The 60948-nt window shown below is 40.9% G+C and overlaps 1 protein-coding gene and 2 non-coding genes across 3 annotated transcripts; 1 reads left to right on the top strand and 2 right to left on the bottom strand.

Annotated features, from left to right (window-relative positions):
* Window positions 1–3078: 3078 nt before the first annotated feature.
* Window positions 3079–45255, bottom strand: GCLC (glutamate-cysteine ligase catalytic subunit). Its single transcript, XM_020813822.3, has 16 exons — window positions 44729–45255; window positions 32569–32681; window positions 31930–32112; window positions 28672–28785; window positions 27839–27897; window positions 27622–27758; window positions 25233–25307; window positions 22836–22952; window positions 21929–22067; window positions 21397–21509; window positions 16044–16136; window positions 14956–15060; window positions 7882–7963; window positions 7637–7740; window positions 7068–7188; window positions 3079–5659 (listed from the first exon to the last, which is right to left on the bottom strand). Exons 1-16 carry the CDS (start codon window positions 44876–44878, stop codon window positions 5451–5453), a joined length of 1914 nt encoding a protein of 637 aa, XP_020669481.2. The 5' UTR covers window positions 44879–45255; the 3' UTR covers window positions 3079–5450.
* Window positions 24465–24627, top strand: LOC140703387 (U1 spliceosomal RNA). Its single transcript, XR_012082805.2, has one exon. It is a non-coding gene; the product is annotated as a U1 spliceosomal RNA (small nuclear RNA).
* A 1611-nt stretch (window positions 45256–46866) lies between the features above and the next one.
* LOC144586194 (U1 spliceosomal RNA) lies at window positions 46867–47029 on the bottom strand. Its single transcript, XR_013540933.1, has one exon. It is a non-coding gene; the product is annotated as a U1 spliceosomal RNA (small nuclear RNA).
* Window positions 47030–60948: the final 13919 nt, after the last annotated feature.

Raw genomic sequence — 60948 nt, 5'->3', positions numbered from 1 at the left:
AAAAAGACTGAAAGGAGAACCACTCTTGGGATACTGGGAGATAGCAGGAGAAAGTGCTAGGGAGACGAAGGACATAGCAGGAGAAAGAAAAGAGATGAAAAAGCCCAAAGAAGAGAACAGGGAGACGACTAAAAAACGGCAGAAAAAGGGGTAGAAGGAAGAGAAAAAGGGAGTGTGTGGGGGGAGATAAAGATGTAGGAGGTGAGTGAATGAATCACTTTCACCCTACCCAAGGGGTAAACTGAAAGAAGAAGCAACAGAAAGACACTCATGAAACCTTTGTACTGGGGAGGGATTGAGAGAGAGAGTTAAAGAAGGTGGAAACAGAAGCCAGGGACAAGCCCTGCATACAGGATAACCAGGAACCATGGAAGGAGATAAGTTTGGAGAGAAGGACTGAGACTAGAGAGCGAGAAATAGGATATAATTGCCAAGGAACAAGTAAAGGAGAAGTGGGACCGGCATCCTTGTTGTGGCGGCCTGTGCATTTGCAAACATTCACACCTTCACTGTTGGTGTAATCTGGAGATACTTTGTGGGGACTGATGCCAAAACCTGATGTTTTGGCTATGCTGGGAATGAACCTTTTAAATAAATTTAGACTGTCAGCTCAATGTGAAGAACCTTTTGAGGTGGTGGTGGAGCGACCCCTTCACAGTTAAATAAAAAGAATGTTCCTAAAACAGAATCTCATGGTTTGGGGGGGGGCAGCAAAAGTATCAGTACTGGGGGTGCCAGCCTTGATCCCAGTCACACACCATCCTCCCCAATAATGTTAGCAAAAAGGTCTGGATAATTTAATTCTTCACATTTCATTAGGAAAGAAAAAATAATACGAAGGTAATTTACAGCAGAACAAATGTAGTATGTTATGGACAGAATGTTTGACTAGGACTCAGGAAACCTGGGTTCAAATCCATGCTTGGACATAGAAACTCACTGACAGAAGATGGGAGTGACATTAGTAAACCACTCTTTAAGTATATCAAAAACCCCACTAAGGTCATCATAAGTTGGAATCAATTTGACAGCATTTAATGAGTGTATGTGTTTTGTGCCGTCAATTTGGAAATGACTTACGGTGACCCTACTAGGGTTTTCAAGTAACAGAGATACTTAAGAAGTGGTTTTAACAGTTCCACTCCCCCAGTCAATTGCTATGGCTGAGAGGGGATTCAAACCTTGTTCTCCAGAGTCCTAGTCTGTCACTCTGTCCACTACACCAGAGGTCCCCAACCCCCAGTCCGCGGCCTGGTGCTGGTCCATGGCCTGAGGTGGACCGGGTTGCAGAGAGGGACCTTCCCCCGAACCACACACACTCCTTCCCGCACAGCCTGTTTGTGCATGCACACAAGCACACACTTCTTTGAACATGCGCACAAGCTCAGGGGGGGTGCCCCGCCTTCCCCAGCCGGTCTGCAGGGCTAAAAAGGTTGGGGACCGCTGCACTACACCACACCGGGAATCCCTTAAACATGCACAATACTTAACTGTACTTGAAAGTATATCCTTTACACTTAACCTCATAGCCCCTTGCACTAGCAAACACAAGCACAACTTTCTGCTTGTGGATTATTATGCTAACCTAATACTCCATGACCATACTTTAGTAGCACTACCAGACAGCCTCAGGATCTTTGGAAGACTCACAGGGATATACATACCAACCTTGTAAAATAATTTCCCTTTAAAACCATAGTGAAAAATTTTAACTCGAGGAATAGTTGGACAATGATTGTGCAATGATGACTGGTTACTGTAGAGGAGAAAACAGAAAACCAGACAGGGAGTGGAATGAAGTCTGGAAGAAGGTATAGTTGGCACCTTGAACAAAAGCATTTTATACAGGCTGAAATCCTGTTGCTTAGTATAGGAATTTGCAACTAGAGTATATCCACTAAATTACATGGGATTTCGTAAGACCAGGTCTTCATAGCTTCCACAGACTCAATGAGCCTACTCTAGTTGCAAATTACTACACTAAGCAACAAGATTTCAGGCACAAGTCAGTTTCAGATCCCTCTTGTGTCTTTTTTCACAGCTTTTAGTCACAGCGGCATGAATTCTGTTGGCCAGCACTGCCACACCTCTGAAATGACTGTCAAATCTTACTGCTAAAAAGTCACTGTATAGCTTCAGCAGCCCAGGCTTCTCTGTAATGCACAGATGTAATAGTATTGACCAGGTCTTACTGCAACATTCACCTTAAATCCTAGCACAGAAGATACTGGAGAGAGCATCACTAGACAAAACATTTCTACTTGGTCAGGGCAGGAAGAAGCTATGTTAAGGAAAACTATGTTAAGTTCCAACTAACAGGGCAGATATTATTAGGTCCAGGGCTGGTATTCTCTTCACCTGACATGAGGGAGGAAGGGGGGGGAGTGCAACCAGGCTTAGGAGGAAAAAAACAAGGGAAGAGATTAAAGAGGTGCATGAAATCATGCACGATATGGAGAAAGAAGAAGGGAAATTTTTTCTACATAATCTCCGAGCCATCTACAAAAGCTAAATGATGGTAGATCTGCGGTAGACAAAAGGAAGTGCCTGTTCAACACAGCATATACCTAAACTGAGAGGACTTCACCACCAGAGGTTTTAGCAATAGCCATCAAATTTAGAAGGAGATTAGGCAAATGCATGCAGTGTCAGTCTGCCAATCATGATGGTTATATATTCCCTTCAGTATCTAAAGCAGTAAGAACCAGAGGCATGGTGAACAGGCTGAAAGTACATTGGATAGAGCAACTTGGGAGACTCTGGTTCAAATCCACACTCAGCCATAGAAACTCACTGGGGGTGGCAATAGTAAAGCCACTCTTTAAATATCTCACATACAGCGGAAACCCTATTAGGTTCACCACAAATCAGATGCAACTTGACAACACATGACATCACATCTAAAACAATATACCTCTGAATACTAGTTGCTGTGCAATGTAAGGAGGGTGGTACTGCCCTCATGTCCTTTCAGCTTGTGATTTTCCCTGAGGCATTTGGCTGGCCGCTCTAGGAAATTAATGTTGCCTTTGGTCTGATGCGGCAAATCTTTTCTTATGACCAGTATGATCACTCACATTTTAATATGAAAAAACACATTTAATTACCTTGAGATGTGCATTAAGAATATTTTAAAATATGACATTTTAGGACCCTCTTTGCTTTTCACAAATCAGATGAACAGTACATTAGCAGAATGATGAAACACAATTTTGATTCTATGCAGGACAATTGCAGCTGTCCTTCTGATACTTGCTTGTACAATCAGCTACTTTGCCTCTTTAGCGCATAATCTGAACGACACCTTAGCTTGTTCATGTGCCATTCATCTCATCTCCCATTCCTAGAACAGCACAGTCCTTGTACTTGAGTGATGTCATTTTCAACTGCAACTAGACCATCTCTTATTCTATCCATATTACTGAAGGTTCACAAGCTCTTCATCTTCCTAGTTTCCCTGCTCTAGCCAACAGCAACAAGATACCTCCAGTCTGAAAAGTCTTCCTCCTTCATTACATTAAGAAACTAAACTACAAGTTAGACACAATTAACCTGGGCCACTGCAGTAGCCAAACAAATGGCAAAGTAAGTCAACTGAAGAGGTAGCATTATTTTTTTGCTTGAAATATGCTTGTTTTGGATTTTTAAAAAACTTTATTTGCTTTCAACTTCTGTGGAAAATATGTATATGAATTAGCCTTACACAGAGACATTCACAATCCACTACTGATTTTGTTCATTCCACAATGAGCAAGTCTGTATCATCCCACTTATAATCTGAAACAAACTCTTCCAAAAGTATACCTATGAATACCACACAAGTTCTAATCTCTCTATAGATTCCCTCTAGATGCAGTTTTACTGCAGTTTTCCACTGGTGCCTTTTAAGTCATTACGCTTTAGGATATTTATATCCGTTTGTTATTAAGTATGTACTCTTTATCATACAGCAAAAGTAACTTTTTGTAATCATATTTTAGGCAGCTAATATTAAAAATGCCTCACCCTTCATCTAAAGCTCAGGTATATGTACAATTTCAACAACTTTTATTAAACTCTATACAATTCTTTTACATTTCAGGATCCCAATTCACAGAGAGATTAGTGCATTTCATGATTTTTCTAGAGATAACTGTTATCCACTAGAGGAGATGGAGCTAACAGGTAATAAAGGTAACATTTAGGTTTTTAACAAAAAGATGCCACTTAAAGTAAGTTTGAAGCAGTTTCCTGCTTGGCTCTGCATGCTGTTTTCTTACTAGTTCTTTCGTTTCTTTGTATCACACTTGTTCAGACCCCTTTGCTGAACCACAGCTCCTGATAATAGATATTAAAATTTTAATATCTGCCTTTTAAAGGGAAAAGAAATATGTGATTTGGATCTCCGCATATACTGGATGGACTGAAAGGACCACATATTGTACGTTTAGTGAAGGTTGGGAAGTAGGACTCCTCTCCATCATGGCAACAGGATATCATGTCCAGAGATATTATGCGAGTTGAAAACCCGAGGAATGACAAAACCCAAGACAACCTTATTGGGATCAACTGACAAATGAGTGTTCAAAAGTGAAAGCAAAGTACTTCTATATACTTTTATCCAAGGATGATGATATTAAGAACAAATTTGTCCTTCCAGTGTTAATCTACTTGGTTGTACTGCAGTCTGAGGTGATTCTTGCCCTTGAGGCCTTGACTATTTATTAGTAATGAAGAACTTGTAGCACACATTGCCCTGGCTGACAGTGAACAGAGACTGCAACAGAACATCAGGTATTGTATTTAACACCCTGATTTTTTTATACCCAAATCTAGTTAATGGGAAGTATTTAGATTTATCATATCCCACTTACCACAATGGGACCAGCTTCTACTGAAATCCAAGTTAATATACTTGGGAGCTGAAAAGTGATTCTGCTGATGTCAGTGAGATTTCTGCCACTGACTTCAGCAGGATTTGGACTGCACTATCTTTTCAAAGCAGAACAGGAAAAATATCTGTGAATCAGGTTCTGAATTTCACTTTAAAATACAGTAGATTATTCAATGCATTCCAGGTAACAAAAAATCAGAGTAAACATTCAATGGCTGGAATGCACCTAATACACATGTACCAATACAGTACCTTTACAATAAGAATGAATCTTCCCAGAATAAGCATATAAAAAGTTATAAGCTGGTTCACAATTACTTTTCAGAATAATGTTATTAAAATACATTGATGTTAAATCAAAAATATTTTACTATTTACAGGTACACAGTATAAACCTTAAATATAAGAAAAAGCCTATTTTAAGAAGTTTTAAGAGGACATTTAGACAGGTTGGCCCATCTTACAGTGCAGTGGAACCATGTCTGGCCTTTACAAAACTGCAGGCACTCACCAATCATCTAGCTGGTGCTTCAGCAGAAAATGTTTCGAATTTCACACATGGGATTAAAACCTTTCATCAAAAAGTGCCAGTTTTATTTCCACTGGATTTTACTTTGTTAAGTCCTACTCCGAGTAGCTCAGGGCATTCAACTTCTTCTCGTGCAATCTGGTTACATTTCCACAGCAGGCTGTAATTCATCTCTTCAGTGATTACACTGTCATGTTTGTATTCTGGATGGTTCGCAACAAATTCTCGCATCCATCGAGCAACTGTCATCAATTCTCCTGCAGGAGGTGTCACATGGGATATAATCAAATTCCATTATACATTATATGAACACTTTTTTGTATGTAAGTTAGCTTACTTGATGAAGTATGCAAGCCTAGTGCTCACTGGGTCTTAGCATACAGCAGCATTTGTGGCGCAAGCTGAACAGCAGTCCCAACCCATAGAACATAACAGTTTGGAATGTAAAATAGGGAGGTGAAGGAAAGGATCCAGGTGTCTTTCACTGCTTGAGGGAACACTACTTCTAAACACAAGGTCACTACCTTGCCTAATTTTGACCCTTAAATTCATACTTAGCACTGGCTGAAATCTTGTTCATTTCCGTTATCCTGTGTAAGGCTTAGGATGTTATCAGCACGAATTGGCTTTTTGAAAATTAAACATTTCCTACTTCTGTCCTGATGCACTCATAGGTCGCATGTAATCCTTCTCATTATTGGGAGTCCATGGAAGCTGTGAGGTGAAGAGGAAGTATTTAATTATCAAAAAGCACCACCACTGATGAAGTAACATTGGTGGCAGTGACTTTTGGTGATTAAAATTTTCTACTTCCTATCCTGCATTCCCCCTCTTCAGTTTCTGAGGCTTCTTAGGGATCTCTTTTTGACTAGGAAAGCCTTTGGGAGTTCTGGGAGGGGAGGGAGTCTTTAATATCCCAAAGAGGGGGGAAAAATCACTGCTAGATTACTGCCAATGATCCCAATCCCACCAATGGTGTTGCTGTTTTTTTTTAACATTAAAGCCCACATATCACCACTGTCCCAATGCTCACAAAGGCTTCCCCAGGTCAAAAAGGATCCCTCAGAACCTGAAGGGAATGGAAATACGAAGCTTTAAATTAATTAGAGTAAGACCGGAGGCTTCACCGTTCACAACCATATAGCTGCACCAATAGAATTTCAATGACTGTGAAGTGAGGACTTAATTCTACCAAGTTTATCTATTCTTGTTACAATTTGATTATGTGCAAAAAGGTCTGCAGACAAACTTCAATTTCTGAACGCATTTTTCCCATTAAAAAAATGAATATATAACATGGCATTCAAAGTTGCAACAAACTTTTGCAGGCAATTAACTTTCTATTTGTATGTAAAGATGTGGGGGGGTAAACAGGGAATGGAAATAACTAGACATCAAAAACTGTTATTAGGCAAATGAGATACATTAAATGTTGATCTACTACTTAATTTTTTCCTTTGGCTTGTTTTAGTCTTTTTAATTGATGATTTTAATTTTATGGCCTTTTTGGGCTGTAAACCGTACAGAGTAGATTCGTCTAGATGGGAGGTACAAAAGTCAAACAAACAAACAAACAAACAATCTATTTTGGTCATGGAAAACTTTCGAATTCAAAATTCTCCAGGGAAACCCTTATCACTGCCTACTTCACAAATATCTCCATACCTGATGCTCTCTTTTTTATTAATTTTAGGTAGTTCAGAATGCTACACCTTGTATCCACATCCACTTCCATGTTCTCAAGGTAGGAATTTAAAATTGGAATTAATCCAGGAAATACTCCCTCCTGTAAGAAGCAGAGAACAGTTGAAAAATAATAATACTTCAAATCCTTAATTTCCTTTTTCAAGGGATTCTCCGACTATTACAGAAAGAAGATCCCCTAAAGGGAGAGTCATATTGGAAGATGCAGTAGCATTTGCAACTGTCACCTGTATCCTCAGCTGAAGGAAAGCTAAAATCCATCTACTGACTTTAGGTCAAAATACTTTAGGTCCTGATTTTACTTCTTCCTGCATCAGTTCAGTGATGAAGAGCTAAAGAAATGAAAAGGTTGTGCCTAACTGCAAGTTTATTGATACATCAAGACTGAAGAACTCCAGAGGATGGTGCGTGCATACGCTGCACTAACTGGATCAAGAATCAGAATGCCAAGACATATACTAGGAGAAGTCCTTGCAAATGGTTATGGTTCTTACTGCTGCCTTCTCCAAAATTTAGAAAGCTGTCCTCACCTTTCCATTGATTATTGTATCTATGCTCATTAAAGTATATTCTTCTGCATCATTTTCTGTACCATTTTGAGCTGGGCCACATCCATCCACTACAGCATTGCCACCTTTTCAATGGATGACAGATTGGGTGTGGGATTCAGGGGTGAGGAAGAAGACAGAAAAATCCAAAGAAGGCAATTAGTTTCATATTTGTTTCATATTAAATTGTCTCACAAAAATCAGACGACAACCAAGCAGAAGCATACCTTTGCTAATGTCTTTCCTGAAATAAAACATGCCCTGACGGACAGCATCCCGTTTCTGGGCCACTTTCATGTTTTCATCCACCTAAAAAAGGGATATGGAAGAAAAGTTATATAGGATTTCTTGGAAGAGGGATAAGAAAAGAATTTGCACACTAGGTCTACAGGGTATAGAAAATATTTTGTAGGACTGGTTTCCTAAATGGAATCATGTATGCAGCTATCTCTCAGACAACACCTGAAGTTCTTCTAACAACTATCATGGAAACAGCTGCTGACTCACCCTTCTCTCCATACCATTCTTTATACAGCCACACAATCAAAGGGGCAGACATTAGCAATTTGAGTTAAATGTATTCGCGAAGGCTTTCACGGCTGGAATCTAATGGTTGTTGGGGGGTTTTTGGGCTCTTTGGCCGTGTTCTGAAGGTTGTTCTTCCTAATGTTTCGCCAGTCTCTGTGGCTGGCATCTTCAGAGGACAGCAACCTGTGCTCTGGTCAACTACACCAGAGCACAGAGTGCTGTCCTTTGAAGATGCCGGCCACAGAGACTGGCGAAATGTTAGGAAGAACAACCTTCAGAACACAGCCAAAGAGCCTGAAAAACCCAAACAACCAATTTAACTTTGAGCTGATTACGTACTAAGTTGAAGAGAATCAACAATATTCTAATAACACAACTTTACTGTTTTTCCAAAAGTTAACATTTACAGTACATAGAACCAGAGTGCTCTTTTCAAAAGTTTGGTTTCCAATGATAAAAACAATAACCAATTGGATGACTAATGTTTTAATTTCTACACCAGTGTTTCCCAGTCTGGGGGTCATGACCCCTAAAGGGGAAGAAAAATGTTTTTGAAGGTTGTGGGACACCTTATATGTGTTGTAGCCCTTGTTTAATAATTTCTTCCTTGACCTTTCAGAGCGCAATATTATAATTAGTGTGCATGTGAATGGTTACAGAGGGGAAGTCCAGTAATTAGGTGATAATAGGATTAGGAAGGCAGCGCGTGCCGCCACAGCAGTCAGTCAATTAGGCGGGAAAAGCAAATCAACAAGTACTTGCAGTGAGAATCAGTCAGGATAGGGAGAAAAGTCATTCAGTCCGAGGTCAGGGCAACAGATAGGCGGAAAGTCGAAAAAACAAGCCGAGTCAGGATCAATAATAGCCAATTTAACAGTGCGAATATAGAGCTCTAGGCGAGAGGTTCCAACTCCGTGGGTGGAAAAAATGGAACTGAGAGCTGAGCCAGGCAGAGCATGCGCTATAAGGGGCAACCTAAACTTTGTTACTTTTTTCTAAAGCTCTAGACGATTCCAAGAGGACCAGAGCAGGTGCTGTTTAACCCACTTGTGTGCATTCACAGAGGCCACTATGAAGAAGAAAAGTGTTTTTGAGGGTTGTGGGACACCTTATATGTGTTGTAAGGTAAAGGTAAAGGTTCCCCTTGACAATTTTTGTCCAGTTGTGATCGACATCCCCGTTTCCAAGCCATAGAGCCAGTGTTTTTGTCCGAAGACAATCATCCATGGTCACATGGCCAGTGCGACTTAGACACGGAACGCTGTTACCTTCCCACCAAGGTGGTCCCTATTTATCTACTTGCATTTGCATGCTTTCGAACCGCTAGGTTGGCGGGAGCTGGGACAAACGACGGGCACTCACTCCGTCGCATGGATTCGATCTTACGACTGCTGGTCTTCTGACCCTGCAGCACAGAGGCTTCTGCGGTTTAGCCCGCAAGCGCCACCACGTGTTGTAGCCCTTGTTTAATAATTTTTTCCTTGACCTTTCAGAGCACAATATTATAATTAGTGTGCATGTGAATGTATGAGAAACAGGCCCTCGAGGGGGGAGAAGCCTCTACATTCTGAGAAGGAATGGTTTTGCCCTATTAAGATACCTTTTTATCCAAATGTGGGGGTTACTTGGTTACCTGGCTGATGTAAAAGGACGCTGCAACTTGAAAAAGGTTGGGCACCACGGTTCTACACCCTTTACATATGAAATGTTTTAGGTTCAATCTGTTGCATCTCTAGTTAAAAGGATTACGTGGTGTGAAAGATCTGCCCCTCACAGGAGACAATATTGGGCTAAACGGGCTACTACTCTGATCTGGCAGCTTCCCTGCCCACACAGCCCAACAATATCTACTACACTATTTATGGAATTCTGGGTTTCATCAATGTGATGATGAACACTGTCAGAAATCTACCAAACTGGGTGGCTTTGTTGAACCATCAGACAGAGATGAAGAGCGTGCTCTCAATAGCACTTCATTCCTGCTTGAATTAAATGCACAACACTACCTACAATTCTGTGAAAGACACAGTGGTTTCTGAACTGGAAAACACGGTTAATGGAAGGACACTGATAACTATCGTGAGGTTAAAATTCTGTGAAAGACACAAGGGATTCTGAACTGAAATACACTGTTAGTGGAAAGACATGGATAATTATTGTGAGGCTAATCTCCTTCATTTTCTAAAGACATTGTAAGATATTATACCCAGGGGAGTGAGCAAAATAAATTCTAAAGAGGATATCTTAATTTCAAGTTACATGTGGTATTGATTTAATCTAGAGGGAAAAAACTTACTTTTGCAACTATGGACCATAGTCCACAAAAGCTTACACTGGCATAGTAAATGATCATTAGAGGTGTGTCATGCCCTTCTTTAAAAACCTCAACTCCCAGAATGCTCCAATAATTCCTCAGTTGAATTCTGGGAGTTCCTACCCATAGAGACACATATACAGATACCTATCTTTCATACACTGGGAGCAGGGCCTATCTTCTAGACTGTTCTGGGTCAACTTCCTGTACAAAAAGAAACCTGCCCCAAGTGCTTCCTGGGAAGCTTACATCTTGTGGGTATAGTGATTTGGGGGTCCCCTCCATAGAGTTTACTGACCAGCACAAGTACACCTCCCACAAAGACCAGGCCTCCCAGGAAGTACTGGGGTAAGCTTCTATTTCATACAGGAAATAGGCACATGACACCCTGTAAGATAGGTCCTGTTCCAGGTGTGTGAAATGTAGTTATTTGCAGGTGTCTCTGTGGGGAGAGCTCCTCAAATTCTAGAGAGCAGGAGAAATTAATCTTGCACTCTAATGCTCAGAACTGTTCTCAACCACTGTATCAAAGATATGCTATGCAACCAGATTTGGTTATGCAACAATATCACTTTTGATGAAAAAATATTGATAATCATTGGTAGCCACAGCTGAACAATCACTTATAAACACCCAAATAGCCATTTTACAATGAGGGCAAAATATTTCTCATGCCCCCTTCTCTTTGACTCCAAGAAATGACTGAACATATGTAGCCCCATATACTTGACTCAGTGCTAGGATCTGTAAGATTTAAAAGGAGATTGACTATACACTTACAAAATATTCTAGTCTGCCTGGAGCATTCCTCCCCAATAACCCTTAACATTAAATTAATCTTCATCTTCTGGACATGACCCAACAACAATCTCATTCAGAGTACAAGCTACAGATTCTATGAATTCTTAATGAAGAGCACAGTAGGAAAGAAACTGCTAATAATTTTGGGTCATTTTTGAGCGACACAAGAAGAGCCATCAAAAAGAGAATGGCAAGTATAAAAATCCTAGCAACAGAAACACATCACAAATCTACAAAAAGGAGGAAAAAATGCTTCTATTGGGGACAGGAAGGGAAGAATGGTGGGTAGAGAAGAAATTAAACAGCAAAAACCCCAAAGGTAGCCTAATAAGATCACCCTGTATTTTTTGCAGTTGCAGTTCAAATGAAACACAGCAGTATACTAAATCCTAAGAACATGTTTTTCATTAAACATATTTGACATTAAGCATTTAGATCACATGACCTTTACAAAAACTAGTTTGAACACACAGGGTGGTTTGTTCCTGAATACATTCCCAGGGGAGCACAGAATGACTTTCTGAGAGAGAAAAGACTTTTTAAAAAATTTCGGGAGCTCAAGAGGATGGGTGGAAAACCCCAGGGGTGCTCAGGGGTCACAAAACTGATATGGGGACTGCTGTGGCCCATGGGCCATATATTGCTCACTCCATTATATATATATTTTCAATTAACATGTGTATTTCAGCAGATCAGCGTTCTTGTGGGCAACCTTCATGACTACCACATTCTTTTAGAGACTAAAGGCAGATATAGAGAAACCTGATGTAAGCCATCCTGAATTCATAAGCTGTAAGCACAAAATAATGATTTCACTCAAATCCTTTTTTTTTTTAATTTTTTTGGTAAGGGATCTCTCCAGTCTTCTTCCACACAGCCTGCAGCCTGCTGCTTTTCAGTAAACAGCACCCTCTTGCTTCAATTGCTTAACTCTTTTGCTCAATGTCTCTAGTCCAATACTATCCTTTTTCTTCTATTTTTGTCCATGCATCACCAACTCTGTATCCTTTCCTTTATCTTCATTGTTGGCTCCTTCACATCCAGAGACGATCTTAGCCCTTGACTCGATGCATTGTTTTAGACTGAGCCAATTTCCCTTTCCCTCAAAGATACTGAACTGCAAACTACTGAGCACTTTCAACAACAGAACCAAACAATCCATACCAGGACGTTTCTGTGGCTTCAACACTTCAAGTGCCATCTTATATAGATTCTGTCCTTCATTTAACAAAATATATTGGGATGCTTTTTCAGAATCTTCAGTAGTGGGGCAATACAATGTTTTAAAAAAGAAAATAAATTAAACTCAAATGCTCACCTATGAAAGATCCAAGACATGGAGCTTTAAGAAAAAAAATATCACAAGAGTCCTGATAACGGACAAACTAGCAGCGATGCTAATGAGATTTCTATAGTTATTAAACTGAATAATTAGAATTTTTTAGAATAATAATATACACATCTCACCCCCTTCCCTGTTTGTCTGGATGAAACATATACATCATAAAAATATATATCTAAAAGTTCAGTTGAATTACTAGAAAGATGTCACTTTCTCATGTTTAAAAAGCATAGTTTTGCAAGCAGACTTTTTATAGTTCTTTCTTTTGTCTTAAAAGATTATATTGTAAAAATAATGTTATTAGACAATTCACAAAATTCACTGCTAAAACATCTTGAATGCAAACATCATGGTCTAGATTACTACTTTAGCTCTGCGAATTGAACATTACTCTGTAGCATAAGGTGCTGCAAGAGGAAGGAGAAACTCTCCTAAGTTCATGAACAAACAACAGTGTCTCTGCTCATGCAACACCACGTGTGAATCCAAGGGATTCCTTCAGGAAGAGGGCAAGAATGAAGATGTGTCATTTGGGCTTTTTGGACTGCAAATTCCCAAGAATTCTTTAGGCAGAACTGTGCGAGTTCCAGTCCACTGACCTGTATCTACAGGTACATTCATTCCACTCATCTGGCTAAGGCTGAAGCCTCTGAGGCTGTACAGCATTCTAGGCCTCATTTCCTGCTGCCATGCTCCCTGGGTATGGTAGTCTGGCTGCCATTTAGGCTGTAAAGCTTATACCTCCTCAAGAACTACCATGTCCAGGAACCAATGCAGTAGCTTCCTCTAAGGAAGGACTGAAGCTGGAAATAATGCCTAGAATGCTATTCAGCCTTGGAGGACTCTGATTTGTTCAGGTGAGTCGAATGAAGGTGTTCTGAGATTTGGAGTTAAAAAAAAGACTAGCACACTCCAGGAGGGAAACTTGTTTAAAATATTGCCTTTAAATACAGACCTCTTCAATAGGATGAGCAGAATCCAACTAAATATTTATGTCTGTGTAAATGCAATGGTGTAACTTGGATCAGTGAACAACTGTTAATTAACAAATCCGTGACTGAATTTCTAGCAGTGAGCCAGTTCTGTGATTGAGACAAGACTAAGAATTAAATTAGGGACTTGTTAATTAGCTGCTATTTGTTAATTAGCTGCTAGTTATGCCACTGCACCTATCCAGGTGTAAATATTCATTCAGACTCTGCCAGGTGTTTTTAGGGATCAGGTTACTTGTACCTGTTTTGAAAGCAGAACAACTATGCCATCATTTGGGAGTTTGGAAGTAATGCCTTTAGTTTACAGCACGAGTGACTCTCTTCTCTAAAGGTGGAAATCACATCTTATTCTTGACAGGGGACCATTACCACAAATGACAGCCCTGTGCCAAGTTCTTCAATATTCTCTTTATGTTAGGCAGATTATCTCATATTATCATCTTATACCATTGCTATCCCATTCCAAATTAACTGGTGATGCTGTAGGGACCTGACAATGCTCACCATGAGGTCTTTTATCATGGGTACTGGTGACAAACTGAGGAGAGTGTGACTCAGGGATGCACTTTGCATTAAAAGCATGCTGCTTATATACCGCCCCCATGATGCTTAAAGCACTCTCTGAGCAGTTTACAAGTTAATTATGAAGGCTTAACATTGCCCCCCCTCCCAATTGAGCTGGGTTACTCATTTTACCAACCTCAGAAGGACAGAAGGCTGAGTCAACCTTGAGCCAGCTACCTGGGATTGAACCCCAGGTTGTGAGCACAGTTTTGGCTGCAGTACAGCAGTTTAACCACTGCACCACAAGGCTCTTCTAAATGTAATATGTAGTCTGGTCTTAAGCAGATTCGTTGCGGCAACTGCTCCCTATTATTAAAAGCCTGGTTCACACTGCACCAAATGCTTTCTGATGTGACAGGGAAGGGGAAACTAAATTACATTGGCCAACATTTTTAACTTTAATATGAAATGTCTGTTTAATTTGCACTGACTAATATTTAGAAAAAACTAGCTGTTGAGATTCAGCTGAAACACTACTAGGTACCCAAATTAGTATTTAAACTGCCATATATAATACTTTGGGGAGCTAGAATAAATTAAAGACAAGAAAAAGCACTTGAATACAACATTTAAGAACACATGGGTCACGTAAGCAGAAAAGGAATAATTCCCTCCTTCTAAACATCTTGATTTAATATGTTTTATATGGTTTTAATAATTTTAGCTGTATATTTTATAATATTTTGTAAGCTGCCCAGTAGCAGCATGATCACTAAATGGGCGGAGTTTACGTTTAAATAAAATAAAATAAAATATTTACCTTGGACAAAGGAATGAGAAAATCCAGCTTGTATGACAGAATGACTCGAGTCAACAGCACTACAAATACAACATATGCAGAATTCTCGAAGTCTGTTAGCTGGACCTAGAGGATCAGAAAGATTAAAAATAAATTGTTAACAGAAACATCCACAAAATGTACAAGCCACCCAAAAAAACTGTATGTCATGTTCCTGTATATATGACATACACACAGGAACATAACATACAGTTTTTTTGGTGACTGGAATTAGGCGTAGTGAGAGAAAAGACTGAAATATGGTATGCTCTCTTTCAAAAGGTATAAAGTGAACTGAAGACACCATGTTATGTAGGCGTAGTTCTCTGCAACCAACAAAACTGAATCCAAGAACAAAGTAGGTTCTAACTCGCAAAGTGAGATTTAGCATTGTAACAAAAGGGAATCTCTACTCAACAGTGAAAGGGAGAGGGGTTAATATATATACATTAGAGACCAGATCTCTATGAATCTTGGAAAAATACCATCTGATTCAAAATTTGGTGAGACAGCAATGTTGCAAACAATGTAGAGAAAAAGCCCTACATTTTAGAGTTTCTAATAAAGGCTATAAAACAAGGTTTTTCTAAGCTTGTGTCTTTTCCAATGATGCCCTGAAATATTATGCTTTGGTAAGATGAAAACTGATCTTTAGGGCAGACCTAGACATCCTTACAAGACACTTGTACTGCTGCATGTCTCCTTCTGAATATGCCAGAACTGCAAGCTATTCTACTACAAATGAATCTAGTATAGTGAAAGCAGTAATAGCTACATAAGTACACACACTTCATACAAATACAAATCAGAATTTGTGCAATATTAAACACTGAGGACAAACTTAATGAGCTAGAAATCTCCATTATCAGTAATCTAAAGATGACCCTGGTTAGCACTAGGCACTGAAAATGGACTCTAGTCTTCGTATCACATATCTGAATGGAGATGAACCTAACACAACTATGCTGTTATTAAGAGATAAATAGTAAGCACGAAGAGTGTCAAATTCTTGACTGCTGTTTTGAGATTTTCATTTCCAGAATAATCTACTAAACATGTTTATACCTCACCTCCATTGGTCTGAATTCAACTCTCCATCCAATATCTGAATTTGGAGGTGGAGGTTTAAATCTCATTGTCTGCCAGTTTGTTGACTGAATATTCTATAAGAAACAAAGTATGCATTAAGTTATGAGCTGGAACTTCTTTTCAGAAGAACAAGGTAGATTTGATTTAAATCAAATTGATTTAACTCACAATTTAAGTTTTAAAAAAATCAATCTGATTATTTAAATTCTTTTTAAATTTACATTGTGATTTAAATCAATTTGATTTCTAAAAAAATCATCGATGTTTTTATTCATCATGCAGGTTAAAAATCACTGATTTTTATCCACCCTGTGGTTCCACAAGTGGTCATCTGGGAATTCAACAAATATGGGTTGTTTCTGCATCTGAGCAAAATTCCTTGGAACATTCCTGAGCCTAAAACTGTTAGACCACCTCCCCTTAGTATGCATGTTCCCCGCACTTAACAGTCAGCCCTCAGTTCTCCCAGTCTGCTACTGATAGGGAAAAATAGCTGCATGGAAGACTAAGGGGAGGATGGGTGGGTTGTGTCCATCCACAGATGACCACTCAAAGAACCACAGTTATAGGTAAGTCACCCAGGTTCTTCCTAGTCTCTGTGAATCACATAAGTGGGTGACTGACAAGTTCACTTACTGGATGGTGGGATGTCACACCAACACAGATAAAACCGCTGTTCTGATAAACGCAGCATCAAGGTTTGCCCTGGTGTCCAACCAGTAATGTTTGATGAATGCTGAGGACTGTGACCACATCACTGATTTGGAAATAACTCTTAACTGAATCGAAGAAAGGCTGCAGATACAGGAACAGCTCTAGTAGAATGTCCCTTCAAAGAATTTCCCCCCCCCCCCAGTTGACAAGACAGTGTGATTGTGTTCACAAGCCATTTCAATATGTGTTGTGTACATGATCTGTTCATGTATTTTGGATCCCTGATAACTGACAAATAGTTTCTTAGATTTTGGAAGTGCCCAGTTCTCAAATTACAGAAGGCCAGAGCTCTGTGGACATCCAAATATGAAGTGCTTTTTCCAGTTCTGCTGAAGGCAATGGAAAAAAGATTGGAAATACCAGGGGCTTCTTAAGATGAAGTCCAAAATTACTTTGGGTAGTAAAAATATGTTGGTGAAAAATGTAATCTTATCCTAATAGAATTTCAGGAAAGATGCATGAAGCTGGAGAATGAATGGGTTACCTGCTCTCCACATTGAGGTTGTTGCTACTAGAAATACTGTTTTGTACGTAATGAGTCTTAAGTCTGCAGCTGCCATAGGCTCAAATATTGGTTTCATGAACTGGTTGAGCACTAGTGAAAGTGACCACTGCGGAGATGCGTCCACACATCAGGGAAGACATTCTGTAATTCCTGTAGGAACCTTCTGAGAGTTGAATTTAAAAAAAAAAAGAGATGCTTTGGAATCTGCTTTGCCATTATTTATCGCTGATAGATAAACTTTTAGGGAAGAGTATGACAAACCCTTTTCTTTCAGATGCAAGAGAAAAGGTAGCATCATGTGTAGCAAGGGCTGGAGTCTATGTTCTCCTAATGGTTTTGCAAAGGAAGAGAATCACCATAATTTCTACATCCGGTGGTTGATTTTCTAGATTCATGGACAATTCTACAATTCTGTTGGAGAATTCCGTATGCTGTCAACTTCTGCCTGGCTAGGTCTGATTAGTGAACTGTCCCTCTGTTCTGAAACAGCAACTGTGGGATGACTGGCAATTGGTGACTGTTGTCATTAGCTTTAACACTGTGAACCAGGCCTGCAGAGGCCACCACAGAGCTATCAAAATCGTGTTGGATTCTTTTGACAAAGTTTTAGTACTATTTTGTGGAGCTTTGGGAATCAAGTTTTCTCAACCAGCAAGGTCATGAAGGCAATTCCTAGAGTTTTCTCCCTGGCCTGCCCAGGAGCAATATTTTTGTATTTCCTGTCGTTTGCAATGGTGAATAAATGTATATTTGGATGTCCCCAGAGGCCACAAACTTCACTGAACACACTCATGGTCTCATCACTTCAGGTTGTCAACTATTTGGTTGTCTTCCCTTGCTACATGGATGGCCACTGGTAAGATGTGATGTAGGACACACCTCCACCAAACTGGATTGTCAGCTACAACAGAGGTGTTGAGTGCATTCTACCTTGTTTGTAGTGGTGTTATCTGTACTGTCTCAAACGCTCTGAAAGCCTTTATCACTGCTAGCAATTCTAACTCATTTATGTGGAGCGTTCTCTCATTCTCTCATTCTTGGACCAGAGAGCACAAATTCACTGGTTCTGACAGTGTGCCTCCCAATCTGTCAAACTAGAATCAGCATTTACATGGACCCTGGGCCTGAGATGCTTGAACAGCCTTCTCATGTTTAGACTGAATTTGCTGGTCCACCACAAGAGCTATATACCTAGTTTGTGGGCCACAGTTAATCTTTTGAAGTACATTAGGTACTATTTTTAAGGGACCTCATTCTCAGGTTGGCATGTGGAATTACTGCTGAAGATGATGCCATAAGACCTGGTAATCATTGGGCCACATGTGTTATAGCCAACACACCTGGCTTGAATTTTGCCATCAGGATTAGAAGCTTGTCTATCCCATCCTAAGCAGGCTCTTGGAATTCTGGAGTCTAGTACTGCTCCAATATATTGGACTTTCTGATCTGGTTTTAAATGTGACTCTTCTGGCTTTACGCTAAGGCATTCAACAGCAGACGCAAAGTGAAGGAGGCATCTTTCTGCCTTGCCCTGGAAATGGCAACAATCAACCACTTGTCTATGGATGGAAACACTGTTATACCATGGATTCTGAATAAAGCAGTGACTGGTGTCATACACTTTCTTAAGACTTTGGTATTGTAGGTAGATCAAAGAAAAATATAGGAAACACCCATGGCCTTTATGGATAGTAATATGGAAATACTGTTCAGTGCCCTTGACATAGCAAACCAGTTTCCCTTCTTGAGAAGTGGCAATATTGTTTTTAGTGTCACCATTTTGAATTTCTTGGAATTGATATAAGAATTTACATTTTTCAGGTCCAAAACTGATCTCAAGCCTCTGTCCATTTTGAAACCATAAAATAATGAGCATAGAACCCATTTGCAGACATTTCTGGAGGAATAGGTTGTATGGCATCTTTTTTTAAAAGAACATAGCTATTTCCTCCACCAGAACTTGAGATGGTGCTGTAGATCTGAAGAGACCTATTGGGGAGAATATATATACATTCTATAGCATAGCTGTGTTAAATAACAGCCAAGACTCACTTGTCATTGGTGATGGTGTGGCAGATGGTCAGAGGTGGCTATAACTATGGGATGCTATCTTCCATATAGGGGGTCAAAGGGCTGTGGATCTTGTAAAGACAGTCAAAGGTGCTGCTTTGACTTCTCCTGTGATGTCAGGCTGTTTAAATCTTTGCTTTTGAGTGTGTTGCCTTTAGTAATTGAGAATGGTGAAGGTGATGGCTTTTGTTATTCAGAGGGAAATGTGTTTGATGAGTATGAGTATGAACAAGTATGAGTATGGTCGGTATTGCTTTGTTGATACTATGAATAAAACCTCATTCTCTTGGTGGTATTCCTTTTATTGTGTAGTTTGTCCATGATGTCACTCATCTTTTTGTTGCAGAGGTAGGTCTTCTATTCTGGACTCAGAGTCTTCTGAGATACCAACTAAGCAAATCCAAGCAAAATGTCTCAAAGCTGCTGCTGCAGACATGTTCTTGGCAGCACAGTCAGTTACAGAATGCATCTGTTATGTAGCAAGTGACATCTGGACCATTAGGGCTATGACTCTCTTATCATCAAGCAGACTGTAGAGAAGAATTCTGAATTTTGTCCCACAAAAATCTCTGGTATGCCCCCACTGCACCTTGGTACTTGGCTATTCTAATTCCTAAGGCTGCAGAGTAGAGTATATTTTCCTCCCTATCATTTCCATTTTACAACCATCTCTGTAACTGAGAGTTGTATATGGTGCTCTTTTGTTCTAGTTTGAGAAGCCTCAACAATGTGGCACAGGAGGTTGCAAGGAATTCTGATGTTTCCTGGTGGAAGACAATGATTTGGTAAGTATTCTGGTTGTGTTAGCCTCTTCCTCTTTAGGGGTGTGCTTCACCCCCTCTTTAGCATGCTTTGGTATCAAACCATTACTAGTCACGTGAGACTGATGTTTTGACTTGGTCTGACTAACATTAGTGTCCTTTGGAACTGATGAATGCCTGTCAGTGAGGGGAATCTTGTTATTGCATGCTAATCACTTCTTAAAAGGGCCCACCATGGTCATAAAAGGCAGGAAGGCCTAAAATATGAGAATTTTTTTACAGGAATATTCACGGCAATAACAGAGAAGGGTAGACACAGACAACAGTTGATGATGAACAGTAAGAGCTATTTACAACAATACAGTGAAAAAGACTCTAGACAATGCTCTGAGATGTTTCCTCAGTAGTAGCTGAAAGGGAACTGAAGGCCAATCATTATGTGTGGGAGCATGAGTTCTACATGGACCTGGTTTAACCGTTTTCTTTAGGCTCTTTAATGTTCTGAGTTTTGCAGAGGTGCAAAAACCACCTTACATGTGATTCACAGAGACTGTGACGAATTGAAACCTCCTGATCAGAAGCACTTGAAATGAGCTCAGGTTTGAAAAGTCACAATAAAAGCAACACATTATTAAACTGTAGACCCACCCAGGTTCCAAGGATCCCTGGGACATCCTTTTCTACTGGGGAAGCCTTTGGGAGGCTCAGGATGGGGGTAGGTGGGGAATACAATAGTCAAAAACTGCCACCAGATCACTGCTGGAAATTCTGATCCTGCTGGTGATAATCCAGCAATAACTTTTGCTATTAAATACTCCCTCTGGTTGTCCCGAGGCTCCCTAAGTGAGGGACAGCCAGAAAGCAATTCTTCACCACAGTACTACACCACCTTTCAAAGACAGTTGGTTCCATGAAAAGTGTAAACATGGCCCTTTTCTTCCTTTCCTTTAGATAATGTGCCAAATCAGTTACATCAAAGCCTGGCTTGTTTTTTAAACAGTTATCTATTTGTTTTCACTTTTCTTGTTGCACTATACTTTTGCTGGTATCTGACAATCTAGAACCACCTTTGTCTTCAAAATAAGCAGTGATGTAACATACCTTTCTAACATTGGCACATGTGTTATGTATGAGAACACCACATGCTATTGTATATAATTATTTGGCATATCAGAACAGTTGTGTGCTTGACTTGTTTATATTTCACGCTCTATAACAGTCCCATAATATATCAAACATCTCTATGTAGTTCACAATACATTAAAAAATTCCATCATATACAACCTCAAAGTGGTCAGATTCATTTGCATCATCCAGATGTATTTTCTCTTCAAAGAGAGTAAGTGGATCACGAATAAATAAGTGAGCAATGTGTTGTGCCAAAAGATGGTCAATGCCTGCAAAACCAAGAAGTTGGGCCATTTTTCAATATTAAAAATAAAACTGACCCACCAATAGAAAAAGATTAAATGAACACATACTCATCTGAAGTTATTTCACAAAATATGATTTGAGACAGAGTGGACCATCATCACAAACTCATGAAAACTGAGTTTTTGGAGTAAAGAGGATAAATATGCTTTCCTAGTTGATAATGTTGCTATCAGAATTCCATCCAAATATATCCCATTGCTCAAGCCATATATGAGATTTATAGAGGGGACAATCTCTTTGGAAAATTGATTATTACATGTACTACTGCAGAATCATTACATTTCAAGCACAAGTATTTTAAGGTTCATCACGAGTCCTGCTTATTGTACCCCACTTCAACCAAAATCAAATCAAGTATATTCAGCCTAATTTAAATACTTACCTTCTTTTACTAGGTGCTCATAGATATCTTTATCTACTGTCAAATCTATGTCATTGTACTTTTCACCGCATTCAGAGAGATAACTGTCTATGGAATCATATCTGGATTTATTGATTCTGTAACGGTTGTTCTTTAATGGCTATGTAATTTAAGAAGAAAAATATTTAGTACTTATAACCATTACTTAACAGATGCTGCACACTGAATAATTATGTCACTTCAAAAGAAATGGAAAACGTTTTCTTCAGTAATTTATGTCTACACTGAAGTGGAATAATTGCACTTTAAATACAAAATAGAAGTCATTGTCTCTGCAGAGTTCATTAAATCATTACCAGGTTAACCTTCTTACACAGTTTTGAATGTGTACAGATTTGATACAAGATTAATGTAAGCCTGTAATTCTGCTGCAAGTTTGCTTTTAACATTGTGAAAACACCATATTTAACTCATTTTTAAGCATGCCTGCAGTTTAATTTTTAATACAAATTTTAGGAAAGTTATGAAAAATAAATCTAGTTATTAAGCTTTACAATGCACTCTACAAGTGGCTCTCTTCAATGTAACTCTTTGGCCAGGATCAGATAATTATTCCAGCCTTATAAGGCAATGCTGTATTAAATGTGTAACAAATGTCATGGTTCAGCACTTTTCCCTTGCATATCACATCAGTAGTCTATTTTGAATTGCACTAAGCCCAGATTTCCCCATTACCTCCAAACCAGGGAGCTTTGGTTTAATTTCCATTAAAAGCCATTCTCAGCACTGTAGTGATTAAGTTTGGGCACTTCTGTCTCAGCAAGTAAACTAAAAAATTCTAAGCATATTGAAACAATTGTAGGTAAGGACACACACTGCTCAGGTGATTTATATGCAAACCATATGATTATTTTAGATGCTCACATACCTCTAATCCCCTTTCCTCTCTTGTTCTGTCATCTACTGATGCAGATATTACTCCCCAACGGCAATCAATGTCCGTCACATAGCCTCTATAGAATGGAGCTGCAGCACTCAGTGCCATCTAAAAGAGTATCAATAAGGACACAATACATTCAGCTTGTTAATACACGTCTGTAAAAATCTAAAATACCTTTTGTTGTGAAACAAGGTACTATTTGCCTTATCAGAGACAGAAGACATATTGCATTCTCTTACAATAGCAGCAGCACCTGTTGCAAACATATTCCTTCTTCAGTCACTATTTCTTAATCTGTATGCACTATCTCATTATGTGTGCTTCCGGTGCATTGCCCAGCCATTTTCACCTGCTTTAATTTTGTTTTTAATTGGGTGCAATGTTGTGTTTCAATTAGTGTGGAAACCTCTCTTCCAAACCATGTACTAAATTCAACACTTTTCTCAACTCTGACTATAATCCTCTTGTGCTGCTACACAAAAGATGTATATTTTGAGGGCAAATTGCTTCAAGATTAAGAAATTTCCATGAAAATTATCTATTGCATGTTAAGCTGTATGACTCAGTATGCAACAGATAATGTCCACAGAGATTTCTCAACTTGAGGCAATGTGCCTCCGGAAGTAAAATCTTCTGTGTAGCAATACAACAGGATTTTCATCCACTGGATCAGTGGGGTTCACCTATGTGCTGACCTAACATGTCCCCTTCATCCAATGGGTCTATTCTAGGTGGGTAGATCCACCCATGTATTTACATAATGGCCAGTATCCTGTTTGATAGACCTGCCAGTGTAACAGGAATGACATCACTGGCAGCAACAAATTGTTGCTAACTGCAGAGTTCCTGCTCTGATTTTGGTTTGCAATGAGATGAAGTTACAAACACCCTGACATCAAAACAGGACTTCTTAATCAGTTGTATTCTGCCACTGCTGGCATTGTCATTCCTGTTGGGCTGGCAGAGCCATGGAACAAGACACTAGCCAATGCCAGATTTCTTTTGCCAGATTTCCTCTAGTAATGCTGGTGCAGCTCTTGATAACAGCACTCAGTTGCTGGAAGCAACACATTAACTTTTTCCCTATTTTCCTGTCTAAATCATGTGTAAACAGAAATTATCTGCACACTGACAAAGTCTAAGATCTATAATCAATAGCTTTTACTTATAACAATTGTTTTAAATACAGTGGTGCCTCGCTAGACGGTTACCTCGCAAAACGGCAAATTCGCTAGACAATGACTTTTTTGAGCAATGTTGCTCTTCACAAAATGATTGTTCCTATAGGCGATCTTCGCTGGACAATGTTTGGGTCCTTGCCTTGCAAGATGGTTGTGGGTTTTTTTTTGACCCTGTTTTGCAAGATGGTTCCCCCCCATTGAAACACATTAATTACATAAGACCTACTTTTCTATCCCAAGAAAGTGGGGGGGGGGAGTGAACAAATGTATATCTGGATGTCCCCAGAGGCCACCCCAAAACACTGAGGAGCTCTCTTGGCCTCTGGCAGGACTGGGGCTGTGCAGCCCTGTACTGAGTGGGAGGTGCAGCCAGGGGGTCACCATGCCTTGGGGGGGTCAGGGGACAGAGGGGGTAGGAGGTGCAAGGGCCACTCCAACTCATACCTTGCAAGGGAAATATCATGTCATAAATGTAGTTTTCCTAGGATGAGGCTCATCCATTGCACTTTGGGTGTGCTTATCCTTATGATTTCCCCAAATGTGGGGAACTCAACTGTATAAGTTATGTTAATGGGGGATTATGTTTGTGATTTCCCTGCTCTTTCTAAAATCCTTTTCATCTCTTTTTCCCTCATCAGGACCTACTGCAAAGGCAGCCAGTCCTGGTGATCTCTTGTACTAGTTTGCTTTCTCCCTCTTTTTCTCCCCAGTGGTAAAGGATCAGGGCAAAAGGAGTCACCATGATCAGGAGCCAGGGGGCTGCTTTGACTCCTTTCACCTTCTTTCTTTGCTGCTAGAGAGAGAAAGAGGGGGAAGGCCATCTGACACCCATTGCATTTCCAAAGGCAGTGCAAGTGAGGGGATTGCTTTTCCCCAATATGATACGGGGAACTATGTTTTGCAAGTTGATGTTTTCTATGGACAGTTTTTGCAAGATAGTGATTTTTCCCCATTGGAATGCATTAAATAGATTTCAATGCATTCCTATGGGGAACTGCATTTCACAAGATGATGTTTTCGCAAGACTGTGATTTCCACAGAACGAATTAAAATCATCTTGCGAGGCACCACTGTAATACTTTTTTATTAAGCTTTAGGTACTGTAAGCAAAGTCCTACGTGTTTTACACTAGTACTTTCTACAAACAGGTACAGTATATCTATAAATAATGTAATGTGTACTGGGATAAAGTTTGACTACTTACCACAATGGGACAAATTGTGGCTAGCTGATCATAAAGATATCTTGCTTCAGAAATGCTGCAAGCCTGGAATGTTACCTATAGGACAATACAAAATTCTTAACGATTAAAGAAAAGCTGCATGGTCACTTTCTTAAGTGTCTTCTCACCTGCAGAAAAAAAAAACACTCTCCCAAAATGTATCTGCTCATTTTTCTTCTAGAAGTGGTAACCACTAGAACACACATAGACCTCATACAAAATCCATGTATCTTTTCTGACCATATATGTCATGCCTTCTCATGTATCTGATTTGAGGTTTCCTGTCTGGGTGGTAAGACAGGCACACTCTAAATGACTCCACAAGTCATTAGAAAGCATAAAACAACCTATCCAGATATACAGTATAAGCAACCCAGAACCTCTTGCCTGCTTCTCTCCCCACCCCTCAATACATTTCGTGCTGCATTGCTATGGTGCAGGACAATAGTTATAACTATAGTTTGCCACTTTCTTTGCTTTCCTAGCTCACCTATAACCATGAAATCCATTCTTCACGCTGAGCCTCACCCTCTGTGGCTGTATGTTTTCCTTTTATTCTCCTCTTTGTGCCTTCATGCTACTTCAAATAACCAAGAATTTCTTGCTCCTCTTTCTTTGGTAATGCCTTGTCTTCAAAACTTATTACACAGATATTCAATCCAATTTTTCCCTCAGATAGATATTTCCCAGCTTGCTGGAATATACGCTTTTGTGCCCCATCCTACAACGACTTTTCTTTCCTTCCCTGTTTATGCCTTTCATTTGGATGAGACTGTTCATTATTGCTAATCTTATGTCACATCATCATCATCATCGTCATCTTAGAACTGTAGAGCTGGAAGGAACCCTATGGATCATCATGACCAGCCCCTGTGAAGGAGGTACAGTGGGGAATCAAACTCCCAACCTCTGGCTTTGCAACCAAATACCTAAACCAATGAAAAGAAAACCAACTATCACTATAGTTTTGATACGACTGAACAGAAGCACTATTCCTGGAAAGAAAAAGATAAGGATCATTTTGAGGACAGAAATGCAGGCAGTTTGGTTTTAATACATCAAATATAAAAGGATTTAGACATGCATGTGATAGCAGGGGGAATACTGGGCTGTTTGACAAAGTTTAAGTTTTGCCTAGAGGTGTTTGAGATAGATTAAAAAGCTGTGTCTACAAGAAAAGATAACCAAATTTCCCAATTTAAAGTTAGATTTTCTTCAGTACCCCAAAACAAATATAAGAATATACATCTCATCCTTCAAATACATTTATAGATTATCTTATGCTACCAATCAAAAGTACAATTAAAAGAACCATTATGGCTACACCCACACATTCACATGAATATAAGTCCTCTAAACTCAATGGGTACTTATGAGTAGCTATGCATCACATATTCCAACATATGATAAAAAACGAATGCACTATGAACTAAAGGCAACAGGATGTAGAATATATTCAAGGGATGATGGAGCAGTAAGAATTAAGACTGAAAGCCTTGCCAACAGTTTTCTGGGACCAAAATAGAAGTGTAAGGCAAACCTGCCTGGGAATAAAATATCATACAGTGGTACCTCGCAAGACAACCCAGCTAAATGATGAATCCGCATAACGATGACTTTTTGTGATAGCTATAGTGATTTGCAAAATAGTCATTCCTATGGGGCATTTTCACTGGACGTTGATGAGGTCCATGCTTCGCGAAGTGTTTGTTCGCAAGACGATGATTTTTTTCTGATCGTCGGCTTCGCAAAATGGCTGCCCTGTGTTTTCCGGACCCATGCTTTGCAGGGCAGCCATTTTTACAGCTGATTGGCGCTCACAAAATGGCTTCCCTATGGGCGACCTTCGCTGGACGACGAGGTATTTTCCCCATTGGAAAGCACAAACCAATGCATTCCAGCGGGGAAAGTGTTTCTGCATGACGACAATTTTGCTAAACAGCGATTTTAATGGGACGGATTACCGTCATCATGCGGGGCACCACTGTAAATGGAGTAGCAGGGCTTTCCTGACAGCTGCCTGTCAGACTTGAGACTGTAGGGAAAACCTAATAAAAGCCTAATGTGATTAGTAACATATAGATAGGCACCTGTGAAGAAAGCCTTCAGAAAACATAACCCAGGTTAAATTATACTACTATAAATTATATTTATATAGATTTCTATTTCCCTAATCTGAGGAAAGTGTCAGAATTTAAGATTCAGTATATTACAAACAAGTAAGTTTCAATATAATAAGAAGAACTAGAAGGAAGGAATGTTAAGAGAAACACATACAAAATACTGAAAACTGTTATTACTGCTAATATTGTACAAAACTCCAAAAGATATTGGTGAAAATAATGTTTTCTACTTATTTCAGTGTATTTACCTGAAGACAGCAATTGCCCATTCCAAACCCCATGGCATCCATATATACATGATCAGGCTTGGCTGCTCTTGCTGCTTCTCCATCATCATTAGGGAATTTTTCTATAAATGGTGATGGAGTATTCTTGTCCTTGAATACTGCATGAGACATATTGACAATGTTAAGTCATTTGTTAACCAGCTATATTTTCTTTTCGTAAAAAATTTTTTCTACTTACTTGGCACATTTATCACCACTTTTTCCCCCCTTCTGTGTCGAATGTTTCTTGTTAAAGTACTAAAATTAAAAAAAAACTTTTTAAAATATCTTCTGAAAACAAATATTCACACATTCATTAGTAGTTAATAGAATATTTTATATAAAATTCATTTAGATTTTAAACTGTGTTTGCTTTCAGGAATTTCACACCACACGATACTTATGTTCCTACACAGCAATGCTGTAAAGCATTTGCAGTACCTTTTTGTTCAAGTAATTCGATGAAGCATAAATGTAATTCTGATCAAACCATCAATGGTGATCACTTATTTGTCTACAAAGCAAGCTACAATTTACCTGCTGCACTAACCAGAATCAAACAGAAAGAAGAGGTATGACATAATTTTGTAACAAGAATGGCTTACTTTTACAACATAAATAACAGCACTAATAGGCAAGAATGACCGGACAGGACTTAGTCGACTATTAGCCATACCCAATTTAAAATGGGGAGAACCTTCTGAAGAGAGGAGTGGGCATAGAGAATGAGTCTAAATCACTTGTTCCTAGTGTAAACCAGCCTACAACAACTCTAGATACATCAGTAGCAGAATCTATACGAAAAAACAGATAAGATTTCTACACGTTACTTCTGAGCAAAAGAGACACACTCAGATAAAACCTAAAGATGAAGAAGCAAATAAAGATAAATGAATGTATAATTTATCAGCCATCATTTTCATAAGCCTGAAGTACTCTGATGAGCTCTGTAGTCCACTGAAAGAGAAAAATTATTCCACAACTATGTTACACTTCAAAGAAGGGACAGTTCTCTCCAACTCTGAAACATACCTAAATCGTGGATGTTTGTTGATAGCTTGATCAGGGAAGAACAGAGACTTGGAGGCTCCTGTCTCAACAGGGGTTGGCTCGCACTCTGGTATTGTAAATCCTGGACAACCTAATCTATAAATTCCAAGAGAGTCAAGATTATCTTTAACAGAACTGACAAATTCTCTTTAGTTAAGATTAGTTTAGTTAAAAGCACATTAGGGGAAAAATGCATCTGTTGTTGAAGTATGAAACTAAATACAAAAAATGTTCTAAAGGAGACAAAAGAACAGAACTTTGGGTCAACTTTTAAGTAGTTACAGGTGCTCTGTACTGCTGCACTGAATTTTCAAATCAGTTAATAGGGACCACTGATTTTAAGCTAGCCATGGTCCTGTCAAAACCCTGCTTAATGGAAGTAGGGTACTGCTTCTTTTCTTTAAGCAGGAAAAAACTTTTGGTAGTAAGTCAAATATTCTTTGTTGCTCACTTTTTGATTCTCTGTATACACTGTTTAAATTAAGATGCACTTTCTACAGATCTTGTTTACACGGGAGATATTTTACTATCCTTTCAGATGCTGCACATTGTATTTAGGATCTTTAGCTATAAAGGTTAAAAAGCCATAAGAAGCATTCAACAAGGTCTGCAGGGCATATTTGTGGAAAAAAGTTGTTCATATAAAGTTTGAATAAAGTTAAACATTTTCATCCAGCTCCAAGGTTTGAGGAACACAGTGAAGTGGTTACAAAGCTCTTATATATACCAGCAGGTCTTTTCTTTTAGAAGAGTGATCTCCCAGCTCCAAGTGGTGTTTGTTAATATTGATTCATCCATGCTTATCTTAGAGCTCAGCTACATGTCATAATACTCCTGTTTTTGTGTCAGGTTTGGCATGCTTGAAAGTGAATTAAGCACACATAATTTTCAGACAGGATGTGGGTTTTCTTTTCTTTTTTGAAACAGGCACATGGGAGTTGCTTATTTTAAATTGATTCTGATTGTGCTTGGTTTATAATCCATTTTGGCATGTGTGATCTCTCGTGCCAGAGTAAATAGTGTCTGTGGGGGTCTGCAGTGTTTGTAGAATTTTGGTACAATGTGTTTTGGACTGTAAGATACCCTGCAGATTGAAGTCTTTGTTCACCCATATCTATTTATGTTTTAGCACTCCATCCATCTAGCACTATGCCACTTAAAACATTTTATATATAAAGATTAGATATTTAAAAACATGATTTAGACCAGAGAGTATTCTTAAAGGAGATAGAAAATGGCTGTTAAGAGTGGTTTTGGGCTGTGTTGTAGGCTGCTGATGCTGGCTTTGCTGAATAAAAGCTGCAGAGTCCAGTGTCAGCTATCTCAATGTAGGTAAACTCTGTCTCAAGAAAGGTATGAGGTATGGTTGAGATGAAGAATTAAGTTGTCAGTAAGGAGGAAAAACTGGGAAAACCAGGGCTCAGAACACCAAAGTGCCAATATATAACACAGCTTACAACTGCACTGAAAGTTGTTCCATGAGGACACACACACTGATACAAAAACAATGTGACATTAAATTGATTTCAAAAAACCCAAACCAGCTCTAGATTTCATTATTAATTAGTAATGGCCTTACTTAGGTTTGGAAGACATCATGTTATGATGGCTCCATTCCATGGTAAATGGCCCATAACATGGACACTGCCCAGTCAAATAATACAAGGTTCTATAACATATAATAACATTTTAAAAGTACTACATGAAATAGTATGTGTGTGTTTGTGGGGATAATCCAGAGTTTTGGGTCCAAATCAATTTGCCCCAATCCTGAGCACATGACTGTGGGCAGTCGGGAGGTAGTTGAAAATGAACTAATTTAGACTTTATCTAGAGAAATCAAGAGGTGTTGTAAACAGGAAACCAAACCATTCTGGGTATGGTTTAATACTGTTCTTAGATGGATTGCATTACTGAAGGACCAAGTGTGCACTTTGGAAGTTCATAGAAATCATAAAAAGGTGAAGTTGGAAGGGGCCTATAAGGCCATCAAGTCCAACCCAATGCAGAAGTTCTTCCACATCATTGTGTACTAACTGGGGAGGGCTGAGGTTGTTATGGTGACCAGGATTGTTTTTACCAGCCTGGATTAGTACATCAGCTGCAGACCTGCCCTAGAGTCCAGGCCAGATGATACTACTCTCTCCTCCTGGAGTCACCTTGAGAGACTGTTAAAAAATTTCACATGATGCAAACACAGCTGCCTGAAAAACTGATGAGATGAGGCATTCAGAGCACATGACATCTATATACTGCACAAGCAATTTTGTCACTTATGTATTTCCAGGCCCAAATTTATTAAGGGTTTAAGATCAAGTTTCACCCAGATCATTATGCATTTTATGAGTTATGGAAGCTTTTTCAACGTATTTCCTTTTAAGGGTAGAAAAACTACTGAATGCAAGGGAGAGGGTGTTTCCCCAATGTTCCCATGTCACTGGAACCAGTTACTACCTAGAGGCCTCATACTCCATCATTACAGAGCTTTTGAGAGCCTCTAAAGAACTTTTTTCTTTGGCCTTCTGATTTCATTTTCTTGGACAATTGTCTGCTGCATCTGTGAAATTTTACTACTTGTTCAGCTGTAATAACTGCTAGTGACCACTATTATGTATGTATGTATGTACATACGTATTCATTCATTCATATTACCTTCAGAAGAATGTTGCTTTTAAAGAGCAGTTTTAACACATTTAAATAAAAAAGTGTGAGAATGAAGAATAATTTGTCTCCCTGAACTGAGCAAGAATTATAGGTAGAAAGGAATTAGAGGTAGAAAGCTCTAACTATACACTGGAGCTCTTGTGTCTGTGCAAAATACCTATTAGATTAATTTCTTGTCTCTTTCTTTAGATTGTAATTAAATGGAAAAGACACTATGTAAGAGGCACCATAAGCTAAACCTCTGCAATCTCTAAGAAAATGCATGCATCATGGGTCTGAATCCAACAATGTAATTGTGCTAGTACAAGGCCCATTGCTCTGCCACAAATGAATTTGAGTTAGCCCAAGGGAGTGATTCCTTTTTTTCTACTGCATACCTGTTTGTGCAATGTGATTCGCATGACTATGCTGTCTAGTACTACTGCTTGCAGAACAATGAAATTCAGTGTGATTATGCCAGCTAAGTTTTTTCACTTTGCTTGAATCATATTAGATCTAGGCCATGGAACCCTCATTTAGCTCACGGCCATTTAAAAATGCTATTTTCTTAACACAGCTTGAAAGTAACCGCCTAACCTTGGAAATGATGTGACAGTGCAAACAGCTTCATTTTTTTTCAGAACTGAAGCAGCTTCTTGACGTCGCTTTCTCATGTTGTCTTGTACAGTGTTAAATTCAGACATTGTTCCCCCATATGGCTGGCCGGGAGTCCCTTCAATCATATAACTTCCATACTCTGGCCTCCAAAGTGTTGGGTGACTGTGGACCAGACCAGATGGGCGGGATATAAATCGAATAAATAAAATAAAATAAAAAATAAATAAATATTTTCAACAACAGTAAAATCAGCATATAAATTATGATTGTCCATTTACTGTACATAAGCTGTAACTTCAAATCATTCCACTTAAAGGACATAAACTATATTATGTCCATCCTGAGGTAACAGCATTAAGAACTTCAGTAACACATTTCAAAGATACACACATACATTATTCTAAACATTTCTCATTATTATTCTCATTATTATTATAAACATTTATCATTATTCTAAACATTTGATCAGACCAAAGTGATCACGAATATGAAAATGTGCACTGATTTCTTCTGCCATCTCCACATCACGTCTGATATACAAAAAATAGTTTCTCAAATAAGCTAGGCAATCAAAATTCAGGAAATTACTATGCAATTCTAAGAGTACTCACTACTTACTTTGGGTTTGTCTTTTCACCTTTTTCTTGCAGGGTATGGAGAACATCTTCTCCAGTTAAGGACAATTGTGCTTTCTTATTTTTATGGTCAAAGACTACCAGCATGTATTCCACCTAATGTATGATACAAGAATGCAAGAAAATATTTAGCATACAGTGGTACCTCGACTTGAGAACGTCCCTACATAAGAATGATTCGAGTTAAGAACGGCTCTGTTCGCAAAAAGTTGCTTTGACTTGAGAACAGAGCTTCGACTTAGGAACCAAAAAGAAGGGAAAAAACTTTCCTGCCCTTTTTTTGACCTAAGTTCACCTTAGGTCAAAAGGAAAAAAAATCACCCCCTAGTGGTAGATAGGGATTAACTGGCTTTGCATTAGTTCCTATGGGAACTAATGCTTCAATTTAAAAACAGTGCCTCAACTTAAGAATGAAAAACAGCAGATACGGATTAAATGGTTTTCAATACATTCCTATGGGAAATGGTGCTTCGACTTAAGAACGTTTCAACTTAAGAACACAGTCCCAATTCAGTTCTTAAGTCGAGGTACCACTGTTTTTGACTGTAAACCATAAAAACAGATACTGATTAGTTACATGCATATGGCACACTAGCCATGATTTGTAAAAGCCTTCAAGTAGAAATATTACAGTATATCCATTTACATTTTGATTTTCACATGTAAGATCACTCCAAATACAATTCTCCAAAGTCCACAATGCACCAGTTGCCACTGAGGTTTTCCAGTGTCCTTAGAGTGTTTTTGACAAATGTTGAAAACCCAGCTGAATTGCTCTCCCAGGAAAATGTCCAATTTGTTCTACTGCTATCTCTCTGCATGTATATAATACAGAGCAACAATGAGAACTCTTAAGAGAGCGGCTTTTCTGTAGGTATGCTAGTCAGTCACATGATCCTACAGTACAGATCCAGGTGACAATCCCATTCATGACTCCTTTAAAAACAAACAGACAAGTGTATCAAAATTTTGGAGACATTTATGATGAACAGTGCCTGGTTATAGCCACAGGTGATTCTGTGGCCTGACCCTGCAAACCCACCCACAGATGCACTTCTTGGTGATTCTTTCTCTATTTGTAGGAGAAAAGCATACTCTTATACTCCGTTCTGTCATGTGGTCTCACATAGTTGAAGGTTGTTCAGTGCACACCACAAACCAGGAAGCAGGCTTTAGATTTATGACGGAGACCTAAATCTAGAGATTATAGTCATTTGTACATAGCTAAACATAAAAATGTGACAGATTAGAGAATAGAGACAACTTGTCTTCCAACCTTACACCACAGACAAGGGCAACAACATAAAAAAAGGAAACAGAGTTATGTTTACTATGTTTAACTATACCAATATACAACAGATGTCTGAATAGTAGAATTGATATGCATTCTTCGGTTTTATGTCAAATCTGATAATGCTACAAGGTGTTTTTCCTTTCTACTCATTACAAAAGTAAAGTTTTTTTCTTATTTGATGCAGTCTTAACCATGTATATATACAGTATTCTGAACCAAATTCTGCTGAGTTTAGTAAATGTATTCACTGTACATGTGCTGTAAAGCGGCACGATGCAGAAATCTAAACACAGAAAAACAGTTTACTCAAATATTTAGAAAGTCTAATGCAGAGTACATTAACCTTTTAGAGAAAAACAAGCAAGGAATACCAGGAATATGTGATCAAAGCAATGTGTGTTATTTTTTGAGAAATCAAGCATTCCCTGAATTAAAAGAAAGCCCTGAAAAGTTAGAGAGAACATTTCTTATTCTTAGCTATATCTATAAAAAGTGCTACTGTGAATTTGTTTTTCCTTTCCGCCAGTCAGTAACAGAGGACAAACAGAAAAACTCACAAAGCAATGGTGTAGATTTGTCCAAACTCTGGGCTAAATCCAATTATTAATCCCAACTATAGTACAGAATGGGACTTGCAGAGTCAGCACTTATATTAAGTCACATTGATTCAACAGGTCTACTCTAATTGAGAACAAATACTGAATCTAGTTCCTTTGTTCACTATCGCTGTTACAGGAGTGTGGAAGACTGACTTCTGCTTTAAACAATATTACTGTAACAAGTTTAGCATGTGCTACTGCATGCTTTCCAGTTAAACAAACTGTCCCTTCCAGGAAGACATCATCAAAATATACTGTAATGATTATCCAAGATGCCCCCTAACAACACTTCCAACCTCTACCCACAGTGGATTTTCTAACATAAAACTGAGCTTTACAAGTGAAACTACCTGAACAACTAGAGATATCAAGAAATTTCACCACTGTCAAAACTATCGTCGTCGTCTAGTCGTGTCCAACTCTTCGTGACCCCATGGACCAGAGCACACCAGGCCCTCCTGTCTTCCACTGCCTCCCAGAGTTGTGTCAAATTCATGTTGGTTGCTTCGCAGACACTGTCCAGCCATCTCATCCTTGGTCGTCCCCTTCTCTTGCCGTCACACTTTCCTAACATCAAGGTTTTTTCCAAGGAGTCTTCTCATGAGATGACCAAAGTACTGGAGCCTCAGCTTCAGGATCTGTCCTTCCAGTGAGCACTCAGGGTTGATTTCCTTTAGAATTGATAGGTTTCTTCTCCTTGCAGTCCAGGGGACTCTCAAGAGCCTCCTCCAGCACCACAATTCAAAGGCATCAATTCTTCGGTGGTCTGCTTTCTTTATGGTCCAGCTCTCACTTCCATACATCACTACAGGAAAAAACATAGCTTTGACTATGTGGACTTTTGTTGGCAAGGTGATGTCTCTGCTTTCTAAGATGCTGTCAAGATTTGTCATCGCTTTCCTTCCAAGAAGCAGGTGTCCTTTAATTTCGTGGCTGCTGTCTCCATCTACAGTGATCATAGAGCCCAGGAAGATAAAATCTGACACTGCCTCCATATCTTCCCCTTCTACTTCCCAGGAGGTGATGGGACCAGTGGCCATGATCTTAGTTTTTTTTATGTTGAGTTTCAGACCGTTTTTTGCACTCTCCTCTTTCACCCTCATTACAAGGTTCTTTAATTCCTCCTCACTTTCTGCCATCAGAGTGGTATCATCTGCATATCGGAGGTTGTTGATATTTCTTCCGGCAATCTTAATTCCTCCAGTCCAGCCTTCCGCATGATGTATTCTGCATATAAGTTAAATAAGCAGGGAGACAATATACAGCCTTGTCGTACTCCTTTCCCAATTTTGAACCAATCAGTTGTTCCATATCCAGTTCTAACTGTTGCTTCCTGTCCCACATATAGGTTTCTCAGGAGATAGATAAGGTGGTCAGGCACTCCCTGACCAAAACTATAAGATAGACCAACTCAGCACAGCAAGAAAGCATATTGAGGATTCTCCAAACCAACAGATCTTGCCTCCAGCATGGAACTAAACCACCAGAAGGGCAAAAACTATCAATACTTTCACCATTTGTAGAAAATATACTTTGTACAAAACTCTTGTAGAACAAGCAGAAAAGGAGAGGTACACTAATCACAAAGACACAACCATTTTTTTTTTCATTTCATACAGCAAAGCAACAGCTATCATATTTTTCCATTTTGTGCATTTTCCAGAAATGTGCCACCAAAAACTCTTGAAAATGTACAATATCTTTCTGAGACCAGAAGAAAATAAAATGAATTTCACTACCTTGCAATGACAATTTTTAAAGACTACCTTCTTTTACTGAGAGAGGATGAACCAAGTCTGGATTTACATTGCTATGGTCATCTCTTGCCTCATATATTGCTACTGACTGAACACACAAGTACATGTTGGTAAAGTTGTAAGCGAATTTTCAAATTCTCACAAAGCCAAAGCTGTGCATTGGAAATGAACCACTAACAAACAGAATCTTTCAGAATTTTTGTCAGTTGAAAAAAGAAAGTGTGGCAAAATCTCCCATAATAAAAGCCTACTTAAATGCCATCACATTCAGCAGATTTAAAAACATAAGGCTAAAATTCTTAATGTGCATTTTTGAGGGCAGCCCAGAGATCTTAGCAGTGCTTACTGTTGAGCTAAGAACCAAAGGGTTGAGCTACCCGAGAGTAAGCTGTTTTAGAATTCTTCCAGAAGATGGGCTTTCAGAAAAGCATCAGAGAATGATGCAAAAAATGACAGAACAAGAGCTGAAGCTATCTGAAAGACCATGATCCTGTCCAGGTTTTAAAATCATTAGGGAAAGCCTTTCATTGTACTACCCCTACAGTACACCTGGGTAAGGACATAAGAGAGGGCCTTCTCTGTGGAACTCCCACAGGACAGGCTGGCTCCCTCTTTGCTTTCCTTTTGCAAATCTGCTTTTTCTTCAGGCAGGCTTTTTCTCAGTAAATGACTGCCTAAGAGGGGCCCCCTTTCAAACTTGATTTCTTTCAAAACAATTTCTTAAGATCCATGTTCAATGCATAGAGAGTGAAGGGTAGGGTTATATCAGGAGGCAGGGTGTGCATTAACTTCCTTCAAATGTACATTAAGGCCACATTTTTAAAAAAAAACCCACACAACTATGCTATATTTGACAGGTGCTACCAGATCATTTGTAACAATGCAGTGTTCTTTAAGGATTTCAAAATGTGAAATAGTTTGCAGAGAGGTATAAAGATGCTTGCAGTAAAACAAGAGGTTTACTTTTCCAGAGATGAGGAAAATATATCCTTTTGTAGACTCCATATTCTAACAGGCAAACTCAATTCAGGAATGCACACTTGGCACTAGAACAGTATCTGAAAATGATGCGATTTACACTTCACTTTCCTATTCTCTACTTTCATTATCTTTTAATTAAAATTAACATCTACAATCAAACTTCTAAAACAAATATTTGAGAGTTTAAAATGGTTCATAAATCAAAAGAAAAAAGGGAGTTTTATTTTCCTTGGACATCCTAGTATCTGCAGAGAGCACTCCACTTTTCTCATAATAGGGAAGACTTTCAACACAGAGAGTTAAACTATGCACAAAGTCTTCAGACTAGAGTATATTGCTTGGGCACAATCCCATTAAACACCATCACTGCACAGCTTCTAGTTACAGTGGACCCTCTACTTAAGGAATTAATCCGTATTGGAACGGTGGCTGTAAGTCGAAAAGTCTGTAGGTCGAATCTCCATTGACCTACAATGCATTGAAAACTGATTAATCCCACAACTGGCAGTTTTTATTCTATTTTTTTCCATTTTGGTTTTTTTCTGGTCTGTAAGTCGATTCTCCGGCTGCAAGTCGAATCTAAATTTTGCAGCCAGAGAAGTCTGTAACTCGAAAAGCCTGTAAGTCGAGCCGTCTGTAAGTCCACTGTAAATGGGACTCATTAAGGCTTTTATGGGATGGCAGATAATAGTTCCTCTGTGGGGAAACACAATCATGTTTCCTTCTTCATTTGACCAGAAGGTTCAACAAAACAACTTCAGACTGGAAAGAAATTCCTTCAGTGCAACAAGGTAAAAGAATATGAAAATAATTAATCCAAGGTAGAAGAACGTATCTCTGCTTGGCTTGGCTCAGACATCAAGATAAACCAAGATTTGGTGGGCATCTGGCTTATCTTTTTACAAGAAGCACACTTTGCAACAAATCCCAGTATAAATGTGAGCAGCAAAAGAAGTCACAACCGTTATAACTGTGGCCTGCTTATCATGACATCTGTTTCTAGCACTTTGGTCATCTCTTCCCTAATAAATAATCTATGATTTGTGGTTTTTCATGGTTCTGTAAATTAAGGTAAAGACGATCAGTTACTCTGTCTTTGTCAACCATCTACCTAGTACTGTATATAGCATGCAGGTCTTTAATTGGGTCTCCAGGGATACATACTTATTAAATGCATAAATGAGAAATAACAGAACTTATTTTCTTTCTTGTTTCCTCATTCTGGCTGCATATATTCCATGAAGATTTTATTTGTTTCTAAATTATGCAATATTGGAAATTCCTGGAAGCCCCAATTGCTTTTCAGAGTTTCCTTGAGTGATACTGCATCTACTCTTGCTATTATCCCTCTGCAATTTCATGTCAACAGAGCCAAGCCCTTGGCTCTCACTCTGAATATGCACACTTCTGAACACTGGAAGTGACAATCTATAGGGAATTACTGGGGGTGGAGTGAATGTGGGGTGTGGCAGAATATTGATTTGAATACAGTGGGGTCTTGACTTGAGAACTTAATCCGTATTGGAAGGCGGTTCTCAAGTCAAAAAGTTCTCAGGTCAAATCTGCATTTCCCATAGGAATGCATTGAAAACCATTTGATCCATATCTGCTCTTTTCTGTCCATAGAAACTAATGGGAAGCTGCTATTCTGTCTTCGACCACTAGAGGGGGATATTTTGTTCCTTTTTTTTTTTCCTTAGGTCAAGAAAGGTTCAGGGAAGGCAGGGAAAATACAGTCCAGGCAGTACAGTACCAGGCAGTCCGAAGACTGTCTCCCAATCCACTCTCTAAACGCTGGGAGGACTGAGGAAGCAGACAGGCACCCTTTTCACTGGCCAACAGTTAACTGAAAGTTCAAATTTTGCACTTTCCCTGCCTCCCACGTGGTTTTTTTTTCAGTTCTTAACTCAAATCTAAGTATGTAAGTCAAGTCAATATTTTCCTATGAGAGTGGTTCTTAAGTCAAAATGTTCTTAACTCGAGCTGTTCTTAAGTCAAGACCCCACTGTACTGTAATTTTAATTAATATTATAAAAAGCAAAGGAGGGGAAAAAAATCACACAATGAAAAACTTCCCTGAAAACAAATGTACATGAACAAATTCTTACTAAAACACCAAAATAACCTGAACCAGCCACCTTCTATCTGCTACAAAAATTCAGGAAACCCTAGTAGGCACATTATATAAGTGATAAAATCAGGTCTCTTGGGTAATGGTTTAAATTATGATTTAAATCAAATTCTTTGCACATTTTGGTCCCCGCCTCCAAATATAAGGAGTTTATTTTACTTTTATACCATGTTTTTTCAAGCTTTGGGTGTATGAACGGAACAGATTTTTCTTGAATGCACAATCCTTTGGACATAGAGCATTTCAAACATCACATTATATTGGAATTATGGGATCAGAAAAAAAAAATCCATAAACACATTTCTTTCCTTATCCTAGGGCGTGAAGGTTAAAACAAATTCAACATGAAGGGAAATCATAATGCAGAAAAGGAACCAAAGATGATAGAAATGGTAAATTTCATTCCCACTCTGTCTCACAGTTGAGCAGCGGGGTGTGTGTGTATGTGTGTGTGTGTGTGTGTAGCAACCAGAAGTACAGCAATTGAGCAAAACTTGAAACAGCTAGTAGAATGAATGTATGCAGTTCTTTTCTCTCAAAGGAAACACGTGAGGTACCAAGAAGAAGAGAAAATGTTCAAACATAGTTATCCAATAAATCAAACTTTGAGAAGTCAAGTGCAGTAAGGGTAAGCAAAGCTTAGCTATTAAAGTGATCTTTCCCATTTTTATGAAGTAAAAAAAATGATTTTTAGAAGAATAAAAGACAAGGCGGAGAACAGATATGGGATTCTTCAGCATAAATTTTGGAAACAGAAAAGGAAAAGATAACATTATCAAAAGCAAAAGGAAGTAGCATGTTTAGCCTAGATGACACTAGATAAATTCAGAGACAACAGGGTGAGCTAAAACACCAAAGGGGAGGTGCAGGAAGAAAGTGAGACACTGCTTTGAAATTTTTATGAAAACCTCAAGCAATTCTTTCTGGAATCCCTAGAGTACTAGTACTAGAAGATTATCTGAACTAAGAAAGTAAATACTCATTGCAATATTTTCTTAAAACAAAAATGAGTACAGGAAGAATGGATTAAATGCATATGTAATTCGTGAAAGTGGTGAACTTGAAAGAACTAAGATGTGGTCACTGTAGTAGATGAAATGAATTAAGCTTACATTTGTCCTGGAAAATATGCTACATAACTTCTCGACTTTTTGGCAAAGATCAATTGTAGTACCTGCTCTTATACTGTATTCAGACACAAGTTTTCTAAATGCAGACTGAGTCAACTAAGCAACCAAATAAACTCATTTCTATTGGAAAGAAAATGTAACACATCAGGAAAATGTTTAAAAATCACAGTTCTTTTACAATATTATTTCAGAAGTTAGGCTTTTAAAAAATTACTAAAATGGAAAAAAAATAGTAAGGTGGGGTTGGACTGTAAAACCTTATAAACCCCTTCCAAGTCAACTGTTCTATGATTCAATTATTCTAAAGCTGCCTTGGGTCCTTTTCAGGAGAAAAGTGGAGTTAAATAAATAAATAAATAAGATTCTAGGGAACAACAGTATGGAAAAATGTCAAAAATGACAGAAAAACTTTAAAAGCCTAGGAAACGGCTATTTACATGCAATTTAGGCACAGAATATCTAAAAAGTTTTAATACAAACCAAGAATTTCTAATTTGCAACACAGTTTGAACAACAGATAACCAACACCAGTTGTTTAAGACAACTGGCATATAACAAAGCCAAAAAATAAGAGATTTTTCAGAGTCATAAGTAAGTGTGAGCCCTTCATATTTAAGGGTAAAAGCTACCATTCCAATACCAAATGAGCCTTGAGGCACAAATTCTTACTAAAATCAGTAGGGTTTACAGACACAGTGGGGCCATTAATGTTGATTACAAAGATGCAATTTTCCCTATTTATTTCTGAGTGAAATAATAGACTTCAATAGTAACAGGTCTCTCTTTGTTTGACAAGTCAAATTCAGAGGTCTGTAACATGGCATTTGAGGATGTGGGCTACAGTCTACTAAAACTCATACTTTTCAAAGAAGTAGTCATGTTAGTCTGAGCAAGTGTATCTGGGAAAAAGAAAACAAAAATGTAGTGCCACCTTAAAGACTGCTTTATTTTCATGTGAACATTCATGAGTGTCTGAGGAAGAAGACTTGATCCACAAAAGCTCACATGGAAATAATAGTTAGCCTTTATGATGGCACTATGATTTTGGTTTTGGTTTCATCTGGAAAAAGCTCACACTGACGCATCCATTGGTCTTTCTAGTAGCACATTACTCTTCACATTTTTCATAACTTTCATGTATAACACATAGAATTTTTCAATATTTATTCCTTGACTGGGGACTTGGTTTATTGGGATGGAAAACAACCCTCAAGTAATATATAATTCTATGCCTATTCTATTGTTTTATGTATCAGTCTTGGGCTTGACTGAAGTTACAGCTCTGCAATAGAACACATCCTGGTCATCAACAGGTAGGAAGAGGATGGATTCCCATCCAAAATCCCAGAGACTGGGTGTGTCAGTGTTGACAATACTGAGCCAGAAGGACTGACTTGCTTTAAGAGGATTCTTATGTGCCTAATCTTCTTGAAGGCTGAGTAATCCCTTTAAGAATAAACCAAAGCAAGAAATGCTTATCAAACTATCTATCTATCACTAGTGCAAAAGCTAGAACAATGCAAAAATAGGTATCAATTTCCACTCCACTTTCCCTTTCTATGTATGAAGTAAGGTGCTAATATTTCTGCCTTGCACCAATTGTGGAAGCTACACTTAAGTACATGAACTTGATCTTTTTAAAAAAGAAACAAACTGTGACTAACAACTGGTACCTTGCAGAATATTTCAAAGTCTGTAGCCCACTTCTTCATATGCACTGCCTTCTTTATGAAACTGAATAAGCAGGCTACAGTTCACAAGGGATTATATCAAATGAAATCTGTTAGTCATTAAGGTGCCACAAGACGTCTTGCTTTTGCTTCTTTTAGACAACACAACTACCCTTTTGATTTTTAAAGCAATTAACAAAAAGGGAGTTGGATTCAATTCAACCTAACAGCTTTTAGGGGCAATCATCTTCAATTTATGTGAGGCATCATGGCCCTAGGCTTCACAAGTCTCGAGATGCCTTATGAAAGCAGCCTTTTACAGTAAATATAGCAATTATCATAGGGAAGTCTGTTACAAAGGTGTAATTCAAAATTTTCAAATGATACATTCATTTTATTTATTTTTAAGCATATTTCCAAAGGTAGAACATTTGTGCCTTTTGCAAGACCCACCAAGAGAAGAGTCGCCTATTCAGTAAGCTAAAAACATAGCAGCATGCTCCAATAGCAGCACATTTTTTCACCTTCAGATGCAAGTACTGTATTCCTCAGTGCTTCCAACTAAAGACAGCTTGGAACCCAGGGTGGAAAAAGTGATTGATTTTATAAAATAAAATTTATCTAAACCACACTTTAAATAAGAAATTGATTGCTTTTATTTAAATAATCAAAAATCTATTTGTTATTTAAATCAGATTTCTCTCCCCCCCACCATAGACAAAGTTCATGGCCACGATATCAAATACAATACATTTTGAACCTGTGCTCTTTCTTCTCAAATGCAAGTACTGTATCTTGAATCTTCGGTTCCAGTTGTTTTGCAACTGAGTTCACTGCACTCAAGAATCTATCTGAACAATCCTATCAGAATACATTCAGCCCACAACAGGCATATTATTATGTCCCTGTAAGTGTTGTCCTCTTGCATTCGCCTCCATAAGCGGTTAACTCTTTAGCCATAATCTTTCACATTGGGCAGTTACTATTTTCACAATACAGTACATTTCAAATGTATTTTCCTCTTTAAAATGGTTTACTTTCATAGAACAAAACACTGAATAACCTATGAAGCTCAAAAACTATCACTCAGTAGATACAAAGTTTATGTACATATGTATCAAACGTAGAGTTCACTGCATCAGACCTTTGGAACCCATATAGTACTGTAATTGTATACATGCTAGGGAGAATAACAAACTATGAAGGCTGTGAAAGGCAGGACCAGTCACAAAGAGAAAGGACACCTGAAACTCTCCATAATGTACCAGAAGGGCAGGAAGCAGAATCCAAAACTAAAAATAAGGCAATATAAATTGCCAAAATATATATTTTTCAGTTCATGCTGATATGTCTCTTAGAAAGAATTACTGTATATTGGTTACATTTAGTTCAGTTTCTAGAACAAGTCAACTGTTTGAGGAATTATGACAATCATGTCAATGCCCTCCAAACCTCTCAATCACCCTTTTCATGCCCTTCATATGTATACGTACAGTATATAAATGTGCACACATACTGTAAAGAATAGATATTCTGATCGCCAGCAGGTGTAACACAGAGGCCTCTAACACTCAATGCTTTCCTTCTAAAACATTACCTGCTGCAGAGCACACAAACAAAAACACCACTGTAGCCTATATGGGACAGTACTGTAGCACTGGCTGCAGTAGAACAGACCACCGCCAAGGGCTCCTATACAGCCCCTGCTGGTATTAAATGCTTCAGAGGTTCCTCTACAACTAGTAACCCCCATTGTCATTGCTACTGTCTTGGCAGTCATGCATCTATAAATACACAACTAATAAACAATCTCTGTATCTGTTGAACATTTGAAGGTATCAAAACAATTCCTCTGAGGTATCCCTGAGGGAAAGTGAAGGGCACTTTCCTAAGGGATATAAAAGCTTTCAATAACTTGTGAAATAGAAAGCATAATATCATGATACACAAAGTGTACTTGCCTTGAAAACCCTATTAGGGTCTCTATAAGTCCGCTCCGACTTGACAGCACAGAACACACACTCAAAGGGTCAAGAAGGCACATTTCACACGGAATAACAGACATAAACCCCTGGAGTGGTTCTTGTAGACATAGTCCCCCTCCCTTACACACACCGGATTTGGACCCATAAACACAGAGTTCGTCTTTGCTTCCTTCAGCTTGGGTGGCTCTCCTTAGCTCAGCCCCAGACCCCATTCCTTCCTGAGGATTGAGGACCAACTTGGTTCCAGAAGAGCTAGAGCCCTGCCGCAGGCCTGCGCCTCCTTTTCTCGCTCCAAGGGCCCACCGTTCACCTGCCCGACCGGGGCCAACCGGCCTCCCTCCCTCCCTCCCTCGCGTGTTATACAAAGCACATCCAGCCCCCCCCCCCATCTCGCGGCGTGCTACTGTATTGGGTTTTGGAGAGTGGGCAGAAAAATCCTCAAAGCTGGGAAAAGCCGTTTCGGGGGACGGCCGCTCAGAAGGCTCCTTTCCCTCAGAGACCGGGGACGTCCCCTCGTTACCGTGACACCCACGCAACCGGCTTGCTGGCTGGCTGGCGGCGGCTGCCTTTCTGGGGCGGCGGCGGCGGCGACTCACCTCGTCCCCCCACTTGAGCACGTCCTTGTGCCTCTCCCGGACGGCGCGGTAAATGTGCAGGAACTGGAGGATGCCGTGCTTGCGCACGTGGTCCGCGTGCCGCTGCGTCTTCTCCCAGCTCAGCGGGGAGCCCTGCGACAGGAGCCCCATGGCCCGGCCGGGGGAGCGAGCCCAGAGGAAAGGGGGCCGGCTGAGGGGGGAGAAGGAGGACGAGGAGAAGGAGGAGAAGGCGGTGGCGGTGGCCGCTGCCGGGGGAAAGAGGAAGCGGTGACAGCGCCGACAGGAACGGCTCCAGGCGGCCTCGGCCAAGAGGGAAGGAGAACCGGCAGCGGCAGCAGGACGGCGGCGACGAGCCTTGCCGGCTAGAAAAGGACGCCACTGACTTCCTCCACCCTCCCAAGAGCATGAATTTGAGAGGAAAGAAGAGGAGGAGCCGCCACGGCTCCGGCTCCTCAGGGGCGGAGCGACTCCCTCTCTCGGCTCGCGCGCCTGAGAGCGGAAAAGCCTGAGGAGACGGAGAGCAACGGCTCTTCTCTCCGAAGGCGGGGGCATGACGAAGAACGACGCTGACGCGAGGGTGGCACGTGATCAAAGAGGGGAGGGAGGGGTGAAGGGTGTCTTTGCTTTTTGCGCGCCCTCTGTAGCGCGCGCGCGAGGCAGAGAAAGTAAGGACGAACCTGAGGGGGAGGCGGCGAGAGGAGGGAAAGGAGCGTCACGCCGTGACTCAGCACTTTCTCGGTCCTCTCTCTCTCCCCTCCCCGTCTTCCGGCCCCTTGCCGACCTCAGGAGAGAATGAGAAAGGCTTGCCTTGCCTGAGGTTGTAGCAACAGTACCAGGTCTTTTATCCTTTGTCCCTTTGGCCGAGATCGAAGTGGGAAGGGCTGTCATAAGAAGCCTTTTGTTCTCCTTTAGTGTGTATGTGTGTGTATGAGAGAGAGATGTGCTGTTGACTTACAGCGACCGAATAGGGCGTTTGAAGGAGTTTGAGATCTTTGAAGGAGTGCCACGCTCCCTCCCCTGAGTTTCCATGGTCGGAGGGGCGATTTGAACCCAGGTCTCCTAAGGCCTAAGCCAGCCGCTCTTTCCACAACCCCATACAGTACTGAGCATCGCTCTCTCTGAATGGGACAAGCCAAAAGTTACATGGAGGAGGATCCTGTTTTTTTCTGGTGCAAATCCTTCAAAACAAACGGAACAGTAAGAAAGTCTTTCCATCATCCTAAAAAAGCCTAGCAAAACCACTGTGTAGAATATACAGTATCTCTATATTTTTGACATTCTTTTTTTTTAAGCCTGAGATGAAGATGGTCCCATGAATAAAATAATCAGAGAAACGTTTAAATCAGCAATGAAATGATGGGCTACAGGCTGGCTTACAAAGGAAAATTATGATGGAAAAATAGCAAATAGGAATGAGACTTTCAGAAAACAAACTCCCATCCCTCTTATTCAGCAGAAACCACCCCCTGCTAAGGCTAAATCATGGGGAGATGTTGGGGTTTTTTTTGCAAAAATCCCATCTGTAATGGCAAGGCACAGCATTTGGGGGAAAGGTTATACTGTACTGATCTCTTAAGAGTGGTTTGACATTGCATGCTTAAAATGTCTGCACTGATGCAGGAAAGCAGGTACATAAATGAGTTTGGTGGGCAACAATACTAACTGGTACATGATGCCTCGCAAGACGATTTTAATTCGTTCCGTGGAAATCGAATCGCTGTCTTGCAAAAACATCATCTTGCAAAACCCAGTTCCCCATAGGAGTGCATTGAAATCTATTTAATGCATTCCAATTGGGAAAAAATCACTGTCTTGCAAAAATTGTCCATAGAAGACACTCTTGCAAAACACTTCCCCATACAATATTGGGGGGAAAAAATCCCCTCACCTGCACTGCCTTTGGAAATTCAATGGGCCTCAGATGGCCCTCCCCCTCTTTCTCTCTTCAGCAACAAAGAAAGAAGATGAAAGGAATCAAAGCAGCCCCCTGGCTCCTGATCATGGTAACTCCTTCTGCCCTGTTTTTTTACCACCGGGGAGAAAAAGAAGAATGCAATATAAGACATCACCAAGACTTGCTACCTTTGTAATAGGTCCTGATGAGAAGAAAGAAAGATGAAAAGGAATCTAGAAAAACCAAGGAAATTAGAAGTGTAATCTCCCACTAACATAAATTATGCAATTGAGTTCCCTACATTTGGGGAAATCATAGGGATCAGCAACATAACCAAAGTGCAATGGATGAGCCTTAACCAAGAAAACCACTTTTATGACATGGTATTTACCTTGCAATGTATGAGTTAAAATGGTCCTTGCACCTCATACCCCCCTTCTGTCCCCTGACCCCGCAAGGCATGGTGACCCCGTGGCTGCACCTCCCACTTAGTACAGGGCTGCACAGCCCCAGTCCTGTCAGAGGACAAGAGAGCTCCTCAGTGTGTTGAGGTGCCCTGCGGGACCCCCATCGGGCTAGGGGTTCCTCCCACAATCCTCTAGTGCACAGGTATTAGCATAAGGTATTAACATATGCTAATACATGTGCACTAGAGGATTGTGGGAGGAACATGTAGCTAATGCTAGGTGTTTCTCCCACAATTACCATAGGTATTAGCATATGTGCAGTAGAGGATTGTGGGAGGAACACCTATCCCCTGATGTTATAAAAGTGGTTTTCCCATCTATTGCACTTTGGGTGTGCTGCTGATCCCTGTAATTTCCCAAATATGAAGAACTCAGTTGCATAATTTTGTTAATGAGGGGTTACATTTGTGATTACCCTAGTTTTCTTTTAATAATCTCTTTACTCTTTGGTTCCTTATTGTGCTCAAAAAAAGTTGTCAAGTAGTGAATTCCTCATTTAGCAAGGGGCAATTATATATATAATGGTAAAGAAGTCATTTCTGGGGGGGTCATGGTTTAAGAAGTCCAGGTCAGGATAGTGAGGGGTGGTGGGTATCCATAGGAGATCAGTGCTTGCCCTTCAAAACTGATACAGGGTGTGCTTGCATTGACAAATAATGCAAAGAGTGCTCTAAAATTGGGACAATCTGATTCACATTATTTTCTGTTGATTACATGATGTAAAAGTCCATGTGAATTAACTCAGAGTTTCTACCCAAATCCATAGTTTTTTCCTCTGTCACTAGGGCTTCTACTTTTGAGATCAAATGCCTTTGCTGTGATTCAGGCAGTGGGATCACTTGAGCCAATGTGAGGGGCTTGTAGCTGTTGCATTTAAAGGCATTGTGGCTCTGGCAGCAGTGGGGGGGGGGAGCAGCTTTTGTTTGAATCCTTTTCTCCCCACTGTGTGTGCCTAAGCGTGCTTTCCTCTTTACTCCCTGTTTCTTTTCTCTCCCCCCTCCCCTTTCTGTTACAGGTTTGCTAATCTACTGCTGAGGGGAAAATAGGAAGGGATGTTTTAAGCCAGCTCTGCGGTAACTGGTACCTCCTGCAAATCTGGACAGAGAGCAGAACTACCTTAAGAAGCTGGAACAAAGCTGGAGTGAAAACATCTTCCTGTCTCTCTGCCCATCCCTTGTTTTCTGTTTTCTCTTTGGTTACCTAGCTGGTCTAGTTCTAGGACAGCAAGTCTTCACAAAAGAAAGAAAGGGAATGGGGTGGTGGTGGTGGTGGAGGAAAGGGAAACAAACAGACCTAGGCACCAGCTGTGGGAGGCAGTGATTCAAACAGTTAACAAGCTACACCCAAGGCTGATTTCCTCCCCTCTCTCTGCTGAGTCCTGTGTGGTCTGCAGAAGCAAATTAACCTGGGGAAATTGAATCCTCAGGTGCGACTTCACAGTGGATCCATTCACATTTTTTCCTGCTGCGTAAGTTACATCCATACTCTGTTATGGCAGTGCAATTGCGTATCACAATACAGCTCTCCTTCCCTGTTCCTCTTGGTGGAAGGCCAAAGTGAAAGTGTGGGACTGCCCCATTCATGCCTGCTCTGTGACCAGTGGAATTCAACCTAACCTTCCATTACTGGCAGCTGCTGATCATGGAACCTGATTGTGAGCCAAGGCGGTCTAATGCATAGAGGCAGATAAATATCAGATAGCAGCCACGCCTTCATCAAAATAGGAAAAATAAAAGAGTTCAGCCTACAGAGTTGTTGCCTTGCTTTATTACTTGCGTATGCCAGAGCAGCTTTGTTGGGTGAAGTAAAACATATTGGATGTCTTGCACCCTCATATTGATGCTTTTGAGAGGTTTTGGCTGGGAGGGAGTTGCAGTGAATGTACATCAACTCAGTAGCCAGTCAGCTAATTTCATTCTTATTCATACCAGAGTTTCTGCGTGAATGTATTGAAACAAATAAATGCCAGATAAGGTAAATAACAGATAAAAGAGACTATAGTTCAGTATGCTCTGTAGATTCCTGCCAGAACAATTTTTTTTAATTTGCTGTGCAATGAGATAAAGTTCATTATTATTTTTCATTAAAGCCACACTCAGTTTTCCTCACACCAAACTCTTGCCAAATAACGCCAACAAAACATACATCTGTGTGTAAGGAAAAATCCAAGTTTTTCTAAGGCTGGTACATCTATGAGTCACAGGCAGTGTGTGACATATGGCCCAATAAGCGATAGTGAACAAAGGGAGTGTGTCTATTCTCTGAAATGAGGTGCTAACAGGTATTCAAAGCACCTGGGTAAAACCAACACATGCTAAGTCATAAATATAGCTTCATCTTGTGGAAGGCACAAAAATCCTTAAAGGCATACCCTACTGATATGGCAGCGCTGTCGGTGTTTATGGGAACACTACTGCATGAAGAGGAGACAGAAATCACTTTGTCCTCTGCCTCCTCCACCCCATCCATGTAACAGGATACACATTATGCCATGTGATTTAAAACCCTGCATAGACAGTTATAACTCCAGTAGGAAAGCCTCTGCTCACAGAGAAGGCAGACTCCCCACCCCCTGCCACAGACATTAGGAGATGTGGGATGGGCCAGTGGATGGTGCACAGTCCTCTCCCCTTTGGTGTGAGAAAAAAAACCACTAAGTAGAGCTAGGGTTCTCTTCAGGATTGAGAAAGGCACCATTCCTCCAGTAATGTATAAATGTATGACTATGGCATGTCTAGATCTTAAAAATTTGTCTAGTGAATTTGCATGCTGTCCTTCAGTATAAAACTCTTAGGAGTACATAAAGGCATCTGGGTAGGCATATTTGCATCTGGGTGGATTCTCTGTTGCTGTCTGAAAGATCCATATAATATTTTCTGCCTATGAGCACTCTTCTGCTAGAGTAACAGGCTACCTCTCACTGCTTTTATATACAAGTGGGGCCTCTCAAAACGATTTTAATCTTGCAAGACGCAGTTGCCCATTGAAATGCATTGAAATCTAATATGTTTCAGTGGGGGGGGAATCACTGTGCTGGTCTTGCAAAACACAGTTCCCCATACCATATTGGGGGAAAAGCAATCCCCTCACCTGCACTGCCTTTGAAAATGCAATGGGTCTCAGATGGCCATCCCCCCTCTCTCTAGCAAAGAAAGAGGATAAAAAGAGTCAAAGCAGCCCCTTGGTTACTGATAATAGTGACTCCTTTTGCCCTGATCATTTACCACATAGGAGAAATAGAAAAACTACTTGGGGAAATCATAGGGATCAGCAGCACACTTAAAATATAACAGATAAGCTTCCACTAGGAAAACCACTTTCATGACATGGTATTTTCCCTGCAAAGTATGAGTTGGAATTGTCCTTGCATCTCCTACCTCCTTCTGTCCTCTGACCCCACAAGGCATGGTGACCCCCTGGCTGCACCTCCCACTCAGTACAGTGCTGCACAGCCCCAGTCCTGCCAGAGGCCAAGAGAGATCCTCAGTGTTTTGGGGTGCCCTGCGGGACCCCCATCAGGGGCTAGATGTTCCTCCCACAATCCTCTACTGCACAGCTATTAGCATAAGGTATTAACATATGCTAATAGCTGTGCACTAGAGGATTGTGGGAGGAACACCTAGCCCCTGATGGGGGTCCCGCAGGGCACCCCAAAACACTGAGGAGCTCTCTTGGCCTCTGGCAGGACTGGGGCTGTGCATGCCATCATTGTCTCCTGTGCTCCCAGAGGCATCTGGTGGGGCCACTGTGAGATACAGGAAGCTGGACTAGATGGGCCCTTGGCCAATCACATGGCCCAATCCAACAGATGGCTTTTCTTGTGTTCTTATGATCTGCTTTTTCCCCCATCTGCCAAATACAATATATCTGAAATGATATAACTATAAGCATAGAACTGTCCACAATAATGTTTCTAGTTTGGCATTCTCTTTCCCAAGCTTCAGAATTATTAGGGGGGATTACAAAGGTGAGTCATGGCAAGCTTATTTGTGATTTTGGTGTCTCTAGGTGCCTGGGGGGATCTTTCCTGAGGCACCATTTTTGTGGGTGCATAACCTGGGCATCCAAAACCCAAACTTGGAGGGACTGTAGATGAGAGTCTTCCTATTGAGGTTGTCTGGCGAAGAGGGCAGCCAGCCACGCCCAGCACAAGCACAGTGCAGGGCGAGGAAGGGGAGCAGGCGGCCCCATTAAGGAGAGTGTGCCTGTAGCCTCTCTCCAACTGGGACTGGTGGAGGTGTTTATGACTACTGCTGCTGCTGCTGGGCAGCTGGAGCCATGCGAGCCACGCTGGGGGCACTGGGAGGGAGTGTCCAGGTCGGCTGTGCTTCTTCCTGGCGACTGTTGGACTGCCTGGATGGCAGTGTTGTCCTGCTGGGTTAGTGGTGGGAGCAGAGTGTGGCTGTGTGGGTGTTGCAGGAAGCAGTGGCAGCATAGCAGTGGGAGTTGGAGGCACAGCAGGGCCCCCTCCATGGCCTGGCTGAGCCCAGTGTGAGGTAGGCAAGGAGGAACTGGAGGAAGGAGGGATGATGATGGAGGTGGAGGGGGGGGTGCCTTGCCTTGGGGGCACTCCTATCATGAATGAAGGGAGGAAGAGGGGCCACAGGTCCATGGGTTAGGGGGCACAATGCTTGCCCTGGGTGCTGGCAAGCCACACTACACCATTTTTTTAAAAAAAAAAAACTATTTGATCTGGGTTTAGCCTGTTTTGAATCGCTATAAAACTGGGCAAATACACATATGTAAGAATGGATTGATTTGACAGGGAATTGTTTTTGGAGTGGCAGCAGGCTTTTTTTTTTACTCCTCCATCAGAAATTTGTTAACTTTAATGCAGATGTGGAATTGACTAATTTAAATTGATTCTCCCCACATGACCTCCCCTGCCTGTGTTAATTTTTAAGTAGCCCTCCCATTGGCTGACTCTCGCAGCCGCTTGCCCCTGCTGTTGCTGTGTTAAAAGCAGAGTGGGGTGGCGGAGAAGCTTGGCCACCAAGCAGACTGCAGGAGCCCCCTGCTGCTCGCTCGCTTGCCTAAATTGTCTTTCAGTCCCACAGTGAGGGGGAAGGGCAGGGCAAGATCAGCCCAAGAAGAGTCTCTTAAGCAAGCGGCTGCACAAGCCCCAGAACTGGTGGCTGAAAGGTGGGCAGGCAAAACACTGCCAATGCCTCTCTCTTTCCCTCTCTAGCTAGCTAGTTTCACACTCTGTGTGTGCATTTTTTGTTTGCATGTTTGCCGTGTGTGTCAGCTGCCTGTTGCTGCTGGACACTCCTGTGTGCATCAGCACCCACAAGGCATCACTGTGCATGTGAAGGTTTTTCTAGCACCATCTTGCTTGCCTGTTTCCTTTTGCATTTTTCTCCTCCAGGTGTGCACACCCAGGTTATAAACACATATACATACCTGCCCACCTGTCTCTCTGAATTCCAGTCTTGGGTTGGAGAATGAGCACGTGTCTGGCGAGGGTGTCCCTTCAAAACACCAGATTAAACCTTTGTTTCAAGCAAACACAGACTTCAATTCAAACATGACATGACTCGGAGTCAATTTAAATTCGCACCAATACATATTCCGTAATTTTCATGTAAACAAGCCTATAGTTAGTTATGTGTAGTAAACTTCACATGAGAGGGCAGCTTTATCATAAGAAAACATAACTTAATTGTTCATTTCTTTATTTGGCACCCTTGTTTTCTCAGATAAAAGTTTTGTGACCAGGAAATCAGTGCTTAGCACAGCACACAATATACTGAGGTAATATATATGGAACTTATGCAACTTCCTGAGACAGAAACGGCCATGTCATCATGACACAAAAACACCCTGTAATAATTACTCAGCGGTAGGTTGAAACAACTACTTGATTTAACCTCTGCTAGCGCTTAGGGAACTCCGCTTAATTTCCATAAGCAATCAGCCCCAGCCCAACACTTCACTAGCAACTCTGAAGGGAGAAGGTATTTGGCTCAAGCAGCAGATTTTGTGACATCTGCAAAGGGCAGAAGACAGTAAATGGTTTAATTCATATTTCTACTACTGTGAGCTACACTATTTGAATTTTATTTCTAAAATATCCAAACATGGTATAAATTTTTGTAAGCTAGCTTTTCTTTTAGGTAAAGCAAAGTTGCACTTAAAAAGCAAGTTCTTGAAGGGAACTTTCAAGAATTTACATCCATGGCAGAAGACCTGAAATGTCTCCCCTTTGCATGGACTCAGGATCAGCCCAGGGTCCCTTGTCACATGAAGTAAGACATAAAGCAGCACACTGCAAGGTTGAGGCACTCACACTTTTTCCCCACATGGCAGCAACCCTTGTCCTACTGGAGAAGTGTACACGTACACACACACACACACACACACACACACACACACACACACACACACACACACACACACACACACACACACACACACACACACACACACACACACACACACACACACACTGCTCTTACCAGTGAAGGAGGTGGAGGCCCACCCTACCAGAGGAGTGGGAAGCAGACTCTACAGACTTTCCTCTGTGCCATCACTAGAGGGACTGGTAGCTAAGATACTACAGAAGGGGGAGCAAGTGCCTGTGTCCTGGTGCCAAGGATTCCCTCGGAGGCAGGCATCAAGAAAGCAACTGGTGAGCTGAAACTGTCAGGGGCACTGCTGGTATGGGGGGGGGAGAGCAGAATTTGGAAATTTGCTATTTCCAACACTCTAAAGGAGGACCCCCCCCTTTTGATTTAATTTTTGGACTTCCTGTCTTCATATGGCACGCACGCATATAAATACAAGTGGCCACCAAAGGTCCACTACCTGCTCAGTCAGGCTGCTCTTCATTGGGCATCACCTTGCAGCTTTGTGTGCCTGAGGTTAAACATGGCAGCAGATGGTGAGCAATAGCAGAAGGGAAAGTGAATTTGCTTCACTCTACAACTGAGTAATCATTGCATTTCTTCTGCCATGATGGCACGGCCATTTATAGCCTGTAGTCTAACATTTATCCTACCCAGGAGTGTTGACAAATAACATGTTAGGTTTCAAGTATCAGGTCCTGTAAATTAGTGACCTTGGCATCCAAATAATAAACAAAACCAATGCTAATACAACCACCCACCTCACAAAGCCGCTGGAATTTGGGGAGAGTGACTGTCTTCCCCCTCTACTTTTGTAGATTCTGCCTATGCTGAAAGGTTTGACATTTCAGGACCATTTCAGATGAAGTGGGGCATAAAACACGTGCCTTAAGAAAGTATGCATGGATTAATTCTAATACTATATCATTCTCTTAGTCTTTTCTTTACATTAACTGGTGCTATGTCTCCCTCCTTTCTAAGGAAGAGATGTTTTAATGTTGTTGGAACACAAAGTGCCTAGCTAACACAAGGTAACTTGGATTAACAACAAATGACTACAGTATTTAAGGATGTGAAAGCTGGATAGTGAAGAGCACTTTACAGGTACTAAAGTGCTGAAGGACCACTTTACAGGTACTATGGGCAGCCATATGGACAAATTAGACCAAATCAAGCCTCATCTCTTGTTAGAAACTACGACTAAAATGAGGCTGCTGTACTTTGAACATCTCATAGAATAGAATCTGTTATGGAGCAGTTGACTCACTACCTATTGATCTAGTGAGCCTATTCTAGTACAATTTTCTAAATAAGCAACAGGATTTTGGCCGATATTAGTAAAAGCAGAAAATGTCGTAAAAATAGGAAGACCTAACATGGGATGGGTTGATTCAATGAGGGGATCCATGGCGTTCGGTTTGTGAGACATGAATATTAATATTACAGTGGACCCTTGACTTACAGACGGCTTGACTTACAGACTTTTTGAGTTACAGACTTCTCTGGCCGCAAAATTTAGGTTTGACTTGCAGACTGAGATTTGACTTACAGACCAGAAAAAACCCAAAATGGAACAAAACCGGCCTGTTACGGGATTAATCGGTTTTCAATGCACTGTAGGTCAATGGAGACTTGACCTACAGACTTTTTGACTTGAGAACCGCCTTCCAATACGGATTAAGTGCTCAAGTCAAGACCCCACTGTACAGTCTTTTGTAGGTCATTAACTCATAAGTTTGCCATACATAGCCTTGTGGCGCAGTGGTTAAACCGCTGTACTGCAGCCAAAACTGTGCTCACGACCTGGGGTTCAATCCCAGATAGCAGCTCAAGGTTGACTCAGCCTTCTATCCTTCCCAGGTTGGTAAAATGAGTACCCAGCTTGCTGGGGGGGGGAAGCAATGTGTAGCCTGCATAATTAACTTGTAAACTGCCCAGAGAGTGCTTGAAGCGCTGTGGGGCGGTATATAAGCAGCACCTTTGCTTTGCTTTGCTTTACATAGAAAGTGATTTGACAACACAAAACAACAATTGTGGGACTTCAGCTTTAATGACATATACAGATGGGCACTAACCGCCAGTTCAGCAGTTCGTGCCAGTTTGGCCTTTGGACGAACAGATGTTCTGCATGGTTGTGGATTTTCTGGGCTCTTTGGCCGTGTTCTGAAGGTTGTTCTTCCTAACGTTTCACCAGTCTCTGTGGCCGGCATCTTCAGAGGACAGCACTCTGTGCTCTGGTGTAGTTTGTTTGGGAGTGGAGTATTTATGGCTGTGAGATAGGCTTTTGTCCTTTTCTGGAGATGGGTGATTAGTGTCTTTTTGTGGGTGTATTGTTGTGATAAGGAGCAGAGATTATCTGTCACTGTGATTGATGGGTGTCATTAGCTGGTCTTTTGTGTGTAGTGATCCCTGGTCCTTGTGGCTGGGTAGAGTTCGTCGACCTTTTGCACGTTGTGTTTTTGAGAGCTGGGAGCCAAGTTTTGTTGAGTTTCAAACTTTCCTCTTTTTTATTGAAGTTCTGCTGGTGTTTGTGGATTTCAGTGGCTTCCCTGTGCAGTCTGACATAGTGATTGCTGGTGTAGTCCAGTATTTCAGTATTTTGAAATAGAATTTCATGTCTAGCTTGTTTTAGGGCATGTTTAGCTACTGCAGATTTTTCTGGTTGTTTTAGTCTGCAGTGTCTCTCATGTTCTTTGATTCTGGTGTGGATGCTTCGTTTTGTGGTTTATTTATTTATTTATTTATTTATTTATTTATTTATTTATTTATTTTATTTATATCCCGCCTATCTAGTCGATAGACCACTCTAGGCAGCTTACAACATGGGATACCACAATAAAACAACAGAATTACATAAAAGAAAACTTTCAACAATTGGGTTAAAACATTAGGAAAGAAAAGAGAAGGGGATCAGGAATTAACTAGGAGGGAAGGCCTGCTGAAACAGCAATGTTTTTAATTGCTTTTTGAAAATACCGAGCGAGGGGGCCGCGCGAATATCAGGGGGAAGGTTGTTCCAGAGGCGAGGTGCCACCGCCGAGAAGGCCCGATTTCTTGTCTTTTCCTTCCGGGCCTCCCTCGGCGTTAGGCTCCTCAGCCTCACCTCCTGGCTCGCGCGAGTGACACGGGTAGATCTTGGTGGTAGAAGGCGTTCCGCCAAGTATCGAGGCCCTAAACCATTTAGGGCTTTGTACGTAAGCGTCAACACTTTGAAGTCGATGCGGAATCTGATGGGCAGCCAATGCAATGTGGCCAGAGTGGGTGAGATATGTTGGTATTTTTTCACCCCACTGAGGAGTCTGGCCGCTGCATTCTGCACCACCTGAAGTTTCCGCAACAGCCTCAAAGGCAGCCCCACGTAGAGCTCATTACAGCAGTCTAATCTTGAGATTACGAGCGCATGCACCAAAGTGGTGAGCGCCCCAACATCGAGATAGGGCCGCAGCTGGGCTACCCGCCTAAGATGGTAGAAGGCGGTTCGGACCACCGACGCCACCTGGGGTTCCATAGTGAGCGCCGGGTCCAGATGGATCCCCAAGCTGCGGACCCCATCCTTAGCAGGAAGGGTCACCCCCCCCAAAAGAGAGGGAGTTTCCCAAGCTCCCAACTGTGGGGGCGCCCACCCTTAGTACCTCCGTCTTGTCCGGGTTCAGCCTCAGCCCGTTCTCCTGCATCCATTACAGTACGGTCCCCAGGCAGCGCTGGAGGAGCAGAACGGCATCTCCTGCGGAAGGTGGAAATGAGATGTAGAGCTGAGTATCATCAGCATACTGATGACACTGAGCTCCATACCCCCTGATGACCCCACCCAGCGGCCTCATATAGATGTTAAACAGCATTGGGGAGATGATCGACCCCTGTGGGACCCCGCAATTGAGATTCCACGGGGCCAAGACGCTCTCCCCAAGCTGGACTCTCTGGGGACGGTCCTCCAAGAAGGAGCGGAGCCAGGCCAGTGCAAGGCCCCCAATTCCCAACTCGGAGAGCCTCCCCAGGAGGATACCGTGGTCAATGGTATCAAAGGCCGCTGAGATGTCGAGGAGGACCAGCAGGGACACGTTGCCCCTGTCGGCCTCTCTCAGTAGGTCATCACACAGGGCGACCAATGCCGTTTCTGTGCCGTGGCGCGGCCTGAAGCCCGACTGAAATGGATCCAGGGCATCTGTTTCGTCCAGGTGCGCCTGAAGCTGGTCGGCCGTCACCCTCTCCACCACCTTACTTAGGAAAGAAACATTGGCGACGGACCTGTAGTTGCCAATTTCGTCCGCCGCCAAACTTGGTTTCTTCCTGATGGGCCTAATGGTTCCAATATATACTTGGTCACAACTGCAAGGTATCCGGTATACTCCTGCAGGTTGTGTTTTTTCAAAAGTTTCCCCATGTGGGAAACAAACAGTATTCAAACCCACCACAAAAATATACTACATGTTACGGTCAGCAAATGACAGAAGGGACCCCCTCACCACTGCAGGAGTATACCGGATACCTTGCAGCACTTCCCCACTCCACCTTCTCTGGCCATTGACAATTTTCTTTTACAAAAAATGGAGTAAGAAACTAGATGATTGGCTGTCTTTGATCTATTCTAACCTATGAAGATGACTTGGTGGATGAAGTAGCAGTAAGAGAAACTTTGGGGGAAAGTGACTATGTTGTACCTAAATTCTTGATTTCAATGAGAGCAAAAGCAGAGTACGTATAGCCACAAAGTATGCTGGATTTTAGGGAAAGTATTTTAATAAACTCAGAACAATGATAAATAAAAGGGAGGCCAATATGGGTAGGAATTTCTTAAAAAGGACATCCTAAAGGCATAATTCTAAATAATTCCGAAAGGTGAAAGAAAGCAAAAAAGACCAATGTGGTTTCACAAAAAGCTGAGAGAGGACAATAGTGCTGGGAAAGGTAGAAGGCAGCAGGAAAAGAGGAAGACCAAATGCAAGATAGACTGACTCTCTAAAACAAGCAACAGACTTGAGTTTGCAAGAGCTGAGCAGATCTGCTGAGAACAGGACATTTTGGAACTCGCTCATTTATAGGGTCACCATATGTTGGCGGTGACTGGATGGCATGTAACAACAACAATTACAAGGAAATTCCTAAGAACAGAGGAACCGTTCTTTGCTTTATGCAATCTAAAGAAAAATGCTTCTTCATGCTGCTGCAATGAGCTGTGAATCAGATGATATCCATGCTAGTCTTGTTTTTCTTTATTACTGTATTTGTTATCAAGCTTTATGTACAGTATTTCTTTGTGCTCAGTACAGCTTGAACAAATAAGTATTTAATTATGCATAAGAGCCATCAGTCAACAGCATACAGTGCATTGCCAGGTGTGCAAAAACTGAGCGTGACAATACTGCTTTTTAAACTTTGCTAGTATTAACATGTTTCGCACAGAAGGAGGTAGGCAAACATTGCATTTTCTTGTAGGTTCTGTTCACCTCCACCCATCTTTTTGTTGGAAGTGAATACAGTCGTATAGAATTTCATTATATCCTTGTCAGATCTAGGAGGAACAGACATATCCTCAGTATTGCCAGAGGTAGTTGGCCAAACTACGGGCCTAGACTTGTCCAGAAGCAAGCCTTGCTGTTCCACAGGTAAGCTTACCTTTGCCGTTCATCCTTGCTACAAACACAACCACTATGCAGTGTTTTCTACATGGTTCTAGGTAGCAAGCCAGGCTAACAGAGAGCCACTAGTCTGGCTGCTTTTAAGCAACTATTCATTGTCTCCAGGCAACCAGATAAGAAATAATTATAGGAGCTGACTCTATTCTTGTAAGTCAGAAACAAATGACACAGGCCTCTATGAGCCAACAGGGCAGTACATTTTATTGCTGAAGGCTACAGAGGGTGCAACTGCGATGGCCCTTTTGGTCTGAATACGATTGCTCTGGACTGAATAGGATTGCTTGAGGTTGGCAGGGGGCAGAGCACTATGCCACTTGGTACAATTTTCACATCCAAGTGACATATTAACCTCAAGCAACCCTCTGGCTTCTTCCACAGTCCATTGAACACTTTCCCTGTTCCTGTGTAGAGGGGCAGGGGAAGTGAAATTATTATTTTTTGCCTGTGGTAGACCATCGCTGATCCACTTACATTATTTTTTTTCTTTTGCCTTGTGTATAAGGCCGATTGAGAAACTGCCCGCAGCCACAGTTTCAACTGGCTCTTCACACGAAAATAACATTTTAAAAAGAACAACAGTGATGGTCTAGAACAGGGGTCATCAACCCCCGGTCCGTGGGCCTGCCAGAACTGGGCCACGGATATGGATCTCCATCCCCTGCACGCATGCGGGGTGTGTGTGTCATGCTCATGCGGTGGGTGTGTCATGCCCACCGCATGAGCGTGGGAGTGCCCTTGCCTCCTTGCACATGGAGCTCGCTCCCCCCAACCGGTCCGTGGCCCCAAAAAGGTTGGGGACTGCTAGTCTAGAACAATAAAAAAGGATAATTTCACTCCCCCTGCCCCTCCACAAAGGAAGAACGGAAGAGTTCAATTTGCCATTGTCCTGAAGCGGCTTGTTTATTAAGCCAGTTTTGACAGCTGCAAGACTTGATTTGAGTCTGTTCCCAGCAATCACACATGCTGGGAACAGGCTCAACTAGAGTGCACCCACCCACACCAAAGAAGTAGAAGATCATGACAGGAGCTCAAAAAGGTGCAGGTTGGAGTTCTCTGGGGGCAATTTAGTATGCTTTAGCGATTATATTGTGTGGAGGCTGGAAAAAAAGAGTGAAACAACCACCTCCACACCTCAGTGCACCAAACAGCAGGACAGACGCTTGTCCCACTGGGCCGTTATTTTCATGGACTTTATTTCCAAAGTTACAATGAATGGAGGAGCCCCTGTTTCTTACCTCAGAACAAGGGTTGTTGATTTGACTAACATCCAGCCACAAACCATTTCTTGCACTCGATTCCCCTTCTCTTCATGTATGGGCTATAAAACAGGCACACTCCCATATGTATGCACCATATCAAACTATCTCTAAAATATCTTCCTGAGTCTCTCACATTATATTTATAAAACAGTACCTCATTTTTATCCGTTTCTCTGGGGGGAAAGGGAAAAGAAGTTAACTAAAGTGGTTGTATGGGAAAACCAGTAATACTGACGAAAGGTCTGTTGAGATCTTCTGAGAGAAGAAGGACCATTGTCTGAGAAGTTCAATTAGAACATTTGCAGCTGGTGCTTGGGTCCAGTAAGCCCTCTTCTGCTGTTTCCCGCGTATCACCAGAACAGAGGAAGTTGTATTATGTCCCTTTTAGTTAAGCTAGCCCAGGACTCAGCTTGGTGGCAGCTTTTGTAAGGCTTTAGCAAAGTGTCCCTCCACTATCTGCTGTCTTCTAAATCAATGGTCCCCAACCTTGGGCCTCCAAATGTTCTTGGACTACAACTGCCAGAAGCCTTCACCAACACCTCTGCTGGCCAGGATTTCTGGGAGTTGAAGTCTAAGAACATCTGGAGGCTCAAGGTTGGGGACCACTGTTCTAAATG

Source organism: Pogona vitticeps, chromosome 1 (genome assembly GCF_051106095.1).
Source record: "Pogona vitticeps strain Pit_001003342236 chromosome 1, PviZW2.1, whole genome shotgun sequence".
Lineage (NCBI taxonomy): Eukaryota > Metazoa > Chordata > Lepidosauria > Squamata > Agamidae > Pogona > Pogona vitticeps.
Note: the sequence above shows the minus strand (reverse complement) of the source record. Positions and strands in the feature narration are given on the sequence as shown.

Coding starts and splice junctions, on each gene's coding strand:
- GCLC (XM_020813822.3), bottom strand. CDS start 44,878: ATGGGGCTCCTGTCGCAGGGCTCCCCGCTGAGCTGGGAGAAGACGCAG. Junction 32,113..32,568: donor GGTGAAAAGACAAACCCAAA/GTAAGTAGTGAG, acceptor TCTGGTCCACAG/TCACCCAACACTTTGGAGGC. Junction 15,061..16,043: donor TTGAATTCAGACCAATGGAG/GTGAGGTATAAA, acceptor CTGATCCTCTAG/GTCCAGCTAACAGACTTCGA.